Source organism: Papaver somniferum, chromosome 3 (genome assembly GCF_003573695.1).
Source record: "Papaver somniferum cultivar HN1 chromosome 3, ASM357369v1, whole genome shotgun sequence".
In the NCBI taxonomy this organism is placed as follows: domain Eukaryota; kingdom Viridiplantae; phylum Streptophyta; class Magnoliopsida; order Ranunculales; family Papaveraceae; genus Papaver; species Papaver somniferum.
In genome coordinates this window covers 126,024,105-126,096,193 of record NC_039360.1, presented here as the reverse complement: position 1 = coordinate 126,096,193, position 72,089 = coordinate 126,024,105, and the positions used below count along the sequence as shown (strand labels likewise).

Below are 72,089 nucleotides of genomic sequence, written 5' to 3'. Positions count from 1 at the left end.
GATAATCCATTATTAAAAAACTCCGTTCTGTGTATGATTGATCACAAGATGATTTAAGTTATGTTGTGCAGGTTATTATTGAAGACAAACGAAGATTTGAAGACGGTGAAGTTTTTCTTATTATTTTTCGTATCTTGTGAATTGTGTGCATAAACCTTGATCAGATGTGATCCAACTAGAATCATGTTTATATTTATAAACTTAATTGGCTAGTTGCGTGAGATTGGCATCACCTTATAGTTATTCTTTGAGTTCTATATTGATTGGTTGCAAATCTATAAATTGCTTATTTCGGTAATCAAAGTTTAGATTGATCTACCAGACAAAGAATTTTATTAGTTTAAACGGAAGGGACTTTGTCAACGACTCATAATATCTTATTACCAAGATTGACTAGAGTGGTTACCAAACAGATTTATCCTTTACTGTTTGGAATATGATCAAAAGGATTGGCGATTCACGTGCGTGACTCTATAAGTCCAAGGTGCATGGATACTGGGGAAACTAATTAGATGGGGGTGGTCTGATTGGTCTCAACTATTAGAGCACTGCTCGGTAAAACTCGTAAGAGTTGCTATCTCAAGATTGTTTGTCAAGTTTAGTTGTCAAAACTATTAGTCTTGATTTCTAGTCTACTTATAGATATATCTCAGACTATGATAGAATATGTAGTTGAGCTTTAGACTTGACGGAAAACTACTTAGGGGAGCTTTTGGAACTTCATCAACAAAAGGTATGTGGAGACTTGAACTCATCTATCACACAAAAATATATTTCTTTTTATCTCCTATTGAGACTAATTCGTATAGCTATATAGATTTTAATTTATACACTTATGAACCATATTTGCAAAGTTCACATCCTTGAGGACAAGGATGTTCTCAAGGGGAAGGGAATGTCATGTACCTGCATAAGAGATGAGGGTGACACATATCATAATCTGGGTGGTAGTTAGCCTTTACTATTAATTGTTACTTAGTAGTTTAATTAGAGTTCATTAGAAGTGTAATTGATGGTTGAGATGTAACCATCTGGGGGGCTTGTGATCGTTAGATCGAGTTAAGTAAACCTAGCTATACAAGACTAATGTCTCTGTAATGTAAAGACTAATGAATTCATAATCAAATATCGTTTTAACGATTTAGGATGTGTTCTTAGGAACCAGTAGGCTTGATCCTTCTGGATTGAGAGAGGTTTATCCTCAAATTATCTACCCTACCTTGTCATTGTACTCAGGTACATGACAATTGGTATCACATTCACGATCCCGAAGACCTGATTCATGATGAGAGGAGGTGATCCAACACTACAGCAGGTTCTTATTATTATCAATTTTGCTCGCCGTATATACGATCGTGGCAAAGTGTTCAATAGTACAGCGTATTCTTATTTTGCCGTTACTTATAAATGTTGTATTGTTGCAATTACTTCTGGGGTCACTGTGTTTCTTGTGCCAAACTGGATTTCTTATGAGCAGTTGAATTTTCGATTACTTCTTAATCTTGGGTATGCATCAAATTTTTGGGTTATACATTCGATGGTTCTTGTGTGTGTTGTTGATCATATTGAAATTCAAGTTAGTAAGTTGTTTATTGAATTGACTGATAAAGATAGTTTGCCTAAGGGTACATGACATATATGGAGTGACATGTGTTACTGTTGGTATGCAATTTTCATACTCAAGACTATAAATGTCCAGCCACATCCATTCAATACTTCAATTATTCTGTACCATAGTTTCTATCCATTGGAATTTCGTATTTCTTTCACAAAACAATTTGCAAGTTCTATGGTGTATTTCAACAACAAGTTGCTCGATGTTTGTTCAATTGTAAAGGATACAAACAAGGGGAATTTCGTTTATGAGCTAATTTTTAGACACGGGTTCTTATATCTACAACCGTGTATTCTTTTTCGTCTTGTGATGTGGCTTCAAAAGGATCAAGGTAACTGGATTGTCCAGATTCCTAGTACTTGGTTTACCCACATTGATAGAACTTGTGCAATTGTTGGACAGGTATCTAAGCAAATGATTCACGCTGTTGGTTCAGCTGGTGATTTTTATTATAAGCATGTGAATTTTCTATTGATTCCTGGCTTGGGGTACTGTTCAGAATTTTTGGCTATACAATTCACTGTTCTCATGTGTGTTACTGATGCTGACATTGTTGTTGAGAGGACACTGACTGTTCCAATGGCTGCAAGAACTGGAAATTCGAGTCACTTGGCTGCTAGTTTAGTGTGGAGATTTCATAGTGGTGATGCTACAACATTCATACTTGCTGAATTGTGGGAGATTCATGCAAGGGAACAAGAGCACAAGCAGTGGTTTCCAAAACCTATAGAAGTTAATCTGCTTGTTTGTACTGATGCTCATCTCCAACTAAATGTTCTTACATCCGAGGCCTATGGGAGATTTTCGATTAGTGAAGGAGTTGCACATTATGTGGAGAAGCATTCCAATACAAGAAATAAGAATTTCAATGTTAATTATTTTTATATGCTTCTTACATAGTTTTCTTCCTACATAATCGACTTCACCAAGGTATACTTCTTCCTATACATACTTCTGATTACTTCTATATGTGCCATCTTGCCTACTTTTGAGTTTCTTCGCATCATATTTGATCGTGATAAAGAAATTGAACCTACTGAATGGTGGTGTGTTTATGATAGACATATTTCCAACTTCCACCTTAATTTTTGTTTGATTGTTCGTAATGGGTTGATTTTCACGGATGCTTGTGCTGACAACTCTGCTCATGAGTTGTTTATAGCGTTCGGGTACCATTTAATTCTGTTCCTTGGAGTCTGGAATGTGCTTGAGTTTGTTATAACTAGAGACAGGTGTGCTACTAGTCAGCTGGATAATGTGATGCCGCAACAAGATTATATACTCTGGTCTTTTTTTATGGTACAAATGGCAAGGAAAAAGGAGTTTGGTAGTGCACCAGCAATATATAGTCAGTTGCTTATCAAAGTTACGAGTATGTCTCACATGATGAAACATTACACGAGCAATCGTTTTGGGTGGAATGGTCAAGTTCTCATTACGGAAGCTGAACCACTTCAAGGCCGGTTTATCATCTATGTTGTTTTTCAGGGTGTATCTACTTCTCTTAAGGAACTAATCGAGTTATTTACCCCTGCAACTGTTGATTTCCTTTTAAGTCTGGGGTGGCAGCATTTATTTTTGTTTCGAGAAGCAGGAGTTGTAACAAGTACTTCGTGGTAGCAACTGGATACCCGCCACCATCTACTCAGCAACTCTGGACAACATTGGAAGCTCCCACCAGTCTTGGCACACTTCTAGAGCAAGCAACGGCTGTGAATTCCACTTTCTCAACAAAGGGACTATGTCTACAACTGTACTTGCGAGTTCCATTCCCGAGGAAGAGCCATCTGCTGGCAGCCGTGCGAGACTGTTTTCGATATTGGGTCATCACCTTTGACAGCCAGTTAGCCGGGCTGCAGCTCTGAAACTTCTGGACGTGTTGCATCCACGGATGCCTCGTTACTTATGAACCATATTTGCAAAGTTCACATCCTTGAGGACAAGGATGTTCTCAAGGGGAAGGGAATGTCATGTACCTGCATAATGAGGGTGACACATATCATAATCTGGGTGGTAGTTAGCCTTTACTATTAATTGTTACTTAGTAGTTTAATTAGAGTTCATTAGAAGTGTAATTGATGGTTGAGATGTAACCATTTTGGTGGCTTGTGATCGTTAGATCGAGTTGAGTAAACCTAGATATATAAGGCTAGTGTCTCTGTAATGTAAAGACTAATGAATTCATAATCAAAATATCGTTTCAACGATTTAGGTTGTGTTCTTAGGAACCAGTAGGCTTGATCATTCTGGATTGAGAGAGGTTTATCCTCAAATTATATAACCTACCTTGTCATTGTACTCAGGTACATGACATATGCATACCCGTTTGCATACTGATTTAAACTGAGTTCAGTCGTGAACGACAGTATGATTACACGTTTGTATACTGGCGGACATACCAATTCCTAAACTCTAAAGTATGCGTACCCATTTGCATACTTGAGTGGTTAAGTTCTAAAATTGGTTTTGTATCTTTACATACGCATGAACAAATACATTTATATAATAAGGAATGCAATCTTTACCATGGCTATAATGTTCATGAATCGAGTCGAGTGAGTCAAAACCGATTTTGCTTCAATTATGTCTTGTATACTTCTATGAGAATATAAAAAATTGAACAACTCTATGAGTAACATAACTAGTTTCATTTGAGTCATCTGAACTAGATATGTTAATATGAACAAGGTTGATATGAAAGTGTTCATACGTCTAACTTTGGTTAACTATTGTTGATCCAACTAGGTGTACACGTTTAAGTACGGTTACCCATATCTAAATGAAGGTATTTCATTTGTGTGTAACAAGCTAAGACCATCTAACGGTGGAGAGATATTGCTTTGGTTTTAAGCAAGCTTAGCTTGAATCTTAAATCATGTTTTTATCTAATGGCGAATATTGATTGCTTTGTTTCTAAGCTATCAAACCCTAATTTAAAGACTATATAAGAGAGAACTCTAACAACTGGAAAACATAATCCCCACACCTCATGTGTGATAATAGTTGCGACTAGAGTCGATTCTCCTTTAACCTAGGTTTATACTAAAACCATTATAGGTTAACGACTTAAAGACTTAATTGGGATTTTGAATCTAGACCCAACTATTTTCTCTATAGTTGCGTGTTCTGATCTTGCTTGTTCTAACGTATTGAGTACTATCTTCTCTAAGATTTGCTCGAGATTTATCTCCGATAGGTAAGATTCAAAATTAGTCACAAACACCTTCGTCTCATCGTTTGTGATTCCACAATAACTTGTTCTACTTCCATATAGTTAAGTTATTGCGAGGTGATTGATATTTCTAGGCTGTTCTTAGGGAATATAAGTCCGGTGTATCAATTTGTTCATGTGCACCTTGATTTATCAAAAGACAATAAACAAAACCTTGTAGGTATTTCTGTGGGAGACATATTTATCTATCTAAATAGACTTTTCTATGAGAGATAGATTTGTTTATTAAGTCTTCGACTTTGGGTCGTAGCAACTCTTAGTTGTGGGTGAGATCAGCTAAGGGAATCAAGTGTGTAGAGTCTTGTTGGGATTCATAGGCGTAAGGAACACAATTGTACCTTGATCAATATGAGATTGGTTAGGGCTCAACTATATTCCAGTACGAAGTTAACTTGTAGTAGGATAGTGTCTGTAGCGGCTTAATACAATGTGGTGTTCAAATCTGGACTAGGTCCCGAGGTTTTTATGCATTTGCGGTTTCCTCGTTAACAAAATCTCCGGTGTCTGTGTTATTTCTTTTCGCATTATATTTGTTTATATAATTGAAATATCACAGGTTGTGCCTAAGTTCAATCAGTTTGTGAATCCGACCTTTGAGTTGTTGATTGAATTCATTGACACTTGGATATTGCTTTTTGATACCATCCAAGTTGTTTCTTATATTCATCAGGCTCACGGATTTCTATCTGCTTGATTTGTTGATTACATGAAGAAACAGAGATATAACTCTTGGATATACTTTTCCTTGATTGAGTCTGACTGTCTAGTTGTCTCTCTTGAAATAATATTGGAGCTAGTCCATATAGATTTCCTAAACGAAATGTTGGGTGTGTTTGTTAGACCCCCGCTTTTCCAATTGGTATCAGAGCAGGCAAACAAGTTTTAGACCTCATAAGTCCGTGTTTTAGATCTCATAAGAACACACATAGAAAAAACTTCCAAAGTTTTTGATTATGCCAAAATTCTTGGTTTACCTCAAAGGATAACTCCTTTGATGATTCTTCTGAATCCCGGGGTAAAAACATGACAATTGACATTATGTCAGAATCTGAAATGGAACTTACAAGAACATTAAAAAAATCTGTTGAAATAATTGATTTTCAAGTTTCAAAGATCAACACACTTGAAGAAAAGTAGGATCAACTCATTGATAAATTTGAGAAGTCTCTTGAAAGAGAACGTGAACTCTATGGAATCATTGAGTCTTTTTCTAATAATATCGAAAAACTGGTTCAAGAAACTACTCTACAATGTCGCTTGAAAATAATGTTAAAGACGACTCAATTAGAGAAGAATGTTTAATCAACGCTCATTCATCAGAAGTAAACATCTATCGTGTTGAAAAAGAGAAACTTGTTGCATCTCTTCGATGTACCCAAGAACAGTATAACACCTTAAAGAAGGAAAACTCTGTTTTGATGAGAAAGTCATCTTGATATGGAAGAAGATGTCATAGGATGCAAATCGGTTCAAGAATTTATTTTGAAGAAGATGCTTGCAAGGAAAGAGAACAACTCTTGGATTTCTGAATCTGTCAAGGATTTAATCCGTTTTCAGAATGATTCAAGGGTCGAGTTTGCAAACGTTCAACTGCAAATAAACCATCTCAATGATGGACATGCCAAAATTCTTGCTAATCAAAAGGTATTGATACGTGAAAATGCGGGGGTCTAACAACCACACCCAACAATTTGTTTGGCAATCTGAGCGGACTTTCTCTAATATACTTTGTAGAGAATCAACTAGACAGTCAGACTCAATCTAGATAAAAGTATATAGAAGAACTTAATATCTCTAACTCTTAATTCAATCCGCAATCAACAAATATAAATCTGCGAGCCCAATAATAAAAGATGAGTAAACTTGAACGGTACCAAAGACCAATGTTCAAGGATCAATCAATCTCAATCAACAACCAAAGGTTGGATTTCCTAATTGATCGATACAACGCACAACCTGTGATATTTCAGTTATATAACAAAGTATAATGCGGAAAATAAATAACACAGACACCAGAATTTTGTTAACGAGGAAATCGCAAATGCAGAAAAACCCCGGGACCTAGTCCAGATTGAACACCACACTGTATTAACCGCTACAGACATTAGCATACTACCAATGAACTTCGGACTGGACTGTAGTTGACCCCTAATCAATCTCACACCGATTCAAGGTACAGTTGCGCTCCTTACGTCTCTGATCCCAGCGAGATACAACACACTTGATTACCTTAGATGATCTCACCCACAACTAAGATTTGCTACGACTCAAAGTCGAAGACTTGATAAACAAATCTGTCTCATACATAAAAATCTATAGGATTGAATAAATTTGTCCCCCACAGAAATACCCAAGAGTTTTGTTTCGTCTTTTGATAAATCAAGGTGAACAAGAAACAATTGATAAGCCGGACTTATATTGCCGAGGAGCAGCCTAGTATTATCAATCACCTCACAATAATCTAAACAGTATGATGGCGAAACTAGATATTGTGGAATCAAAAACGATGAGACGAGGATGTTTGTGATCACGTTTTATCTTGCCTGTCGGAGAAATTAATCTCGAGTCAATTATTTCAATTGTACTCAATACGATAGAATCGGGAAAGATCAAAACACGCAACTACAAGAGAAGTAGTTGGGTATGGATTCACAATCCCAATGAAGTCTTTCAACTCGTTAACCTACAAGGTTTAGGAAAACCTAAGGTTAAAGGAGAATCGACTCTAGATTATGCAACTAGCAACACACATGAGGTGTGGGGATTAGGTTTCCCAGTTGCTAGTGTTATCCTTTATATAGTTTTCACATCAGGGTTTGCAATCCAAGTTACATTAGTAACAAAGCATTCAATATTCACCGTTGTAGATGGGGAAAAACGATTTGCTGGTTTTTACGGAATTGAAAAGAAGACATGCAGAGGAGACTCCTTGAACCGAGCGAAATGTTTAACCTCACACAGATGTACTTCAAGAAGGGAGTGCTTTAAGTTCGAGAGATCAATCTGTAAGACTCCGGCTTAAACCAAGACAATGGTCGTTCCAGAGTCAATTCGGTCACAAGAGAGGATGGGTCGATTTGGAGGAGGGAAGTTGAGAAATGTGTGAGATCAATGGTGATCGAAGATTGTTGGTGTGTTGTGTATTCTGTGTGAAGAAGTTCCGAATGATTGAATTTACTCAGTTGAGAGTTATTACTCAGACGATGAGTTCTTGTAGACGAAAGATTATCTGTACGGATGTTGTCTGTTCAATCATGATTCATAGACTTATTTATATTGCTAGAATTATAAACACCTTGATCCCATGAAGAGTGACAGTTGTTGGAGTCAAAGAGTGGGGAAGTGGAAATCATGTTAAAACCAGTTGCTCATCGTGCGGAGACATGGTTGATTTTCCATCCACTACTTTGCTAACTCCTCCAACTGATTGCGTGACTTGCTCACATTCTCATCATGTGTATGAACACACATGTCGTAGACCGCCAGACCAAAACCCTAGTTAATATCCCCCATGTGACACGATTGATGTCTCGTGATTTTAGTTAGTCAGTTGCTGACTTGATGAGACGATGAGTGTTTGTATTGCTGAGTCGAACGATGATTTGCAAACTTTCTGAGATTCATGAATTGAACATGTCTGTTGAGACGAAGGTATCATTGTCGAATAAATATTAATAACTTAAGGTGAGCAAATGTTGCTGAATTGTTGAATATTGACAGTTGAATCAATATTCCTTAGTTTGAGAAAATATTGCTCGTTTTATGAATTGTTGGTATCAGGATCAAATGAAAATGTTAATTTAAGATGCTGACATTTGAGCCGAGCATAATAATTAAAGTGTTGATCACGGGATCAACGTAAAATTATCAGTGTTTGAACCTGCTCAGAATTATGTTTTTGTAGAGCTTTGGATTCAAAACCCTAATTTTTGATCAATTGGTGATTTATTGAAAATCAATCACGGAGTGAAGGAAAGATCGCCTACATGGATGGTGGACCGTCCATGTAGTGCTTGTATGCTCGAGTGAGCAAATACCAAAGTCTCTTGAAGACCATGATTAAATGTTGGTTTAATCATTTATTAAAATAGTGCTCGTCTCAGCTTTAGGTGATGAAACCTAATTATGAAGAGATGAGGGTCCGTCCAAGAGGGCATGGGACCTACACTTGGTGGTAGTGGGACCAGCTGATGTTCGTTTGAGCAAACTCCAAGTTATTTGAGAAAGTTTGGACCCAATATGAGCAATTGAGCAAATTAGGTCAAAATTGTTAAAACATGTGGGACCGGATCTTTGCAAGCCCTAGGGTCGGCCTTGGTCGGTCAAGGAGACATGTTCGTGTCACCGTAATGTCCGTGTCTCAGTCCTGAGAGTTTTGATATTTTCTGATGCTAGTTTGAGCAACATTTTGAGAAAATATGAAGGATTCAAGGTTCTGCTGAAACTGAGGAATCTTCATGAGACGATGAAAATAATTAATAAAATAGGGGACTGCAAGGTGTGGGACCTGCCGTGGCTAAAGCATGGTCGGCCAGCTAGCAAGCTCGATCCCGCAACACTTTTCCCAATTTTATGTATTTTCCCTGATGTGAAGGAAATACCATGAAACTGAGGAATTTCATGAGGTTAAGGAATTTCCATGAGATTATGGAAATAATAAAATAGGGATTCATGAGGTGTGGGACCGGCTATGGCTAAGGCATGGCCGGTCGGCCAATGAGCACGGTCCCATGACACTTTCCCTAGTTTTATATTATTTTCATGGTTTTAGGGAAATATTATGAAATCAATGAGTTTGTTGAAACTAAGGAGTTTCCTTGAAGTGAAGGAGCTTCCATGAGATGAGGGAAACAAATAATATTAAAATAATAAGACAAGGGCTTGTGGGACCAGCCAGGGCATGGTCGCTCGGTCAATGTGCCCGATCCCGTGAGCTTTTCCCTAATTTTATGTAATTTTCATGGGTTTAGGGAAATATCATGAAATCAGGGAATTTTCGTGGGATGAGGGAAACAATAATAAAATAATGAGGAGTCATGAGGTGTGGGACCGGCCATGGCTAGGGCATGGCCGGCCGGCTAGTAGGCCCTGTCTCGCGACACCTTTCCTAATTTTTATTATTTCCTTGATGCGAGGAAACACCATGAGACTGGGGAGTTTCCTTGATACGAAGGAGATTTGTTCAAATGAAGGAATTTTCATGAGATGAGGAAAAAATGATAAAATATGATAAAATATAGAATTGGGCGTGGGATTGGCCACGACGTGACTGGCCGGTCGGTGAGCCCAGTCCTCTAGCGCCTTTGCTAATATTTTATTATTATTATTTTTGTTCCTATTTTGCATAGGTTCATCGTTCCTTCGTGTACATGAGCCCAGTCCTCTAGCGCCTTTCCTATTTTGCATAGGTTCATCAATTGATGTATGTTTTCTCATGTACCCTTTAAGGTGGTAAGTTCTTTAAGTTACAGCAGGCATTGTCTATGGTAGGTGTAGTTATAGAAATATTTCAGTTTCAATTTTTTTTTTCCGATTTGCTTTCAAGTTCATTTTGATGCAAATATTCATGGAATTTCAATTGAATGTTCAATGTGGGTGGGTATTCCCCTGGCGTTTTCGTGAATCTTAATGTGCATAATCACTCCTTTAGCTGTTTGGTACTCTACTTCATGCCTCCTTGCATTCCTTGCTTTGCTTGAGGTCCAGATTTGTTGTTCCTACGTCATCTGTTCGTCAATCTTGATTTCGTTTATGTCTTGCTGGTCATGAATTCATTCTTTGGGTGCTGATGTGGCTCATGATTTGTGGTTGCTGGGGCTCTGCTCCTTGTCCTTCGATTAGCATTGGTGGTGTGGAGTTTTACGCTTCTTTGACTCTTTTTCTTTGCTGGCAATTCTGATCTGCTGCTCCGACCTAATTTGCGTATCTGCGGCGCATTAGTCAAGCTAGTAACGGGTTATTTCTCCCATACACTGCTTTCTCATTGCTGAGATATCGTCGCCCCTTTTCATCCAACTTTTATCATCGCCTTTCTGCCTTCGTTCGTTAACATGAGAACGTGTTTCTGATTTGCAAGTACTTCAGTGTTGATATAATGATGTTTCACTTTTGAAATTGTGATAGAATAATCCACTAATTTGAATTACCAATTTGTCATTTTGTCTTGCTGCTTTCAACTTCTGCTGGAGTTAATGATTCTAGACTGTCGTGTATGGGACTGTTAAATCTGTTAGATGAATGTTAGCTTACAAGTGGCGTGAATGTGGCCGGAAATATACCAGGAATCAGAGGAAATTCTGCCAAAATCGGTTTCTGACGAATTGACTCACCAGAAACCAGCTAACCCATAAACCCGTAAGCTTTATCCGTTACGGGCGCGGGTTGGAGAAATAACCACCCGTGAAGAATATCAACCAGCAAGCTTTGGCCCGTATTAACACGTAACAAGCCAGCCCCGTTTGCCATCTCTAGGTAGCCTTCCTGATAAAGAGGATAGAGAATTTTATTTTATTATTAGATGTTATGAACTTGGGATTAATAAAAAGTCTATTGTTGAATCCAAGGCTAATCTTATCTTCTGTTAATTTTATCTTCTCTTTGATCTCTAATGCCTAATTTTGAAATCTATGTCTTAATTAGTTCTGGGTCACTCTCGTGCCAAATGTGCTGATGGGTTTTTTAGAAAAAGGGAAAAAATTGTTCCGGTAAATTTGATTTTTTAGTTTATTTGATTTTTTTTTTGTTCCATTGATCTATAATTTGAGTTGTGGGTTATGTTTAGATTTTTCAATTGAAGCCATATACAAGTGTATGGATGATGTTGTGTTTCTTCCTTTTATTTATAATTCATGAATGATAAGAAATTAGTCCGTCACTTCAAATGGTGAATATGAATATAACCAGATTCATATGTAAATGTAATCCTCCATTTTAATGATAGTTAAAAGAAGAAAATAAATAAATAGTTGTACTAGAGTCGGTGATACCCAGTTGTCTGCACTATGACTTGCTAATGATAGTCTCTTTTGGTTTATATTGACAAACATTGTACTTTTGCCAGTTCTACATTTTTGCTATAAAGCTCGAAGTGATTTATTTGCCTGAGAAGCAATTAGTAGATGGCTGATCAAGTCTTAGAAGGAAGCCAACCGGTAGATCTTGCCAAGCATCCTTCTGGAATCGTGCCTACACTACAGTAAGCATAGTTGTTACTCTAGGATGAGATACATTTATTTTGTTGCACATTTAAATTATAAAGAATAGTTATTAGAGTTGACGCCATTTGTTGATATTTCCAGGAACATTGTATAACATTGTATCTACTGTCAACTTGGATTGGAAGTTGGACCTCAAAGCAATCGCTTTACAAGCTCGTAATGCTGAGTATAATCCAAAGGTATGTACAATATTTGATGTGTTTGTCTTTATAAACATCTTTGGTGACAGTTAGCCGTCTATGATTAATTTTGGGTATGAGTATAATTATTTAATTTTGGATATGAGTGTGTAATTATTTAGCTTCACAATGCTTGTTACAGAGTTTTGCTGCCGTGATTATGAGAATAAGGGAGCCCAAAACAACTGCGTTGATATTTGCTTCTGGAAAGATGGTATGTAGTGTTGTATGTTTTACTCGAAAGGGTATTATTTGTTATGTGCATATGTTAACCTACATACTGGATAGTTGACCTTTAAGCTGATGTGCACACATCTTTTTTCAAGTATGCACCGGGGCTAAGAGCGAGCAGCAGTCAAAGCTTGCAGCAAGGAAGGTATTAATCCCCAGAAACATTATGGATTATAACATATATTAGTTACTGAGAAGCTTATTCAATAGTATTGGATAGTTGGATGGTATCATTTGCTGATAAATATTTGAAAATGACAATTTGCAGTATGTTCGAATTATACAAAAGCTTGGGTTTCCAGCCAAGTTTAAGGTATTTGTCTTATAGGGCTCGATTGGCTGATTTATCCTTCGTCCTCATTGGACAATATCTCTTACAAGAATAAATTATCAAAATTGTAACAGTCTAACCTATATTATCAAAACTAAACAAGAATAAGTTATCAAAATTAAATTAAACAAGAATAAGGAGATAACATATATACCATACCTCAAACTTAATAGAGAAAGAAGCATAATCAAAACAAGAAGAAGAATAAAGTTGTCGTTGGTAACATGAAGAAGAAGCAGTAGCAGTACAAGAACATAGTTATAGATTTATAATTATAACCTGAATGGTGATGCACCAGCGTTCATAACTAGTGTGGGGGTGCAACTCTATTCATTTCTGACTGGACTCGAGTATCATGACACTCGATGACATTAAACATAATTTTGTTAAAACAATTTGACCTTTAAGCACAAAAACTAGATTTGGTAAATATGAATGGTGTTGCAGTGAAATCGATTTTTCCTATAGACTATTGTTATCTGACTATCTCACCTCACACGATTTTACGATTTTCTGTGAGGATATTATCCTTGTCTGTGTAGGATCAAACTATGGCTGGTTTGTTAAAGGTTAGGTAAACTATTTGGCTGGTTTGTTAAAGGTTAGGTAAACTATTTGTCTTGTCACAGAACATGTCTCAACAGCTGCCGTCGCAAGATCTGGTGGCTATGGATTTGCATGGGTTAGAGTGACACTTTCGCCATGTGTACCGTGGTAAGTTGAAGTCTCCCTCGATAATGAATTTTCTACGAATCCAGCCATCATGGAGTCAGTATTTTTTCAGTACTAAATATATCTGGCACAACGTAATCAAACTATGTTTTGTTAATCAATCCTTTCTCTCTTTTTGTTTCTGTGTTTCGTTACAAAAGGTCACCCGAACCGGCATTTGTTTACCACTGGTTGGAGTAATTATGTGAGCTCGAAAAAGCTTGTTACTGGAGATACTTTTGTCTTCCTTAGGTTTTCTTCTCTTTTCTTTTCATTACTTCTCACAGACATTTACGATGAGGGGCTGCCCAGTAGTAATGGAGAACTTGCTTTAGAACTTAAGTTTTAGTCATTAAGTTTTAAGGGATCTTTTGTGCACAGGGGAGAAAATGGAGAACTTCGTGTTGGTGTTCGCTGTGCAATGAAGACGCAACAGAATCCTTCTTCACCTGTTATATCTTTTCGCAGCATGCAACTTGGTGTACTTGCCACTGCATATCACGCCATATCTGCTGGGACCATGTTTAGTGTATATTACCTTCCTACGTAAGAAGTATTATATTCCGCAGTCCACATTTTTATCATACTTGCACATTTTAGCTGATATTTGTTGATTTTTCACAGGATGAGTCCGTCCGAGTTCCTAATTCCATACGATGAATACATGAGCTTAGTTAGGAACAAATACTTCATTGGACTGAGGTTCATAATGAAGTTTGAGGGAGAAGAAGGCCCAAAACAAAGGTGAATACAAATGAGTGTTTTAAATTCATCTCTTTTGTCTCTCAGTAGATGTAAATATTAACTTCAGTGTTGGTGTATGTTAGAATTGTGGGTACAATAGTTGTAATTGACGATGTTGATCCGGTTAGGTGGCCTAGATCGAAATGGAGATGTCTCACGGTAAGTTATTGTAGTTATATGAATTGAATTTTCTGAATCCAACTTTCTGGTTATTTTCCATGTATATTATCCTCTGTCTAGGTTACATGGGATGAACCTTGTTTAACAGTTGTTCGTCCTAAAAGAGTTTCTCCTTGGACAATTGAACTATCTGACAATGCAAGGACCAATTCGATTCCAGTACAACTGAAAACGGTAAGAAGGGTCTGAATCTCCTCATCTGCTGATTCATCTATACTTTAGATGGTTAGTTTTCAAATCTGTCTTATTTACTTGTAGGAATTTCTTTTTAATGTTACCTGAAGTACTTGTCTCTAAGGTTATTACAGATATAATGATTCGAACAATGTTTGCTTCTTTCGAATGTAGAATGAATGAATGTTTGAATGACTTCTTTTGAATGAAGAATGAATGTTTGAATTGGATTGGATTGAATGACAACAATTAGGGGATAGGGTACTTGCAGGGTAAAATAAAAGGGGTGACAATTAATTTTGACCAGGTCAATGAAGACTGGCCTTCTTTTTTTGTTACAAAAAGATTAGACGGGAAAAAAGTGTTCTAAATTTTTAACAGGATAATTGGGGTCGGTCAACGTTGACTTAGTCAATATATTTGTAACCCTAGTAAAGAATTTAGAAACGGTCCTACCTTGGTTACTAATTTTCATTTGGTAACGGCCCTATTACAATTACGAAAACAGTTACAACTTCAGATTAGTGACGGCATCCTGTTGTTACGAAAGTTTGTTACACCCTCTTTTGTTTTTCAGTTTATTTGTGTTACAACCCCATTTAGTAACTGAATAAAGGCGTTACTAAACGCTAAATATGGTGTAGTGTAAAAACACCTAAAATTACTTTAAAATCAATTAGATTAATCTTGCAAAATCTGTTAGCATTAGAATTTAATTTTTCTCTTTGATATAAATTGTTGAGTTCCCAATTTACATAGATTTGTGTTTATTCATTTTCCTAAAATTTATAATAATATTTAATTCTTGATCCATTTCTTTTTTTTGTCTCTTTACCTATTATCATGAACTATTTCTCAAACATGCATAATTGCACGAAGTTGGGGAGAAATGACAAAAACAAAATTCATGACAAAAAAGGGGAATAAAGAAAGATGTGAGAAACTGAATCGATTACAATTAATTCACGCATAGCATCGCATAATCCCATGAAGTAGGGGAGAAATAATGACAGAAACAAAAACCATGACAAAAAAGGGGAATAAAGAGAGATGTGAGAAACTGAACCGATTAAAATTAATTCACGTGTAGCCTTTGTTTGGTCAATTTTTTTATAGGTTTCATTTTTCTTCCTGCCCCCTACCCAGAAAATCTTAAAATCACAACATCTTCTTTTTTGGAAAAATCTGGCATTTAAAAATTGTTTTTATTTTAAAAAATAATAAAAAAAAGTAAATTGAAAACTAAAATCAAATTAAAACAAAAAAAAATAATTAACCAAGGGTGACTAAACAATTTACCTATCTTAAGACCCTTTTCTCAACCTACTACAACTACTTCTTCCACCACCACATTATCGTCATCACTCCACCAATCTCACCAATACCCACCACCATTATCCCCACCCTCGATCTACCACCATCACAACCACCATTAGTGCTTAATTTACCTATTTTATGATCCCTTTTCTCACCCTAATACCATTACTTCCTCCACCACCACATTATCGTCACCACTCCACCAGTCTCACCAATACCCACCACCATTATCCCCACCACTGTCTACCATCACAACCACCATTAATGCTTACTAATATCAAATACATTTATTATGTATCAACAAAAATATATTCATTTGATTAGTTAAAGAAGCATTTATTATGAAATATCAATTGAACATTTATTATTAAATTTTAATTAAACATGATCATTTATAGTGGTAGATTTATGTTCTACAAGTATAAATTTGATCGCTCTTTATCTCGCCTAACTTGTCCAAACTTTGTTTTGTATTCTGGAAATGTATTCAATTTTATTTTAATACTAAAAACGTGATTTATTCGATCGGGTACTATAAATAGCTGGGATCCCATTTGGGTGATCCAGCAGTCATGATTATATTATCTTATATGGTTTAGTATCCTCCTCAAATATTTTTGTTTTGTCCTTACCAGTTGTGCTAAAAATAGCCAACTACATCTATCATAATAAAATGTTGCCCATTTTGGTAAAGACACAAAACTATTATTTCCACTACTATCCACTAACATCCACCACCATACGTAAAAACCAGCCACACCCACTATTTTTTTCCACCACCAATAATGTTACCACCTCCACCACTCACAAATATCCGCCACTGTTTCCACCACCCACTGCTTATTTCACTAGTACCATTAAAAATTATTAATATAATTTTTAATCGGGGTCACTGTAGTACAGTGCTAAAATTATTGGGTGATGATAACAGTTACTTGAGTTTGAAACTCACCATCACCAAATTCTTTACCGATTTTTAATAAAATTATATATTAATAAAAATATGTATTTATTAGATTCATTAAATGAGCATTTATCATGAAAAATTAATTAATCATTCATCATGAGCAAATAATAGGACATTAATTAATAAAGTATTTATAATGGCTAGTTGGCAAAACCCCGGCTATAGATTTATCCCTCCTAAAAAAATCTCGGCCACTCTTTATCAAATCTAACTTATCTCTCACACGTGCGAGATGAGGGTGTGATCAGGAGAACTACAACCCTAAATTTATTTTTGTGAGGATAAATCTGGACCGGCACTAACACAGGCTAACTTAGCCAAACCTTATTTTGTACTTACGATATATAGTTTGCTATATACCGATTTCTCTGTATTTTATACATCGCAGACTTCGCAGTGTATATGTAAATCCACCTAAGGTAATGTTTGTTTTAATGGCATAGTCAGCACTTGAAATTCAATCATTATTGTGCATATTTTTACACTATTTGTTGTAAAACAACTGCCAGTTAGACTTCTATTTTGGCGTTAGTTGATGGAGATTTTACACTTATGAGCTGAATGTTTGCTGAAGTAAGATTTACCTGAAACCAGCGGATATGATTTAGATTAATGTTTTGACTTTATGGATAATGTTTTGTGTACTTATGAAACCATTTTACTCCAACAGTTTGGAAGTGAGTTGGTGTAAAATCCTTCCTCTTTTCCATAGGGATGGTTATATGAGTTTCTCGGTGATTGCATGGGTATTTGATGCGTTTTCAAAGGAAATGGTACAACAGATTGATAGACCCTAAGATAAGTGTGGTCGGTGCATATGATTGGTATATGAAGAAGTTATACAACAATTCTATGTTTCGTTAATTTGCATTCTAATCGTTTTTTTTTTTTTTGTTTTATGCAGTGCCAACATGGCGTAAAAAGGATGTACTGGCTATGTTGTTTTCTATCTGGATGGTACAAGTAGGTATTATTATAGGGATCCTTCTTTGCTGATTTCATTTTCCCTACTGCTGCTAATCCTACATCAGGAGATACTTAGCTGCGGGTTCATGGGTAGTAGGATATTATTATTTATGCTTTCCTACTTAATTCATCTTTCCATTATCTATTGTACTCATTGTATTCTCAATTTTACAGGCTCTTCATTGGGAGACTTGGGTCATCCGTGGTGTCAGTCAATTTTACAGCCTCTACGAAAAGAAGCTGCTCGGTCAAGTTTTTTTCTTCTCTAGATTAGGGAAAAAGTCGAAAGAGAAATGCATTAAAAAGGTCAAAAGAGAAATGCATTAAATACGATATTGGGTGGGTAATGAAATATGTGTTCTTTGCATTGAATTCGATTGGAGACTATTTTCCATGGGGTGATGAAATATGCGTTTTTTTTGCGTTGAACATATCAAATACTCCCCCAATTTTTTGAAAAGAGATATTTTCACTATTCCATTTTAATCTAAAAATAGGTCAAACTATATCTTAAAATATTTTGTTTTGTCTTTGGTTAGAATCAGAAAGTAATGAATATCTTACGTAAATATGGAAAAAGAACACACCAGGTAGAAGGACAACACCAGTGTTTTACCTATATTGGTTAATTTTAGTTATATACTAATTATAGTTTATGCTGTGGAGAATGGCTCTCCTATGTGGGGCTTTGGTGAAAAAACTTGCAGAGGATTTATGGAAGCACTTGACTGCTCATTTCATAAAAAAAAAAGGTATACCTTAGTTTAATTTTTTGGGAAATGAATACATTGGAAGGAATACATGTAGAGGATCATGACCAATACAAACTCTAAGACGTCTAGAATCATATATCATGTTTGTTTTGTCCATTGGTCATGCAGCAAAACTAAATCAACAACTATAACTTTTGCAACACATTATACATTAAAATATTTTGTTTTCTTTAAACTAAATCAACAACTATGACTTTTGCAACACATTATACATTAAAATATTTAGTTTTTTATACATTTGATTTTTCAATTTTAGATGGCCTGGATTATGTCATAACACGGGTTGGTTCTTTAGCATTTGATCATATGGTCTATAAGATCCTGCTCAAGTGATTGTGAATGTAATAGAATGGAATCATGGTATTTTCTTAGAGTAAATGAAAAAATTTTGTAGAAAATGATATTAGATGCTTAAACACCAAACTTATTTGATCGATAGTTTAAATTTAATGGACTATTACAGACCATCGGATATGCAACAACTAAATAACTGAAATTAATTTTTAAGACCAAAAATATAACGGAAATATGTTTTACATGATATAAATTTGTTTATTAAGATATCTTTGAAAAATATTTAAGGAAGTAAAAGATTTGCATACTAAAGAAAAGATAACGACGTAGCTTTGGTCTTGGTTTTCCCTATTTCCCATCCTCATTTTTCCTATTTCCCATCCATATAAAATCTCATCCCACTTTTCCTATTTCCCATCCACGTAAATTCATGTTTATCCTAAATACTAACTCATGACTTTTTATTTAAGCCCAACACAAATCACCCTACATCTAAGCACAAAAACCTTGCACTCCATCTCCACCATCGACCACCGAGTCTTCTTCCCAGTTACGGCCTACACAATCCACCAACACCTTCAAGATTTTTCATAAACATTCTCTTTGCAAGTGCATTGTTCCTTTAGTGAAGTTATCACCTTTGCAGAAATTTTTCTTGGTTTTATTCACGGGGAAACATGAGATGGATTTAAATGAGGTCAACTAACTCCAAAGGATTGTTGATTGGATGATGATTAATAAATAAAAAGTGATTGGTTTTGTCCCATATGTTGTCTCTGTGCATTTTTTGTTTACAATTAAGCACGTAAATGATGTTTGTGAGTAACCAAGAGGCTGTTAATTCTTAATCGTCATCCTTATTGTGCTTCTTTGACGCAAAATTATCTTAAGATATGATCCTCTGTAGGTAGATTAAATGAATCAATAGAAATCTAACCTAGAGTTTGTAATTGTGATCGATGATTTTAATGATTTTGCTTATTGGAAATGGAAGATTAAAGAAGAAGACAAATAAAAATGGTAATAATTGTGGCCACAAATTCATAGCTAATAATTTGACTTTTATGGATGGTAAATAGGAAAAACCATATTTAAAAAGTAAAATAGTTTTAAAATTGTGAAGAGACGGGAAATAGGAAAAATGAGGGTGGGAAATAGGGAAAATCTTGTTTTTTAACTAAAGTAGATTACGCCGAATAAGAAAAATGTAATTTTGGAAGTATTATAAGAAAAATTAGAATATGGATGGATCCAACATTAAATTGGGTAATTACGAATTTCTATTAAATCTATTTTGAGAATCAGATCTAATGATTTCTAAGCTAATGTAAATACTTACCCTTCAAATTATTTTAAGTATCAACCTATCTATATAAACTCGGATAATTCGGGTCCAAGAGCATAGCTCAGTGGTATCCCATCAACTCCAGTAAGGAGGAAGTCAGGGGCTCAATCCCCGCCGCCGTAAAGGTTTGTAGTAGATTAGTTGTATAATGGGTTTAGCGGTGTTGGGTCTGGCAGTGGGGTCAGTCCAACTAGCTGGGTTCGGGTAGGGGCCTGGGTCCGGCTTTCGCGTATCCAAAAAAGGAAAAAAAAAAACTCGGATAATTCTTATCTGTGGTGCAGATTTGTGTATTTTTTAGTTCTTTTTTTTTATGTTGCAAGTATACCTTAATTTTGGAAGTACTGCAAAAAAAATTTTAAAAAACGAAGAAAAGCGAAATTGTGGTTTTCGCTACTGGAGAAACTGTACACCTATCTTCTTGCATCTTTTTATCCTGGCCGAATTGGGGTATACCCAGAATAATTGGGGTATACCCAATTTTAAAGGGACTCTTTTTAAGGGCTAGGGGAAGTCCTAATTGGTAAAGCTACAAAATTACCCTTACCCTTTATTATTCTAATTAACCTAAATCAGTTTTTATTTTTTTATTTCATTTCATCTTCTTCTCTTCTTCTTCTCCTCCACCTCTACCTTACCGGCTTCACCCAACCACCTCCCTCGAAAACTCGTCGATTAATCTGTGTAATCGTCGATTCAAAAATTCGATTTTCGATTAATCTTCAAAATGGATCCGTCGAGGGCTACTCGTATGAAACAAACCCATAGAAAACCTAATGAATACAACCTTGGGCTTACAAATTTTAGTTCAACAAAAACGGAGTAAAAAAACCGTCGGAGAAGAAGTGATCATTGCCGTTGAAACCGAAGAAATGACGCGATTGAGAAAGTAAGGGCTTACTTAAACTCGCTCCACTACTTCAATTTTATGTTTGCATGTCAAATTAGGGCAGAAAAATCGATTTTGTGAATCTGCAGTTATTCAGCAGGCATGTCTCTGATTCACGACACTGCCGACTTTTCATATTTAGGGTTAGTCGGCAGGTCCGTAGGTTGAAGATTCTGCCGGCTGTTAATATCTGCAACTGCTATTTTACAGGGTTGGCACGGTATTCAACCTTAATACCTTGCCGGCGATATATGATTTTATATAGTCGGTGGGTTATAATTTTTACCCCGCCGGCGGTGTGTTTTGAAAAATCTTGGTGTCTCCTGATGCCTGAAGGTATAAGTTCGACAGGGTATTTGAATATGACCATACCAGCTATTGTTTTGTCGGCAGTCTTTGTTGTGGTGGTCCCTGCCGACTAATATTTAGTCGGCGATGTTTGTTGTGGTCTTCCCTGCCGACTAATTGAATATCTTTTCATTGTTCTTTTATAGGATGGTCAAGCAGCAAGGAAAGAAGAATAAACTTGTTACTCCTCCTTCAAAACCTCCTCGCGTTGGCGACAAACTCTTGACTGCATACATCGAGGGGCATTGGTTGAGCTGGGAGCGCTCAAGATCCGTGAGCGGAATGATTCTAAACCAGCTGATTCCCACTTGCTCGCCCCTCACTTGAAGAAGAAACTGAAAGATGATGAGGCTCCATTGGGGACCCCAGAATATGGTGGACATGTTCTTTTTGGATACAAAGACTCATGGGGACGTGAAATCTATGGTGATATCGTAAGTAATCTCAATAAAACTTTGTTTTTATTTAAGTGTATCTATATATGTTAAATTTGCTTCAAGTGTTTGTATTTCGTTAAATTTTGTGTTTTTGGTACTTAGGATCACAAAAATGCCACCCTCTTATGAGGCACCAAGCTTGAAGCACTATGATGAAGAGTTGGCGACTTGACAAGGAATGTGTTGAGGTGCAGAAGATTGTCAAGAACTCCGGGCTGTGGCCTGCGGTGGAGAGTTCAGTTGTTGAGTATGACAAAGTTACCGTATCTGCATTCTATGAGAGGTTCTACGGAGAGACTGATACAATGTTATTCCCATTCGTTGAGATGGCGGTAAGTCCTGATGATGCTCATCAGATTCTAGGTCTCGAGGTTGAGGGAAAAGCAGTTAAAGATGGATCCGAGGATGACATTTCTTGGGAGAAGATCTTCAAATTGACCAAGATTTTGTTTGGTTTGGATGAGAACCATTCGAAGAATATGTTTGTGCAGAAGGATCGTTATTTAATCAAGAAGTCCAATCTGAAAAAGTTGAGGGACACATACTCTGGGACCCAGAAAATCTTTGATGAGGAAGGAAGTGTGAGCGAGGTGCGAATCAATGCTACTGTGTCAGCTTATTTAGTATACATATTGGGCAACTGTATCTTCCCCGACAGTTACGGAAGCTTGGTCGACGCCAAGTATCTGCAACTATTGCATTCCTTTGATCAGATGCACAAGTATTATTGGGGTACTGCGGTGGTTGCATTCTTGAATGTAGAGTTGAAAAAGGCTTCAAGGACACTCACTAAGCAAGTTAACGGAAATCTATGTCTCTTCCAGGTAACTCTATTGTCTAAATCATTTATTTTTTCAAAATTCTTGTGAGATAATTAATATTCTTACTAAACTTCGTGTTTGCGTAGGTTTGGGTATATAAGAACTTCCCCCCTTTGGTGAAAGCCAACTCCCACATCAAAGTGAATAATAAGCTTGCAATTAGTAAGCCAAGAAGACAGAGATACAGTTTTAGTGGTGCTCAGGAGAAGGCTATGTCGTAACAGCTTATCAACATGCGAATCGCCTTGGACGAATTGACTGTGGATGATATAATATTTGTTCCGTATCGAGATGCTAGAAATGAAGGTATAATCGCATAGAGAGACGATGTTGCATTCTACTACGGTCCCTTGTTTTACCCCCAAGGATTTACAATGTACGATACACATTGGGTTATGCGACAAGTGGGTTACGTCCAAGAAGAACCCCATCCCGGTGATGATCCGTTCTTTAAAGTGGTAACGGAGAGGTGCAGCACATCCCAAAAAAGTATTGACGTCGAATACGCTCCACCACCGGAGATTTCTCGTTGGAACGAATGAGGTGACCGCAGAATCGATACGAGTCTTTTAGACGAGGTTACCGAAGGTCATGAAGATAATGAGAATTATATGCCATGGTACTTGGGTTTTGATCGTCCTATTGTGATTAGGGAAGAGACTGTTGAAAAATCGGCTCGTAAGAGGAAGATGGCACTGAAAGACCCAATAACAAGTCTTAAGAACTTTGTAAGTATTTTAGAGTTGTTGCTCTTATTGTTTTAAGATTACATTATATAATCAGTCTATTAATTATTGTTGTTTAATTCAAAATAAAAGGACCACTTAAAGACCCTTGTGAAGATGATATGTTGCGTGAGAGGAAAAGGAGAACCTTTGTCGATTGAAGAGCAAAGCAAGCACATTGACTATGCTAGCAATGTTGATAATAAAGATGGCGACGAAATGTTCGAGAAAGCTAAAGATGAACTAAAGATAGAAGTACAAGCCAAGAGGATTGCTGAACAAAAGAGGCCTCGAGTAAGTGGTAGTGGTCATCGCGAAAGTGCTAAACGGGGCCGTGGTCGTGAATGAATGCATTTCTAGTTTATTTATTTATGTTGTGGTAGACAAATGTTAAGATTAATGGTTGGACAAACATTTTTTTTTAAGGTTTATGGGACATATGTTTTCTTATTTTGGACAAATGTTGGATTTCTGGTTGTTGAATGAATGGTTTGTTTAGCTATGTTAAGCTTCAATAATTCATCCGGCAGGGTCTTGAGTGAATGTTTTGTTAATTTACAGTGTTGATTAAACTAGGGTCGGCAAGGTTGTGCATTGTAAGACTGCCGGCTCTGACAGCAGAAAAGGTGCAGTTACCAGGGTCGACATGGTAATAAAATTACGTCCCTACCGACTGTGTAATAGTCGGCAGACTATTGAACAAATTCCTTCCGACTAAATGGAGCAAAAATTGACCTTCTCCTATCTTGCAAAATTCCTAAAGTCGGCAGTGTAACAAAATTTCTGCCATGCCAACTATGTACCCGTCGGTAGTCTAATAAACAAATGCGTTGTCGACTATAAGGAGCAGAAAATGACCTTCTCCTGTATTACAAAAATTCATAAAGTCGGCAGTGTAAGAAAATTAAGTCCTTGCCGACTAGTGTTGGTCGGAAGGTTGTAGAAACACTATCTTAGCCGGCGAGTTCAAATTTCAAATATTTGAAAGTACAATTGCATTGATTGACTACCCTAACGGCCAGATCTGACCACAACCTTATAAATTCACTAATTCTCTCTACAAAACAACACACAACTATTTTCATATACTCTCCAAATCTCATATACTATTTCTAACCCTCCCAATACCTCTACATACAACAATGGTATCATTTGATTGAAATGAAGATTTATTCATCACCAAAGCATTGTACGCCGAGACTCGTGTTAAACATCAGTCCTCCGTAAGGGTAGGTGCCGAAACCTTTTGGAAAATGTATATAACAAATATAGGCAAGAGTTTGGGAATCCGAGTGGAAGAAGTGTCCAACAAATCCATGATAGGCACCTAGTCATCGAAACTGCGATACTTGCTTTATTAGTTATCTAAAAACCGATTTTGAATGCTATCGGATTAATGATTTTTCGTGGGTTGTAGTAATGAGGTTCAAACTCTCGGACTTGTGAAGATTAAATTTAAAGGTTTAATAAAATTATATACAAAATTATTAACAATGGGTGCGAGAGGTAACCAAGACACTAGATTCCACTATTATGCAAAATTGAATGATAAATATTTCAAAACTCTATTCAATTCTTAAGTCCTCTTTTATCTTTAATTCACTATCAATCATACAGATTCTCAAACATTATTTGTAAACCTTAAGCATAGATTATCAAGAGATTAAACCAAGCATAACCTATCAAACTGAATAACAAATAATTAAGACAATCATTCAAACAATTTAAAACTCTGCAAAAGCAGCGATTAGGTGAATTATATAATTAAATGAAATAGTTACCCATTTATGTTGCGTGAATAACTTCCTCCATTGCCTTGGTTACGAGGGAATTAGCTCATCATAGTATAAATTCTCTCAAAATAATTTATTATGGCTCAAAAATGGTTTACAAATGATGAGAAGAAGAGAAAATGGTGTAAACAGCTAATGTGCGACCCACAGGAAGCGTCACACAAGAACGATACATATGAAATGTTGTAGTCTTTGGGAAACTACGACCCACACTCCACTGTCGCTGTCACTGTTGAAGAACGACAGTCTCTTATAGTCTATTGTTCTTCGTGTTCATCTTCATGCGGCAGCAGAAACAGAGTTTTGTTAAACTCTGATTTCGTCTTCACTAGCTCTCCCTAGCTCCCAAAACTCTCGACACCTTTTCCCAAACTGTTTTGCCTTGTATTTATAGTGAATTGGAGCCAAAAATCCGACCATTGATTGCATATATTCTCCATTTAATCAAAACATTCTCGGCTGCCAATAATAACGAAAATTTCCATTTTTAATCCCATGCACGCGTTAACTTTGATCATGCACGCTCCCAAATGTCTTCTCCACGCCTCAACACTCTTCCAACGCTAGTAGGACTCTTCCATGCACACAAGAACTCCATTTTTGCTCGTGTTACAGTGCACGTGCTCTGTTTTGGGCTCAAGGATCATCACGCGTTTTCCAGCCACTTCTGATCGAACCCACTGCCCATAATGTGTTCCTCATGCCATATCACATCTTCCTACCAAGTTTGAGCGATTGAATCTCCCTAAAACACCTTCATTTTGTTGATTGAAACTCTAACAGTTGAGAACTTCATTTCCCGCCAAAAAAAAGTTTTTGAATTTAAAGAGATGAAGTGCCCCTAATCGTCTGTGGAGTGTAAATATCAAATGCCCAACTGAAGTGCCCCTTAGTAATTGGGTTGCCCCTTAACCAAAATGAGAGTCTGAATAACAAATGTCCTCCGGGGATGCCCCGCATAATTTTTCGAGCAGATCTTTCCAAAAATGTTTATTTCCTAAAAATACATAAAAACACAATATTAGTACAAAAATAGAGTTCCAACAATACGGACATTGAGGACAAATTAGACACAAAAATGTGTCTATCAAATACCCCCAAACTTATTATTTGCTAGTCCTCGAGCAAATCTAATCTAGAAAGTAAAATGACTACACTTAGCACGTGCATCAAGCCGTTAAACCACTAGGTGGCCCTAGTGGCGGAGTGTTGTCTCCGGAGGGTTTACCAGAGGTGTACCCACAAAACCTTTACTCCAGACCCTAGCTATCTACAACGAACCTTGGAAGGCACTAAAGAATCTCCTTGGTTGGCTTACAATCACTGACTACAGGAGGAAGTACCCTGATGCGAAATTCCAATTGTTGTACACGAGTTTACACTCAAGCATACTAAAATTCATATAAAGTGACAGAGCTCTACTCAGATAGTTGCACTATGGACATCATATTCGGAGTCAAACTAATCATATGGATAGAAAAAGGAGATGAAAATAGAAAAATGTAGATGGTTTTGATGTTAATCAAATGATCGACGTTTCACATATCTGTCTGAAGGCCACTGCCAGGATGAACCTATCCTAATGGACTGAGATACCGGTCTGACTAATATCAACACAACTGGCATATACAAGGGAACCAGTGGTCAATAACTTAAATCTAGATCAACAAACTGGCAAATACAAGGGATCCAGCAGTTGACTAAACAGAACAATAACCTTTTTTTTTTTAACTTAACGACATGAATAGATCTTTTTGATCCAAGCGCATGCTTCTTGTCAGCAGATTACACGATAGTTCCCACGGGTCCTTCATTCCACGCTTGCTTAGGCGACGAAAACAGGGAGAACACACGCATATTGTTATCCAAGTGTTAATACTTATTCTGATTAATCTAACTGGTCCGTTTTTTTTTTTTAAGTAACTCAGTCACTCTAATTCACCCTAGCAGTGGTAACAACTTGAATCGTGTGCCCCACCTAATCACTTAGAGAAACATAGTTTAAAATGAAAAAATAAAAAAGAAATGAAAAGGACTCAACGAGATATGGTGCAACTATCATGTTATTTCTAACACCTGAGCTATGTGCTTTTATGAATAGACTCTTTCGATGTTTCCATCTAATCAGATTTGTTCCTCAACTCCTATAACCAAGATGTTCCCATCCACTTAGATTGGTTAGTGCAAACCTTAATAGGCATAAATTTCTAGGCTCTGGAGTTTAATAATTGCAACTAAAAAGTTTCTCCCATACCCCCAAACTTAAATCTAACATTGTCCTCAATGTTCTAAAGATGAAACTAAAAGCATGAACAAGGAGAAACTGTTACCATTTGAAGCAAAGAGTTAAGGAAGATATTACCGTGTTGCATGAGATTGGGTTACCTCCCAAGAAGTGCTAAGTTTAAAGTCTTCAGCCAGACTTAGAAAGGATTGTCAACTCGAACCATAAAGTAACAGTCGAAATAACTGTGGGTCTTCAAAACCAAATAGAGCTGACCAAGGAAACTGCAGTGAACCAAGAAATGACAAGAAGCATGCCCTTACTAGTTTCCTGATTAAGAAATATATCTAATTGCGGTTCAGGTTCAGGTTCTATGAAAGGGTCTAAATAGAAATTTTCATTGGTGTTTCTTCATAGATGGGATCCGAATCACTAGGTCTAGAGTCTGTAAAAACTCAAATATGAACTTAGAAGCACAATAATAACCTAAATAATTGCGGATCCTCTAAGTCAATAGATTGACTTACATAGTTGACCATGAAAGAGTAGTGGTCTTCTTAAGAAATGTGTCGACTAATTCCTAAAGTGATTAGGTTTAGTCTCAAACTTAATATCGACACATTTAATCAAAGTTCCCACAGTTGGAAGAAAATTTTGGTGGGAAAACAAAGTCAATCTGGTATCATAGCCTGGGCAAACCACATCAACCAGAGGATGGGTTTCTAACAACTGAGCTTCTTTCTGGACATCATTAGGTTCGGGAAAACGTGTATGAAGATAATCTTGTAAGATGGTTGAGGCACAAATGTCAAGTCCTACAGGAGGGTACTTTCTAAGAGTTAAAGCACACGGAGAATGATAATCACCCCCAAACTTAGAGTTTTCTGTGTCTCTAGAAAGACTAGTCACAACTTCCCTAATTTCTAGGTCATCAGATTCCTGGAAATGGTCAATAGATTCTTCTAAGTTGGGTTCATCCTCACTCATTTCTACGAGTTTATCATCTTCTAAGACTAGTGTTTCTAAATCGCTAGATTCTAAAACAGTATTCTCAGGGTAAACTCTTTCCTCTAAACCATCATCACAATCATATAAAGGATTATCAGAGAAAGGCTCATAAACTAAGGTTTTAATCATAGTTACCTCCTCCGATTCACTGATAGGCACATCAAATAATGGATTATCCAACATACTGCAGGCTAAAGGATCATGAACTACATCGTCTAAAACGGTGGTATCTCTAGTCAAATCCACATCCTTTTGAATAGGTGAATAATTATTAAAATTATTTGGATTTGTATTAGAAACAACACTATCATTATAAAGCTCAATCGGAGTAACAAATTCCTGATCACTATGCCTACATATTTCATGTTCTTCATCAATACTATCCTCATCATAATCATCACTATAATAACATGAAAATGATCGAACCTTATCAAAACAAGTAGTGTTACCAATTCTAACCTCGTCCTCTAAATTAGGCAAATATTCACTATTGATATCAAGGGTAGAATTAGAAACCCTATTTTGGAAATTTAGATTATTTCGAGCAGCATTAGCCAACTGTTCATTTTCTGCCTCTAGACGTGCCTGAATTTCACTGAGCATAACACTTATACGTTCACCACTCTCGTTTATCATCTCAGAATATCGTGTACACTCTTCTTTTGAACTATTCATTGCAACTAAACGTTTATACGTCCTTTCAATCCGTTGTTTGGTCTCTTCTAGAGATGGAACAGGTTCAGAAATATCATAATCAGGACTAGTTTCCAAAAACGAGTAACCAGTACTACAGTGTTCCTGATTTTCTTGCTCGTAAGACCAATTCGCGTGTGGATAGTAATTGGGCTCACCATGGTATGAACCATAACCTTGAAAAGGTTGGCGTTCCCAACTACTATTCCCACCATGGTCATAAAAAGGATGATGTCCATATTCAAATTTAGGTCGATACTCATTGTATTGGCTTCTATCATACCAGTTCGACATTCTTAATTGCAAGGGAATTCTACACAACCACAAACAAGGTCGACTCGACTCTACCAAAACAAACCTAAAGATTTCTAGCAAACAAAAAGCATGATGGCTTCACTTAGATTGTTTTCTAAACCAGCTTCTATTCCTTCGAAAAGGAATTCGTTACAATTTGAGCACACCCCTCTGGAATAAATCCGAGCTAATGTAAGTTGAATCGAGGCGAGGGAAGCTTAGTAGAGCTTTGATACCCAATGCCTCACCGCATTAGAAGGAGGCGCAGTCACGCATTCAACTCACAGAAACCATCATGAACTTTGAAGTGTGCTTAAAGAGCAACCAATATTTTTCGAACGAGTTTCCTATTAAGCTCGTTACCCTATCGGTCTCGTTCTATTCCAAATTTTAAAGCTTGGGTTCGCGTTAGGTTTCGTTTTCCTAAGGCGGGTAAGAAGGGATCGGTGATGAAATCCGAACCCTTATCTTGTATTGGCCAGGCCTTGCCCTTTACTAGGAATTTAAAAACAGTCCAAATTCATCCTCAATCAATGAATCACCTTAAGGAATACAGTAACTCGCTTACAGGAGATTCGCGAGTGTTTCGATGGACTTACCTCCCGTACCAGACGGGGGATGAACCGTTGAAGTCGACTCGGGCCACGACTCCTATGTCATGTACGAACCCGAGGGGCCGAGACGATATAGTAATCGTCGTCCTTCCCTGCACATAGTTTATATATAATTTTTTTTTATATATAACCCTTCTGTAGGATTTAAAATTAAAATAAATTGTTCAAAGTCTAGTCCAATGAAAAGAAATACAAAAAATAATAATAATAATTACAAAAAAATAAAATGGAAAGTCTCTTAAAAAAAATAATTCTCTCTCCTTTTTTGTTCTTTTCTCTCTTTTTTTCTTTATTTTTTTGCTTTGTCTTTTTTCCTTCTCTTTTAGCTTTAAGCTTTGATTCCAAGGTCTTTAGTATCCAACTTCAAACCTGTAATACAAAGACACGACCAAAGAGACGTAAAAAGAACAAATGGAATAATAATAAAAACCTAAAAATTCTACCTAAGCACAAATCCGCGTCGGCGACGCCAAAATGATTAATGATTTTTCGTGGGTTGTAGTAATGAGGTTCAAACTCTCGGACTTGTGAAGATTGAATTTAAAGGTTTAATAAAATTATATACAAAGTTATTAACAATGGGTGCGAGAGGTAACCAAGACACTAGATTCCACTATTATGCAAAATTGAATGATAAATATTTCAAAACTCTATTCAATTCTTAAGTCCTCTTTTATCTTCAATTCACTATCAATCATACAGATTCTCAAACATTATTTGTGAACCTTAAGCATAGATTATCAAGAGATTAAACCAAGCATAACCTATCAAACTGAATAACAAATAATTAAGACAATCATTCAAACAATTTAAAACTCTGCAAAAGCAGCGATTAGGTGAATTATATAATTAAATGAAATAGTTACCCATTTATGTTGCGTGAATAGCTTCCTCCATTGCCTTGGTTACGAGGGAATTAGCTCATCATAGTATAAATGCTCTCAAAATAATTTATTATGGCTCAAAAATGGTTTACAAATGATGAGAAGAAGAGAAAATGGTGTAAACAGCTAATGTGTGACCCACATGAAGCGTCACACAAGAACGATACATATGAAATGCTGTAGTCTTTGGAAAACTACGACCCACACTCCACTGTCGTTGTCACTGTTGAAGAACGATAGTCTCTTACAGTCTATTGTTCTTCGTGTTCATCTTCATGCAGCAGCAAAAACAGAGTTTTGTTAAACTCTGATTTCGTCTTCACTAGCTCTCCCTAGCTCCCAAAACTATCGACACCTTTTCCCAAACTGTTTTGCCTTGTATTTATAGTGAATTGGAGCCAAAAATCCGATCATTGATTGCATATATTCTCCATTTAATCCAAATATTCTCGGCTGCCAATAATAACGAAAATTTCCATTTTTAATCCCATGCACGCGTTAAATTTGATCCTGCACGCTCCCAAATGTCTTCTCCACGCCTCAACACTCTTCCAACGCTAGTAAGACTCTTCCATGCACACAAGAACTCCATTTTTGCTCGTGTTACAGTGCACGTGCTCTGTTTTGGGCTCAAGGATCATCACGCGTTTTCCAGCCACTTCTGATCGAACTCACTGCCCATAATGTGTTCCTCATGCCATATCACATCTTCCTACCAAGTTTGAGCGATTGGATCTCCCTAAAACACCTTCATTTTGTTGATTGAAACTCTAACAGTTGAGAACTTCATTTCCCGCCAAAAAAAAGTTTTTGAATTTAAAGAGATGAAGTGCCCCTAATCGTCTGTGGAGTGTAAATAGCAAATGCCCAACTGAGGTGCCCCTTAGTAATTGGGTTGCCCCTTAACCAAAATGAGAGTCCGAATAACAAATGTCCTCCGGGGATGCCCCGCATAATTTTTCGAGCAGATCTTTCCAAAAATGTTTATTTCCTAAAAATACATAAAAACACAATATTAGTACAAAAATAGAGTTCCAACAATACGGACATTGAGGACAAATTAGACACAAAAATGTGTCTATCACTATCCACTTCACTTTGTCCATTGAACAATTTGTAAGTATTTTTGCAGTTTATTTTACGTAGTCCATGTTGTTTGATCTTCTTATTAATCAACACTAGCTAACAAAGTAAGTTGATATTGTGTTTTTGTAGCATGAAGTCGTGAAAGCGCGCTACTTGGAGGAAAATGGGGAATCATTCGCATTTGATGCAAGCTATCAATTCATGGCACCCAAAATTCCGGAGTTTTCCCCTGACTTCATGGTGGGTGTATCGAACTCCTCAGACGAAGATTGATGGTTTTAAAAGTTTTTGTGTAGGTTTTGTGGGTGTATCTCTATGTAAACCCTCACGATACTATAACTCGTCCACTAGGGTCGCCTAGGGATTCAAAGGCTTGATGCATGTGTTAAGTGCATCCATTATTCCTACGACAAGTTGTTAGATTTTATGTTTCAATCAATGTAGTAACAAAAATTGCATGAATAAACTGAATTTGGTCTTTCTACATTCTGTTGGTATAACCTGAAGTCGGCAATGTTGTAAAACTAGTCATAGTCGGCAGTGTTAGAAATTCATTAATTGCCGACTATATGTTACCCGGCATGGTAAGAAATCACTATGATTCCGACTATATATTTTCCTGCAAGGTAGGAAATCGATAAGATGTCGACTATTGAAGCATTTACAATAGTTTGATGTGTGTCAAATATTGAAAAGTCGGATCTTATTTAAGAAATAACCTGGCCGACTAGTGTTAGTTGGTAGCTTCGTCACTCGTCGACCCTGCCGAATTTTCATAGTTTCAGAACAGAAAGTGTAGATTTCTTCTTTAATTTTGAATATGATTTCATACATTATCTTTGCAATCCCCTTTTTAGAAGGGTTTGGGTAGTTGCTTTCATTTCGGTTGCAAGAGATAATCTCAAAAAAAAAAAATCATCAAGATTCTTCCTACATAAGTTGAATCAAAACAAAATTTCATAACTTGAATTCAAATTTTCAAAAATTTTAATCTACTCAATTAATTAATCTAAACTCAATTAATTAACCTAATCATTTTTAGTGTTAATTAAACAAGGGATATTTTAGCCATTTAGAAAAGTCATGGTTAAGGGATGTCCTGTTTTACTTCAAATATCCATGGGTTTTGTCTTATTAGGTATACCCCAATTAATATGGGTATACCCCAATTTGGCTAGGCTTTTTATGGTTCAAAATTTGCTTCACCATTTTTATTTGATTTTTTCGAATGTTTTTGTGTACAATTTCGTTTTTGTTAATTTTATTTGTTGTATTGTTGTTTCATTGATCTTTCTGTGTATGTTTGCAGAATATCACAAGCAATAATGAATCTAAGTATCTCAACTCAACGACGAGGTAATTATTTATTGTTATCATTTTTTTCTTTGTTTTTTTTTTCCTTATATGTTTTTCTGATTCTTAGGTTTTCTAATATAATTTCTTACAGTAAGATGTCTTTAACCTTTTTCTTTACTTATATACAATGAATACAATGGTTCTGTAGCTCCGTTATTTTTATTTTTAGTTCATTATCTCTTTGTTGTGATTTAGAAAACAACTAAAGCTCTTACAAGTTGTATTAGACTTTGAATTTTTCTTTGTTAAATGATGCATATTCAGTAAAGTCAATAATATTGACTTTGAATTTTTCTCCGTTCCAAATATGCCAAGCTATTGGTTTGGGATAATAGTCCTGATATTTTAGGTAATCCTATTCTTTCAATATCAATCTAACAAAAAGTTGTATCCATCAAAAAGAAAAACGAGAAGCTGTAAATATTCTAACAAGAAATTCTGTTAACCCTAAAATTATTGATCAATTTTTTTTATCAATTGAATAAGAACAATGTACTTTCTACTAATTGTTGTGCATATGATTCTCTCATGGATCTTTGGTGTTACTTACAATATGCTACAGTTATCACATATTTGATTCAAAATGTGGCCCATCTTTTGTTTGTCATATATGGTGGGTTCCCTGATACATGGAGTGGTTCCTCGATGCTATTGCTTTTTAACATCTTTGTCCAGCTATAAAGCTTTCTATATCATCTGGTGTCATCTTCTTTGGATATTTTAAACAGCGTCACTATTATTAAAAAAAAAATAGTTATTTTTCTGTACAAGTATTAATCCAATAGTATGAAAAACTAATTTGAATGTTTTTGATTTGGTTGCTTGACAAGTGCAGCTTGGAATTGTGGTACGTACAGTTCTGTATTGGTTCTCTTAACTGGAAACATGAAAAATCACAAAGTTTCCATTCGTGCGAATTGCAAATTTTCATTTTTTACTTTCTTCTCAATCCCGAAAAACTCCAAGTTTAAACGAACTAAGGATTTTTTATCTCATGTGCGCAGCTTAAGCATTATCGGGTGGCAGATGATGATATCTCTTTGTTTCTTGGCAGCAACAAGGTATCAATCATATTTCTAGGCCTTCATATCCTTCGTTCAGAATCAATAGGTTTTGGCAATGTGAAATGTTAACATATTATTCTCATTTTCTTATTCTTCACAAGATACTTTATCTCATTACGAACTTTTTTTTTGTAGTGTGTGGGTGTCCAATGAACTCGGTAGATGCATATCGAAAGGAGTGAAATTTGCAATGGCGGTGCGACACTTACATCATTGGTTGTGTTGTTTGTGTTTTCCTGTTTTACAAAAGATAATTTTCCTACATATGTAGGATGGATAAAGCCGTAGCAACAAAAGCTGATAGATACCTTGTCACCTTTTCTTGCTTTCTCTGTACTTCTTAACAACAATGTTTAAGTAACATTGGTGAAATCAATGTAACCACAACATCATTGGAAAAAATATTGTATTTTGTCGCTCCTTTTTCCTGCTTGATTTAGTCACTCCCATACTAAGGGGAGTTGAGTTCCCTGCGAATAAATACTTTGCTTTCTCACGTGGAACGGGTGGGACATCTTTTCAATTATTCAGGTATATTCGGTGTGCACGTTTTGGTAACTTTCTCAGGCATCATCTAATTCAAAGCATACTTTTATTGTTCGAGATCATTGGTACGAAAATTCTGTTTATTTTTTATTTTGATGATACATCATAAAATCCTCAAGTACATTGACTGAACATTTTAAACCATTAGAGCCAGTAACTCAGGAAGAAGCATGAAAGCATTGTATGTGGCGTATGGGTGTGATAATGGAAAATAGAAACAAGAAAAGATAAGGAATATATATCATCTCCGGAACATGCGTGTGTATATATATGTGTGTGTTATCTTTTAATGTGCATGGAGTTGCAAATTTTAGTTTTGATTTTAACTCAAATGCATTTTTGTAGATACAAAATCCATGTATCAGGAAAATCCTCGAGTACATTGATTGAACATGTTAATCCATAAGCTATTAGAGCCAGTAACTCTGGAAGAAGCAAGAATAAATCGTTTGCGGCTTATGGGTGTGATGTCGGAAGAGTGAAATAAGAGAAGACGGGAATACATCTCAGCTCGGATACAAGTGTATAGTTGAGTATTCCAATTAGATTAATTATGGGTTCTCTTGCAATTAGTCTAGTTGAGTATTTTTATGTCTCCATAAGTTCTCTTATGTTGAGCATAATCAATTGAATTGATCATTTTTTGTGTTAATTTAATTGCGTATTCCGATTAAATTAATCATGGGTTTACTTATGATTAATTTGATTGAGTTTTTTGGATATAAGAAATCATTCTTATGGTTTTTGGTGTCCAATAAAATCCTTCTTTTCTTTCGAAATTAAGGTCGCTCTTGTTGTTCCCTTGGGAATGACATCAAATGGGGGAGAGTTCTTTTGAACTTGTGCTTAATGGTCATATCTTGAGGGGTGTGCGACTGTGGAATTTTAGAGGGATTATCTTGTATCTTTAAACTCCTTGATCAATGCTATTAGCTTCGGCTACATGATTGCATCTCTTAGGGAAATTTCATTATGATCCCGTTCTCGTACCTTTGCCAATTTTATTGACAAAAAGGGGGAGAATTAATATGTAGTTCACACTACAAATACATATGGTTTTCAGTTCATTGTGTAAGGGGGAGTGGTTTTCATGTGAGATGGAGTATTGACTAAGGGGGAGTGATACATATCACCATAGTATTATTGTTAAAGTTGTGATACAATTGAACTTTGACACTGTGTAATAATATTATGACATTGTATAACAATGATCGAGAATTATGTTTTCTCATTGTTATAGCTACGGATCTTCAACAACGGTGATGCTAAACTTACAACCTTTGGGATCATTGGAGTACTTGGAAGTGACGAAGATTTCGATGAATGTTGAAGGTTAGACATGTGGAATAGGAGCTACTAAAGTTTTATTATCTTTTTTGTATTCCATTTGTATTGATAGTTTTGTCACTAAAATTGACAAAGGGGGAGACTGTTAGAGCATTGCTCGGTCGAACTCTTATGCGTTGCTATATCAATCATGTTTGTCAATGTTAGTGATCAAAACTATAAGTCTTGATTTCTAGTCTACTATAGCTAAGTCTCGGACTAGGATAGTAAGTGTAGTTGAGCTCAAGGACTTCATGGCGATTCATCATACAAGTAGAAGAACTACTCAAGGAACCGGTGGAACTTTTCGACAAAAAGACATGTGAAGACTTGAACTTATCTATCACTCAAAAGTCTATCTATTCTATCTCCTACTTCTTGAGACAAAAAGTCGTATGCTATATATAGACTTAGATTATACACATTTGGTATTTCGATCCAAGTATACCTCGCCTATCTATATCCCGAAATATGTGTTGGTAAGCTTTTTGCTTCGACCAAGTTTATCTTTACCTAGTGACGAAAGTCATGATATGTTTCAATCACTTTGAAAATTGCTTTGACGAGAAATGGTGTAACAACTGTATAACGTCCTCTAAGAATGTTTCAATGATTGGAATGAGAGTTTAGATTACATAACCAATGATGGACATAAGTATTGTTGTGGAAACACATATATGCATATGTCCTATTCCTTGAACCAAAGTTTGCGAACTTTGTTGATCAAGAGAAACCGGAAGAATGGCTTGTTGCCAAGTCCGCGAACTGCCGAAATTCTCATCCCGAGAAATTCTGCTGGAGTTGACAAACTAGGTGCGTGAGTGCCAGTCCGCGAACCGGCGGAAGGTCATTTGCCGAGATTTTCTGCTGGAGTTTGTAAACTCTGCCCGATTTCTTAAGTCCGTGAACCTAGTGTGCGAACTTAAGAAGGTTACAATTCTGAATATGATTTCTGAACTTAAACTTATAAAGACTAAGGAATGCAGTATGCAAACCGTGGCTATAAAAGTTCATGAACCGATTCAAGTGAATCAAATCATCTTTGCTTCAATTGTGTCTTGTGTAGTAACATAAGATTTTCTTGAAATTGAGAAACTCTCTAACTAGTTCATTTGAGTCATTTGAACTAGTTATGGTGAAGAAGAACATGGTTGATATGAAATGCTCATATGGCTAAACTTTTGGTTAACTATTGTTGAACCAACAATGTACACGTTTGGGTACGGTTAACAAACCTAGAAGCGTGTATTTCATTTGTGTATAACAAGCTAAGTTTTCGATCTAACGGTTGAGAAATATTAGCTTGAAGATAAATCAGGTTTTCATCTAACGGTGGATATTGATTGCTTTGTTACCAAGGCAAAGCCCTGATTTGAAAGACTATATAAGGGGACATCTAGCAACTCTGCAAAACTAATCCCCACACCTTATGTGTGATACTAGTTTGCGTGCTAGAGTCGGTTTTCCTTTAACCTTTGGTTTTCTTCTTCTAAAACCAGGTTAAACGACTTAAAGACTTCATTGGGATTGTGAAGCCAGACCGATACTACTTTTATCGTAGTTGTTTGATCTGATCTTGCATCTTCTATCGTACGAGTACAATCATATTGATTGGCTTGAGATTGATATCTTCGATAGGCAAGATATAAAAAGTAATCACAAACATCTTCGGCTCATTGTTTGTGATTCCGCAACATCTTGTTTCGCTACCATAAGATTAAGATTGTTTTGAGGTGATTGATTAATCTAGACTGTTCTTCGGGAATATAAGACCGGATTATTAAGTGGTTCATGTTCACCTTGATTATTATAAAAAAACGGAACAAAAACTTTAGGGTTTTTCTGTGGGAGACAGATTGATCCTTTGATAGACTTGTCTATATGAAACAGATTTGTTTATTGTCAAAGCCTGCGATTTTGGGTCGTAGCAAATCTTAGTTGTGGGTGAGATCATCTAAGGGAATCAAGTGCGCAATATCCTTCTAGGATCATAGGCGTAGGAGTACAATTGTACCTTGGATCAGTGGGAGACTGATTGGGGTTCAACTATAGTCTAGTCCGAAGTTAGCTTGGAGTAGGCTAGTGTCTGTAGCGGCTTAATACAGTGTGTATTCAATCTGGACCAGGTCCCGGGGTTTTTATGCATTTGTGGTTTCCTCGTTAACAAAATTCTGGTGTCTGTGTTATTTCTATTTCCGCATTATATTTGTTTATATAATTGAAATAATACAGGTTGTGCATTTGAATCAAGCAATTGGAAATCCGACCTTTGGTTGTTGATTGATATTGATTGATCCTTGGATATTGATCTTTGGTACCATCCAAGTTATTCCTTGTATTTGATTAGTACTCACAGTTTCTATTTGAGGAAATCAAATCAAGTGAGAGATATAAACTCGTTGATATACTTTTAATTGATTGAGTCTTGTTGATTCTCTTAAAAGTCTATTCGATTTTTTCCATTCAGATTGCTAAGCGAAATATTGGGTGGTGTTGTTAGACACCCGCTTTTTTAGTTACTATTAACTGGATCCCCTTGAGACGGGTGCACAGAAGTCCGTTGCAGTGAACATAAGCTAACGAGATAAATATGCCTAATTTGATTCAACGTCGAACACCAAATATTCCAACAATATGTTAAAATCAAATTCATAAAATTTTCCCAAGTTAGCTTTTAATTTTTTTTCTCAGACGAAAAACTACTTTTTATATTGTATAACGACGTTTGGATACCAAAAGCAGAAGTCAGTCCCAAAAATCATAAGAAAATTGATTTTTTTACTTTTAAAAGAAGTTATATTGATTCTTTCTGCTTCTACAAGTCGAAAAGTAGATTCTTAAGTGGTATCCAAACATGATATAGACACCCTCCGATATTCTTACGCAATAAGAAATGAGAGATTGATTCGAAAGGAATTATTTCCTTAGTATCTTATGAGAAAAATAGTTGGAGAACGAGAACCATTTGTAGACGAAGATTGGTTTTACCATCAAGGACATTTTCCCAATGGGAAAACTGCGTTAAAAGAAAAACGTCATTTCTTTTATTAGATTTATATTTTGTTCTCTCAATAAAAAGTTTTTCATTCGGTTTTCGATTCAGATGTTTCCCTGATTAATATTTAATTTTTTTAAAAAAATTGTGAATTACGGTAAAATAAGGTTTCCCAAATCTCGTCTCTAGTCTCTACCATTGTAGTTATTATTATTTGGATAATTGGCTCTAATACCGATTGAAGGATCCAACTGGCTAATTTTGGATCCAATCTACATAATACCGATAATGTCCAACCTTTAACCACTTTTAGCCACACGTATACGATTTTTATGTAACACCCCGAATTCCGGACAAGGGTCAAACTCATATGGAGATCCGAACTCCAGAAGTTATGGGTCGGAACGAGACTGATACATATATTTCTCTTACTTCAATTCTTATACCAAACATGATTAAAGCTTTATAAAACATAAATTGACGCATAATAATTTACTAAATATCTTTAACAACATTTTAGTTCAAATTTACATTTTAAGCAATACAATAAAACAATACAATGATTAAACTAACTTCTTAGTTTCCACTTCCAACTTCCATGAAATCTGCTAGAATGTCAATTGGGGTGAGATGACAGCTCAATAGCATTCACATTCTCAAAAGATGCGAAGAAATATCAGTCAATTAAAGAGAACACACAACAAGAGATTTTGCACAACTTCGAGAATTCAATTATATTTTAAATTAAACAAGCTCACAAAGTCAATAATATTTCCAAAAAATAATCCATTTTAGGGTTCAATACATTAATACACAATACCATTTATGTTTTCAACAATTTATCCATTTGAATTTCAACACGTGAGTTCATAACACCAATAATAATTTCAACAATTCATGCAATTAAATTTTACACATGAGTTCACAGTACAAATTTCCTTGGTTCGTACACCCACCTATCATTTTTCGGCACGGACAGCCGCCATCGATGGTCAGGAACATAAGTTCCTAGGGGGATCATTACCCATTCAACTCTCGAGAATGTTTACCCGTTTTACTCTCGGGGATCATTACTCGCCGTTAGCAAGGAACCATGTTCCATATAACGGTAAAACATGAACTTATTATCAATTTATAATTCATTTTTACAATCAATACAAGCAACCATGGCTTGACAATATGGCAAAGAACGTGAGTTTCTTTCGTGTATTTATGCAAACAAGCTAACTGCAGACATTTTGCATCATGCTTCTCAGGGTGATTAATTTATCCGATCTTGCTAAAATTTCAAGATAACATACATAGATCAATAAACAATCACATATCTGAATTTCGCAGAAAACCAACGGTTCAAACAAAAGCTATTGATTTTATAATGGCATCTCAAAAACTGGGCAGATTACATACTATTACTAAAAAATTCATGATAAATTCATAATAACCTGAAATTGAGAAAATCAAAAGCAAAATGAAAGATATCATATGTAGCTACAACTTTTGTCAAGAATACAAATTATTCTTGTTGATACATGAAAATGATTACCCCTTAACAGGGGTAGGTAGCCCCTAAAGGGAGGATAAGCCCACCATGAAACATAAGGGACTAAATCCCAATCCCAAAAGATTAAATCCGTAGAAAGGAAATGATAGGGGAGGAATTAGTAGGGAATAAAAAGGTCACATTACGAGGAATGACAATAGTTGTAAATAAGGAAGCTTCTATGACATGTGGCATGATGTCATGAGAAGAAGGGTTTTGGGAAAAGCCTATATGAGGAAGGACATAGTACGATGGAAAGCAAGCTCTCTCTCATACTATTTTAAGAAAGGATGTTGTCATTGTTGTGACTAATATGTCTAGGACCAATCTCATATTCACCCATCAACATTTGCGACCATAGTGGGAGGCTCGTCTCTGGTCCACCATGAAACACACAAAAATACCAGCAAGAGCGCGTCAGGAAACCAGTTAATTGCGCGACCAATTAACCTTGATGAAGTAACGATAGAAGACGAGCAGGACTACAGTGAAGAATAAATACCAACTGAGGGCGCAGTCATAAAATCAACCACACAGGGACACCAACCAGAAAAGATGAAAGCGACACCGAGAAAAGATAAGCAACAGGCGACTAACATCACTCGCTCGGCACCGCTGACTCTACAATACATGCAGAAAGAGTCGAAAAGTCACATCCAAAAGAAACAAGAACTGAGGAAATCGATGGAAGAAACAACAACATCGAAGCATGACACTATCGGAGAAGCGGAAAAGGGCGACGCACGGTGTAAGAGCGCGCTCACACCAATAACACAAGAGGCAATAGCAAACCACTTGGAGACAAACTACCGCGTGACAGAACAGGACAATTACAACTTCATGAACAACCCGTACACTTCCGAGATCACCGAATATCAATATCCGGAAGAATACATATCCCCAAAGTTCAAAGCATAGAATAGGCAAGGAAATGCGCGTGAACATCTCAGCCGGTTCCTAGTGACTATGAATGACCACACCCTTGATGGTAATATATTCTTGAGAGAATTCCCCAAATCACTTACAAATACAACATTCACATGGTATGACAATCTGAAACCAGAAAGTATTGACTCATGGTAAACCATGTCCGTCCTCTTCCTAAAAAAAATTTATTCGGGAAAAAGGAAAATCACATCGATAGACTTAAGCAGATGCACCTAGCGGGTGGGAGAAGAAATATGAGAATATATCACTCAGTTCCGCCGTTTTGCATTGTATTTCCACGATGACATTAAGGAGAGAGCACTAATGGAGATATGCATAAGCGTAATGACACTTGATTCAAGAGAAACCTAGTTAACTTCATATTCCAAACCTTCGTTGAATTGGAAGAAGCCGCGGGAAGGATCTCTAACTGCGTTGAAGAGGCGAGCATAAACCACACAGGGCGCTACTCTGTTAACACCGCATCAATGACTCCCCGTAACATGTGCACGAATACCAACCCGGATGGATGAAACGCGCCCGCATATCAACCTACCATTGGAAACCAAGGCGGCATCAGGGGACCGAAACGAGATTTCGTTTAGCCACCTCCTTTTCCATGCAGTCAAGAGCCAATCGCCGGGATACTGGAACAGTAGGTAATAAACAAGGAAATTCAGTTACCACCAATAGTAGTAGATGTCAACAAAATGGATAAGAACGTCGTTAGATATTGCCACTATCATCGGCGGTTGGGCCATCCAACAGTGGAATGTTTCGCTATCAGAATCATATTCAACCGAAAGCGTACGGTCGGAGTAATCGAAATAACTAAACAAGCAATTGAGCGCGATCATATCCCTCGACACTAAATTGTAAATTAACAAAAGAAATAAGGCAGGAGCCCTCGTCTCGTAGTAGCGCGACAGATTGTCGTGTAACTAGTTTGCAAAAAAAAAGGCACGCCGGTACATAAAAAAATAAAAAATTGTTTCTTCATTTAAATATGAGTCTATTTCAAAGCTAGAAGTTTCCCCATGTACCTAATTAGCAATAAAAAAGATATACAAGGCTACGGGTCGCTACACGCATCCGGTCGGCTGACATTACAGATTATTAAAAGCTATGGGGTGCTAAGGGCATCCGGTCGGCTGAGATTACAGTTATTAAAGGCTATGGGTTGCTAAAGGTATCCAGTCGGCTGAAATTACAATTACTAAAGGCTACGAGTGTCTACAACGCATCTGGTCGGCTGACATTACAAATTATTAAAGGCTAAGGGTTCTAAGGGCATTCGGTCGTCTGACATTATAATTATTAAAGGATATGGGTTGTTAAGGGAATCAAGTCGGCTGACATTACAGTTAATAAAGGATACGGGTCGCTACAACACATTCGGTCGGCTGACATTAAAAATTATTAAAGGCTACAACTATTAAAGGTTTGCTACGCGCAGCCGATCGGATGATATTAGAATTATTAAAGGCTACAGGTTGCTACATGCATCCGATCGGCTGACATACAAATTTAAAAAAGGCTACGGATTGCTACGCGCATCCGGTCGACTAGTATTACAATTACTAAAGACTACGGGTTGTTACGCACATCCCATCAGCTGATGTACAAATTTAGAAAAACTACAGATCGCCTTATATACCTAGTTGACCACCCAACGGCCAACACAAACAAAAGGGAATGACGTGGCTTCAACCTCCCAAAGTGGAGAGGCGCCTCTGAATCTTCCAAAAGTCCAGTTTATAAGGAAAGGGGAAGGGCGCGTGTTCAACTTCCAAAAGTCCAAAAAGAAGGGGGTGGGGTGGGGGTGAGGCGTCACTGAACTTCATATTCATAAAATAACTACATCAATAATAATCTGAACCTCATATTCATAAAATAACTACATCAATAATAATTTACTAAAATCAAAACTCGCCGCTATAACAACGCTTTTTTACATAAAAGGGAAGGGCGCGGGTTGAACCACCCAAAGTAGAGAGGCGCGTTTGCACCTTCCAAAAGCCAATTCTTAAGGAAATGGGAAGGGCGCGTATTGAACTTCCCAAAGTCCAAAATAAAAGAGAAACAAGATAGAGAAGACGGGAAGGGGCATCACTGAACCTCGTATTCATAAAATAACTACATCAATAAGAATTTACTAAAATCAAAACTCACCGCTACGACAACGCCTTTTTACATAAGCCTAAAAAGTCATATGTACCAAAACTAAATACTAAAATCAAAATTCTCTATCGCCTGCAATATAAGCACCAACAAACTAAGCTTTACGATGAACCAACACCTAAGCAACAACCAGAATCTTTAACAACAAACACCTGGAAGAAGATAAGAAAAAAAAATATATCCTACATTATAACATAAACAATTGATCTAATAACATTTAAAACAAATAAACACAAACCAAGTATCCACAAATATCCTCAAAGAACGCGACCAAACACAATGTTCAAAAATAAAGGGGGGCAAGGAGAATGATAATATAACACATCAAACATACTGGAATGCGGACCACTTTTGTTTCTTCTTCTCAAGCTCTAGGAAAACCGCATTTTCAGCCACCTCCGTTTGCTGCACTTCACTAGTCGTCGCTGCCACACTAGCAACAAGCTGGTTCAGAGCCATTTTCTTCTCGGCTGTCACCTTGTAAAGATTAGTCAATTATTTCTCCAACTGGGCGATCTGGCCTGAGAGTTGCATACGCGGATCATTCCGATTTTTCACTTTAACCAACAGGTCATCTAACCACTGCACAGGAAAGCCGAGACCGAGCGTTGAGAGAATAATAGCCTCCCAACCCTGCAACATACTCGCGCCAATGGGACCATCCTTCACCCGTGAAAGTTGATCAGCTACCCCGAGAGGATTTTTGGTCATATAACACAAAGTCCTTATGTCAAGGATGCCTTACTTCATCATATGGCCACCACACTGTTCCACAATATCTCTATAAGTGACGGCTAAGGCAGAAGATACCCAGAAGCCATGTACCCTCCTATAAGTTGTTGGATCAGCACCAACCTCGGCAACATCCACCACTGTCGAAAAGCGAAATTTAACGTCCTCAGGGACTGATAGTGGATCAAAAATATCATGACGCTTCTCCAACCGACCAGCCGGTGCAGACCCATCACAATCAAGTTTGACGCGCTTCACACTGCCTAAACTACTAGATCCATCTTGCTTGACATAATCTTTGCGCTTACTACCCATACTCTAAAAACAAGAAAAACAAAAAAAATAAGAAGGGAAGAAAAGGGCGCGAAGCGTAAAAAGATAAGATGAAGAACCAGAAACAACACAACAACAAAAAATAACTCACGGACAATAAGAAAAGGGGAAGCTATCTCGGAATTAAAAGGACCAGGACAAGGATCGCGAGGCTTTAAAAGAGAAGCCGAAGAACCAGAAGAGGACGCGAAGTCACTTGAAGAATCTACAACACAAAGAAAAATGTAACACTCTGAAAGACTTAGACGTATAAATAGAGTAGAAACAAAGAACTCCACAAATCAAATAAAAGAACACGTGTAAGATAGAGAATGGGTGGTTACCTTCAGGAAAATCTGGTTGAGGTGCCAACTGAGAAGAGGACCCACCAAAAACCGAACGAGTCAACCCGGTAGGACTTATAGAATCCAACACATCGCTGAGAGACTCCAACGCTTGGTCGTTAACACGAATGGTCTTCGCCCGTAAAGGTTTAATCGATAATACATGAAAATGCGGAGACACCCATCCAACACCCTTTGATAATTTGATACCAAGGCCTTGCATGCGATCCATGAACGAAGGAGTCAGACTACTACCAGCGTCCCTCTGAGTCTAAGAAGTAGTACCACCAGCACCTTGCTGGGTCTGCACATGAAACACAGGAGAGACATCAGCAGAAGAACAAACCCGAGTGATTGACAACATAGAAGCATTTTGTTTATCGTTTTTAACAAGAATCTTCTGAGACTACTTGTGCTCACGCATGTAAAGGTACTCACTACACCAAATTCAGGTTTTAACAACTCAGATTCGCAACAGAAATATAGTTGTTGCGAATTTTCAGTTGCGAATTTCTGTTGCTAAATATTTGCAACAGCTCATCATTGTTGCGAATTTCGCAACCGCTGTTGCTCAGTTGCTCTTCGCAACAGTTTTTCTTTCACGCATGTGGTAGAAAACACCTGCAAACAGTTTCTCAGTTTTTCAGGCATGTCAATTTCTCGGTCATAATAACCACTCTTCCGTCATTGAAACTCTTCCGTCGTTGAAGCAAGTTAGGTAATTACTAGGATTTGAGAAGGAACAGCTGCGCAGAGAAATGAGAACTAGGACAAGAAATTGTCGATGAAAAGAAAATGGATTCGGTTTGGTGCTACTGTGAAGAGGAATTAACAAGTTGTGTTGCGACACCAACCCAATATCACATATTTCCTTAATTAGATTTACCTTATTTAGTTTACATGAGTTTCCTAGTTTGAGTAAACTTCTTATTATCAGCATTGCTTGTCTAACAAGCATTCCTGTTAAATATAAATATATTGCTTGAGCTTGTATCGAAACAGAACTATAATCAATACAACTCAGTTTATCTATTTCTTCTCTTAATCTTCTAAGCAGAGGTGGCTAACCCCCAACTCAAAGAGTTTTTATCTAGGGTTCTTTACCATTGTTCCTGTGTTCTAACTAGTGTTTTGGTCAAGGACCCTAACAAGTTGCAGATGATTGGGGATTTTTGTTGATGATAGATTTGCAAAATAAGGTCGAGAAGAGATTAAGATTGCAGTCGTTGGAACTGGTGAATGGGTTTGTTACTGGTAGAATTTAGAGTGGTGGTAATTCTCAGGTATACATGGTGTGGGTTTGAATCTATGAAGGAATTGAAGATTAGAGCTCAACAGATCGAGAAGAAGTTATGGTTGCTGTTTCAGTAAAATCAATTGAAGAAGAAGGAAGAATTGAAGCTTCAGAAGTTAGGTTTGAGTAGAATTTGGGGATTAATATCATAAACCGAGATGGGTTCCGATTAAGAATCACAAAGGAGAAAATGGTTTGAGTTGAAGTCAGGAAAGGGACTGAAGTTGATACTTGAATCTGAGTTTGTGTCACGATTGGAAGTATGGGGTTACAGTGATTGAATGGGAGCTGCAGGAATGGCTGAATTATGTTGTTGAAGACAAGGAAGTGATGGAGGAAATGGTTTCGTGAGTTGAGCTGGTGATGGGGGATACATAAGTGAAATGTTGTTGTTGTTGTTGTGATTGTGGTTTGTTTTCATTGACAGTAAGGGTTTGAGAAGAGGAAATGATTATTGCTTCAATTGTGTTGTGGTGGTATGCATAGAATGGAGCTGTTGCCTGAAAGAAGTCGGTGGTGATTACAAGGTTTGCTGGTTGGTTTCAGATTCAGCAACAGATGGAAGCAGGGAATTGTAGTGATATTGTCATGCTGCTGCAGTGAATTGGTGAAATTGAACACTGAAGAATTTAGGTAATTTCTTTGCTATATTTAATGTATGTTGGCTGTATTCTAGGTTTCGGGTCTTGTTTTTTCTTCATTGGAGGAAAAAACACTGTAATTTTAGTTTCAGGTATTAATCTCAATGTTATAGTTACAATTCTAATTTATGATTTTATTGTGTTTTTGACAGTCAAAAATAGCTCTAATATTAGCTTCTTTTATTATCCTCAAGCCAAGACAGAAGTCTCCCTTTACTAAAGTTGCGTTGAAAACGATATGCAAAGTACGATTATATATTCAGAAATTCTTGTCATCTTTTCTTGTTGCTTATAGTGTTTCTGCGTAGTTATTGTTGCTCTTACCGTTTCTTAGCTTGAATGTATTGAAGACTTGGATTAATCTGCTTGCCTAATTCATATTTTCTCTTTGAGGGTTTATCTATGTCGTCAATCTCTAGAGCCATATTGTGTATTAAAATACCCATGGCCATGGGCCTTTTGTTGGAATTTGAATGTGTCACGTTCAAATAAGCATATTTTGTGTTAGTTTCCTTAATTGATTTGGTCTCTTGATTTAGTCGGTATTAGTCCTAGTATTTAGGCATTTAAACGTGTTTTGAATAAATATTGTAGTCATGGTTATGGTAGGATATTATGTTAGTCGTGGGTTGTTTAAATGTGTACTTGTAATGCCTATTTAAGGTTGTTCTCAATGAATGAATATCTTGCCGAGTTTAGTAACAAAATATCTTCTCATATCTTCTATTCAATTTCCATATATATTATCAGAGCCAGTAGATCCTCGGGCAATTAATGGAAACTAAAGGAGCTTCGCTGCAAACAAATGTTCCTATATTCAAAGGTGACAGTTATAATTTCTGGTCAATTAAACTAAAAACAATTTTTATTGCTTTTGATTTATGGGATTTGGTAGAAACTGGATATGATGAAATCGATTTAGAAAGGGCAACTCCAGAGCAGAAAAAAGAATACAAAGAGAAGGTGAGGAAGGATGCTAAAGCATTACCTGTTATACAAGAAGGTGTAGATGACGCAATTTTCCAAAGATTTCTCTATGCAAAACAGCGAAACAGGCATGGGATTTTCTGAAAGATCAATTCGAAGGAACAAATAAGACTATCATGGTAAAGCTGCAAACTCTTCGTCGTCAATTCGAAACTTTTGCTATGGGAAATTCTGATTCAGTTCAAGTTTTTCTTGATAATGTTATCAAGACTGTTAATGCGATGAGGGCCTATGGTGAAGTAATTTCTGTTCAAAAGATCATGGAAAAGGTATTACGTTCTCTCCCTCACAAATATGATCATGTTGTTGCTGCCGTTGAAGAGTCAAAAGATTTGTCAAAATATACGTTTAATGATCTTATGGGTTCTCTTCAAGTACATGAACAAAGATTAAACAGGTCGGAGGATGAAGGATATGAAGAAAAGGTACTTTGGGCTAAGAAAGGTGAGTTCTGTTCAATTTGTAAAAGAACTAACCATACTACTGAAAAGTGTTACTTTAAAGATAGCAAGAAAAAAGCAGTGCAATGTTATCAATGTAAGAAATTCGGCCACATCGAAAAATATTGTCGTGATAAACCAAAGAAGGAGAATGCAAATTTCTACATGGGAGCCATTGATGATGAAGAGGTAATTTTGTTGTAATGATTAAGCTGTTAATGATGTTGATGATGACGATGATTATATTGATGAATGATGATGCTGATGGTATGATGATGATGATAATGATGAAGAATGATATGATGATGTTATGAAGATGATGGTATTATGATGATGGAAGAAGATTAATGGTTGACACATTCAGGGAGGGTGTTGGAATTTGAATGTGTCACGTTCAAATAAGCATATTTTGGGGTAGTTTCCTTAATTGATTTGGTCTCTTGATTTAGTCCGTATTAGTCCTAGTATTTAGGCATTTAAACGTGTTTTGAATAAATATTGTAGTCATGGTTATGGTAGGATATTATGTTAGTCGTGGGTTGTTTAAATGTGTACTTGTAATGCCTATTTAAGGTTGTTCTCAATGAATGAATATCTTGCCGAGTTTAGTAACAAAATATCTTCTCATATCTTCTATTCAATTTCCATATATATGTTCTGAAATCTACACCTTTAAATCCCAGATGAATGATTATTCACTCACTCTTCTAGAGGATGGTGGAATGCAAGCTAAGGCAGGCTTATATAAACATAATGATGAATTAGCTAAACAGGTACAATTTTTTTTTATCTTGAGCAGTTCGTTGTGAAGATTATTATTCCATTGAATATGTCTCTTCATGGTTATGGTCGTTATGGATCCTTGCGATACTTTAGAATAAGATCTGTAGCCTATCTGAAGTTAAGTGTTTCTGTTTTTTCAGCTAGACCACATGGAGCAGAAGCTCGAAGAACTTCTTGATAGTGTAGTGTCCAAGTGCAGGTGTGCTCATGAAACTCAGAATAAAAATAGAAATTTTCCGGGGATTTGTTGTAATTCTCGTCAATTAGTAAGTTTCTAGGTGAGTGATTTTGGCAATGCTAATTAAAGTGATTGGAACTTTCATTTTTCTAATAAATCCATTTGCCTCAGTTAACCTGAACTTAGAATTAGTAAACATCATATTGTGTGACAAGAACAACATAATGAGCTTTCCAATTTGATACTAGTTTGTTGCACGTCAGAACTTCATTTGTGAAATTTGCCTCTTTGTTATTGTGTTGTTTTGTGTTGTTTTGATTACCGACAAATGAATTGATATTCAGTTAAATTTGAAGATGAATAAACATTGCCAAGAAGCAACAACTTCGGAATCTGATTCAGACTCTGTCCCCAAAAAATCTAGATCGAGTAGTACAAATTATCAAACGTAGAAGGCTAACAAAAGGTGGACAATCGTTCTATGAGTGAACATTGATCTGGATAAGGAGGTAACATATGAAAAGGACAGAATGAGTACTCTCTAGGTCATTCTCTTTCCGCTATATGTTAATTGGTTTTGTGGTTTGTTTGTGAAGGATACTGGAACACTTCGGAGATTGTACTATTACGTGCGAGCAGCTGAAAATGTTAAACGGCTTTCATTAGCGGAGCTGGTTGTGGTGATAAACTAAGACAACTAAACAAGAAAGGGACAACATCGAGCATGAAGTAAGTTGTTAGTCAGTTAGTGCCTTCAGGACAAGTTGAGAAAGATGTCACTGTTTTTGCTTTTATCTGGTTTCGGGATATTGGATTTTCATTGGTCACAATGTCACATAACCACGGATCGACGTGTCCTATGCTTGATTTTGCCTTTATCACCTGAATATCAGATTTCAGAGATAAACAAGTTCAGATTTCTTTATTCTTTTTGATTGTCATTATTATTCAAATGGGTTGTTAGTTGTATTTCTACCTATTGCATTGATCGAAGATGAAAGCAGGTTTGCTACTTGGTTTCACTTCTGGCATGTTAAGCTGCAAACTTGAACTCCGTTGGCTAGAAACATCTTTGTTAAAATATTTTCAACTTGTCTTGCCTTTTTTTTTCTTCTAACTACCCATGTTTGTGCAGGTTGGGATTTCCATAAAAGTGTGCAAGGGGCGGATAGATATTCTGCAAAGAAAGGTAAAATATGAAGATAAAGACGGGACTTCAAGTCCATGGCTTTGCATTATGGTTGATAATTCCCAAGATAACATTGTGGCTCAGATACGGTGTGGTAGGAAGACATTTCATGCCTCTTGTTTTTACCCGTCCTTTTGATCATTTTGATTCTTTACATTCTCGTGTCAGCTGTTTTGAGAAATTACAGGTTTTGATTCTCAGTGAGAGGCTTCATGTGGTAACTGCTCAGTTTGACAAGTTAAAAACCATATACTTTTAAGAAGATGTTAATAGAACCACGTCGAGAAGAAAACCGCAAAAGGTGTCCATTTCACACTCAACGGATGCATCTAGATATGTACGTGCAGAAGAGCAAGAAAGCACCTTCTTGTGTGAATGTCCTTAACTGATTCCTGTATATTTGTATACATGACTTGCTAATGCATCGGCCTTGGGATGCATCATGTCCGCAGGGGTTTATGGGTTCTTTTGGGCTCATTGAAATTCTCAAGCGGTAAAACTGAAATAGCAGAAGTATCAAAATCTTTTGGGATCTTGTTTCCTTTTCCCTCTTTAATCAATTTTTTGTCTTCCTGTTTTGCTTGTATGTTGTCTTGGCATTCACTTTGTATATTACTTTCTTTGATATTTTTGTATTTTGCTTACTTGAGTACTAACACTTGCATTTCCTTTGTTATATGAATTGGTTCAACTCTCTTTTTATGCAGGTTCTACAAGATTCTTGCAATTATGGAGGTACTGCTGCTTACAAACAAGGTTGATACGTTAGCTCCAACTCTCTTTGTATAATTATTTATATAAATCTTACTTTTGGCAACTAACTTAGAAGTCGAGTTGCAGGCAACCACTTTGAAAATGAAGTACTAGCACAAGGATTTTGCTAGTCAAGGTATGTTTCTATCTCCTTGTCCTCTCCGCATCATTCCTTGTCTCGCACTTGATATATATTCATAATCTGTGGCCTCTTTTTCCGGTATATCTTAAAGCATGATCACTTACTTTACTTTTGTTCACTTTGGCAGGGTTCAGGATGGCTGCTGAATGTGCACTAAATTCTTAAATTCTGGTTGCAACAAAGGAATAAGCAGATAATTCATTGAATTCTTGTGGCAGGGTACATGTTTAGCATAATTCAAATTTTGCGCTCTCTTTGTTTTTCACTGTCAGTGTCAAGTTTGTTTCGATGTTTTATGCTTTCTCTTGTTCTGCGTTTATTTCGATAAAAACTGTTTATTGAATTCTTATCATGGAAAAAATTTGCAGAGTTCTTACTCTTGCAGTGTTAAGGTTTCTTGTGATGCTAGCGCATTTAAGGTTAGCATAGTTTAACCATTACTCTTACAGTCTTAGTTATTAGTAAGTGTATTACAGTCAATATTTACATGACATTTTGTTCTTGGATCGTCTCAATGTAACAGGAGGTTGATGAAGTTTTATAACTTGATATGGAAAGGACTGAGAGCTAGAACAAAGAAACAGAAGTATTCATTTTCAATCTCTTCTCTCTAAGTAGTCTAGTCCATTCACAAAGTGTTGCTGGTACACCACTCATTTGGGTTGCTGGTCATGAACAACCTCCTGCTTATTGATGATTTCCACCAGTAACAACATCTGGGGTTCAGTAGGATCATGCTTGCAGATGTGTGTCCCTTGATGGATGAGCAGTTACTTCATGTATTTGTCTTTTAGATTTCATTTTTCTATTGAACACAAAATGTTAGTGTTAGAGCTTGCTCAGTCGAACTCGCAAGCGTTGCTATCTCAAGCTTGTTTGTCAAATTTAGTTGATCAAAACTATAATATAGATTTCTAATCTACTTATAATATGTCTCGGACTAGGATAGAATATGTAGTTGAGCTTTAGACTTCACGATGTTCATCGATTGGAGACGAAGATCTACTGAGGAGAGCTTGGAGGAACTTCATCAACAAAAGGTATATGGAGACTAAAACTTATATATCCCTCGGAAGTCTATTCTATTGTATTCTATCTCCTACGATACAAAGTCGTAAATATATAGACTTCATATTTACACATGTGATATTTCGAGCCGAGTTTATCTTGCGTATCTATTTCTCGAAATATGTGTTGGTAAGCTTTCGCTTTAACCAAGTTCATCTTATATTCTTGACCAAAGTCAAAAGATGATCATGTGAAAATCACCTGGTAACATCTTACATGATTTGTGTGAGACGGTCATTTAACATAGACTCAGAACGTATTGATCATTTGATCACTTGAAAATTGCTTTGAAGCTTATAGTTTGTGTGAGACAGTTATTATCGTCTTCTAAAAATGTTTCAATGATTGAAATGGGAGTTTGGAACAAATAACCATGATTGAATATAAGCACAGTATGCGTACTTGCATATGTGTAGTCCATAAACTGAAAACCTAATATGCGTACCCGTATGGTCAGTTGAAGTCCGGGAGCTATAGTATGCGTACCCTACGCGTACTGGCGAAGTTAGTTGAAGTCCGGGAGCTATAGTATGCGCACTTGTACGTGTACTGGTTTCAACTGAAGTTCGGATGTGTTAGACAGTATGCGTACCCGTTTGCATACTGGCGAACACAGTCCAAGTCCGACTACTTAAGTATGTGTACCTGTTTACGTACTTGAGTGGGTTATGTTCTAGAATCGGTTTTGTCATGAACTAATACATTTATATAACAAGGAATGCAATCTTTTGCAAACCGTGGATATAATGTTCATGAATTGATTTGAGTGAATCAAAACCGATTTTGCTTCAATTGTGTCTTGTATACTTCTAAGAGAATATAAACAATTGAACAACTCCATAACTAGTTTCATTTGAGTCATTTAAACTAATTGTGTTAAGATGAATAAAATTTATATGAAAGTGTTCATATGGCTAACTTTGGTTAACTGTTATTGAGCCAACTCAATATACATATGTTTAGGTTCGCTTACCCGTATCTAAATGAAAGTATATTTCATTTTTGTAACAAGTTAAGACCATATAATAGTAGAGAGATATTGCTTTGGTTTTAAGCAGACTTAGCTTGAACGATCAGGTTTGATTGCTTTTTCCCAAAGTAAACAAACTCTGATTTGAAGACTAATCCCCCTCTATCATCACCACCACCACCACTAACTCCTAAACCAGGTTTTTCCTCCAAATCATTATCATCTTGTTCTTTGAGTTATTGATTAGGCATAACTATACCAGTAGAAACAAAATTAACAAGTTTTGTGTAATCTTTAGAAGAAGAAGATAAAATACCTTTTTTGCTGCGCTTACTTGAAGAACCACCACCATCATCGGAATTACTACTAGCATAATCATCAGCCCAAATACCATAAGTAACATCATATTTTGATGAAAATTTCTTGTTTCTTTCTTTTCGTTTCTTGTAATAAAATTCTCCCCCTATCCATTCCCCACCTTCGTAGTCGTTCTCCATATCTATTCTCCCCATCTTTTGATAATCATCCATTCTTCACCTGAAATATCAAAAACCCTAACCATGTTTTACTCTCTCTCTCGAAAAGAAGAACAAGTATCAGGAACTAGGTCGAGGTAAGATCCCGTGTAGGTTGTGAGAGAGAGAAGTTGTATCGATATTTTAAAAACGGAAGAGTTATGAGGGGATATGGAAGAGGGGGACAGGCGATCCAGAGCCAGAAAGGAAACCTTGATCGAAGCTGCTACAGACCCCCCATAGGTGTCATTAATATGGACCATAGATTTAAGGAGGGTGGGTCGGGGAAAACATGGGGTGGGAATTTGTGCAAAAATGATATATATTCCCACCCCCTTTCCCCACTCCTTTTCCCGGCTATGTGTCATGCATATATTGGTTAAATCTAATAATAATCCTGCTAATCTCAATTTAGGGATCAAAGACTAAGATCAATGCCACCTAATGGTGGAAGAGAGTGGGGAAAGGGGTGGAGGAAGTGCAGTAGCTTTGGGTATTTGTGTGGGTGTGTGAGAGTGGGGGAAGGTTGGGGAAGAACAGGCGAGGGCACAAAGCATTTTCGAACCCCGATTAGGGAAGTCTATGACAACACATGGCTTGTATTAATGTGTATGCTTTTGGTTGAATATTTGTTGTTGTTTTCGTTTCTTGTTTTAACGTTCTTTGTTTCTTCTGACGTCCAACGGCCAAAGGAATCCTTTTCACTGCTTTCCAGTTTTCTTGATCGAAAACGCTTTACACCCCCACTCATACCCCAAAAATTTGACCCCGCCATGTGTTATTATATTAGTGGCTCAATTCATGGTTAATGGACCCCCTGTTTGATGCCACATCATGGGGTATGTAGTACTGTCGTTGTTTCTTGATAGTTTAGAAGGGAAAGATGTCTGAGAACAGAAGAAATTAGGTGTTCAATCAAGAAAAGTTTAAAACATGTTTTTGGGATAGACTGGACTTTGAAACAACGTTTAATTGGGACCATGGAAACTAATTGGGGGCCCTAGATTTCTATCCCCACCCACGGGAGGTGGATAAGGGGTGTCTATATATAATGAAAAGACTAGATTATCCCAACCTTTAAGATTGTGACACGTATCAACCCTATTAATATTTTTTTAATAAATTTGTTTGTTTTTAAATTAAATTTTTTTTATGAAAAATCATCATTGAAAAATCGATTTTTTTTCCCCATATTTTTATCAAAGAGTCGTCAATAAAAGAATAACGACACTTTAGGGTCGTCATTGTTTTAATGACGATTCTAAAAAGTCGTTAATGAAGAGCTTCAATACCATGACGATTTTTCATAAAAATATGGATAAAAGAGTTTAAAGAGTCGTTAATGACGACACTTTAGAGTCGTCATTGTTTAAAGAGTCGTTAATGATGACTATAAAGATTCGCTATTGTTTCAATGACGACTCTAAAGTGTCGTTATTGTAGAGTCGTCGTTGAAACAATAACGACTTTTTGGAATGGTCATTAAAACAATGACGACACTAAAGTGTTGTTAATGAAAAACTTCAAAAACATGACGATTTTTTATAAAAATTTGGGCAAAAAAAATGAAAATGAAAATTGAAAACACAAAATTTGAAAAAAAAATAGTTAAACTCTAATTAAGTAAGATTAATATTAATTAAATAAAATTATCACTAATTAAATAAGAATAGATTAGCCATTACCTTAAATATTTGGATGGGGATTATTGGAATTAGGTTTGGGTGACCTTTTTTGTCCTCTAGTGTGAGGCCCCCAATTAGTTCCCAGGGCCCCCAATTAAACGTTGCTTTGAAAGTTTAGTTTCTTTTCTCGTCACGATGACAGAGCAAACAACCTCATTAACAAATTTTTTTTTTTGAAGCAATTGGTATTATTCTTATTATTCGGACTAGAGTAATCTTTCTAAAATCAAAAGAAAATCGTATACTAATCAGATCCATCAAGTGCCAAGTTTGTTCTTAACCAATTGCAGACCTCATTCATTTCTTTTGTATTTGTTGTGTGTCCAAGTCTGCAAGAAATAAAGGAATGGCAATCTTAAGATAATATCATATAATACACATCTACTGTAAACTTAGGTGAGAAACCATATTTCATACCTATCATAGGTTTTTGAAGTGAGTTTTTGGATTGGAGCCAATATGTCTTCCTTTCAAGAGAGACGAGGAAAACCTTCAGCAAATCGGCGATTACAGGTTAACTCGGTATTTTCAAATTTCTTTTCCCTCTCTTTGATTTCTTTCGTTTGATCTTTGTTTGTCCATTATGTTCATTTCAGTCGATTAATCTTCTCAATTTTATATCTTAGATTGGATTGTTGAAGAAATCTAAGTTTCTCTTATTGGTTTGTTTTAAACTTTTTGTTATCTGTTTATTTCTTAAGATAAATCTTGGTTGGTGTTATTTGCTAATGGAAATCTAATTCCCCTTGGCAGGAATCCTTGTTGATGCTTGTGTAATCTCCGGTCGTGGAAACCATTTTTGGTGAAGTCTCAAGTATTCTGAATCGAGTTATCACAGTAGTGTTTGCTTTCGAATAAGTCGTATTACTGTCCCCAAATCACTGTGTTCCAGAAGGTCGTTTTGGGATCCATTACCATTTTCTTCTTCAGTTCCAATTTTAATTCCCGAGTCTATTATCATAGCTTGATCATGATGATTAAGCTTCATCATGTCAATCACTTTCAATGGGTCGTTAAAGTCAAAAACCTGGTCCTCTGCCAAATTTTCAGCAACAATAACAAGGAAAGTTTCCCTCTCTATAAAATTCAAAAAAAAAACTCAAACTTAATATCCCGAAAATTATGTAATCCGGTCACCCTCTCAATTATTTTAGGAAACAAGAAAATCCTGCTTATATTTTCCCCTTTTATAAACCTATAATATATCCTACATTATCTCCTAACCCTAAGCATACTCTTTCTTATTTAATTCGAATTTTTGGTCCAGAAAATCTTGCGAGTTACGGAAGAAAAAACAGTATCAAAGTAATGGAGAGTTTATCTCAGAGTATGCAATCTGCAAATATGGGTGCTACCAACTCTAGAGTTATTAGAAGAACCATAACTTTAGCTCAGGTCGTGAAAGATGCTGCTGATGAATGGAGTTTTAGTTTACTGGGAAAGCTTATTTCTAAAGACCCTCAGATCCATGAGAAAGTCAAAGAGGAAGTGAATTTTAGATGGAGATGCTACCGGAGGTTCCATATTATCTCTAAAGGAGTTAATCTATTTGTTTTCAGATTTGAAAGAAAACAAGCATATGAAAGTATCCTAACAAATGCTCCATGGTCAATGTTAGGATATCTCACGTGTCCGCAAGAATACAATTCCAAAATTCCTCTTGAAGATCATAAATTCATAAGTCAAGTCTGGTGTGTAAAAATTCTAAATCTCAAACAAATCATTTTAAATGAAAAACTTGTGAATGATATCTGCTTGGATATTGGAAATAAAGTTTCTCCGATAGGGAAGAAGAAGACTCCAAGAGAACATGTCACCAATACTGTTTTTGTTGAGGTTAATCTAAAAGAACCGTTAAAGAGAGGTGGTTGGTCGTATGCTCCATCCATCTGGAGAAAGGGTTTGGGTGATTTATCATTTTGATATGCAACCCTATGAAATACGTAAAGCATGCTGGGTAGTAGATCACATTGAAGAGAATTGTAAAAGGTTAGCTCAAGAACACAGAGTTGAAGCAATGATTGAATCAGAATTTGCTGATTATATTCTGACTGAGGAAGGTAAAAAAATTCTGGCTGCTTATATCATTGATGAGGATGTGAATAGTAATATGGATACTACAGAAGGCTCTTTGTCAGCTGTGACTAATTCTAATCCAGAGATTGATTTTCACAGTGAAGGATAGGCAAGGAAAAATAAGTGAACCAGAGAAAATGATAATTCTACATCTGAATCTAATCCTATCCGACTCATATCACCCATAACAACCTAATTTTTCAGAGTGATATTCTGATAATGGAAGGAATATGAACTGATAATAACAGATCTGCAATGGATCTTCATATAGATTATCAACACAATGATGGGGTGATGAAAGCAATTCATAACTTGTCTGCTCAAATTGGATATTTGGTTACACGGAATCAACAAAGGAATTCCGTCAATTATCCGGTTAATTTCCCAACCCTAAATTTTACCCATTTTTCCGATTTTTTCAAACTTACAATTTTTCACAATTTTAAATTTTCTCTTGATCTTTGTTCCCCCCTTTTAGTTCACTTTTATCTTCCTTCATTTCATATTGGTATTCTAATTATTATCTATGATACACTAGCTGTTAAACTTCAACCGATCATGAGACTCATGTCTTGGAAAGTTCAAGGATATGGCAATAAAGATACCAGGAACCATCTGAGAAATCTAATTCACAATAATGATCCTGATGTTATCTTCTTAGCTGAAACTAAAACTGGCCATAAAAAATGTCTTCCTTCATCAAGCCCCTTAAGTATCCAAATTTTTTCATAGTAGACCCAATTGGTTTGTCTGGTGGCCTTTGTCTTCTTTGGAAAGATGGCCTTAGTTTAGAGATTTTGAGTTCTCAATTCAATATAGTTGACTATACTTTTCGATTTGATGGTAGAACTAAGGTTGTTTTTTCCTGTATGTATGATGCTATCCCTAATGGTAATAGAAATGTTCAATTGGATTTTATTATGAACTATAGGAAAGCTACTTCTTGTCCCTGGATTTTATTAGGTGACATGAATTTCATCCTAAGTAATGAGAGAAATCAGGTGGTCATCCCCATACTCAATCTATGCTAAACACTGCTAATGATTTTATTAATGCTCTAGGCGTTCATGGCATGAGTTTTTCAGGAAACATATATACTTGGACTAATAGAAGGAATGGCTCTGAGTTGATCCAAGAAAGGTTAGATATATTTCTTGGTGATGAATCTTGGTTTAACGATTTCCCTGACTCTCATGTTTACCATCTATCTCCTATAGCTAGTGACCATAGTCCAATTGTTCTTACCAGTTCTAGAAACTCTAATACTATAAAGAGGCCTAATAAATTCAACAAATGTTGGCTTAGGGATTCCTCTTGTAAGGATATTGTTTTCAACAATCGGAAATCAATAAATAATGGATTTGTTGTCTTTAAATATAAATCCTCTCTGAAGCAAGTTAGGTTTTCCTTAAGGGATTGGAACTACAAGATCTTTTGGAATATTCATTTTAATCTTACAGCGCGTTCGTTTCGGGTTAATCGGAGATGTTGTAATCCGATTCCCGGGGAATCATGTCAATTCCGCGAACCGAACAATACCAATTATCTCGGAATTGGATTTCTTGGGAATCTGATTCCCCCTAAACTACTGATTTCAATTGCAGTGGTCAGACAATGGAATAGAATCGAATTTCAGCGGGAATGAAAGGTAAAAGTCATGGAATGACTTAACTACCCTTTGAATAGTCTAAAGAACACTGAACACGTTTTTTCTCAATTTCAAGTTTTGTGAGAGAGGAAAAAAGATTCAACTCCATATGGAGATATGCCATGGCGATTTATTTTTATAGGTCTTCCATCTGTGTAAAACCCCCATCTCTTTCGAAATCGTATAATATTTTGAAACCCTAAACTCGATCTCTCTTCTCTAAACCAAACACTCGATCAATTTTAAAACCCTAAACCAAAAGATCGTTCAATTTCAAAAACCTAAACCGGATTTCCCCTTCTCTAAACCCGAAAATCAATCTCGCCTTAGATTAAGTTCTTATATTGGTTAGATTTGAATTTAATTTCTATTTGATCATGTGTTTATCCTCTGGCTTTCACATTTCCTGTTACAGAAAATTGAAAGTCCTTGATTCTTCATCTTCTCAAGGTATTATCCTATAGAGGAAATTAGTTTAAGTCTACGGAATTTTCAAGTGTAAGGGTATTTAAGTAGTATTATAAATTTCTATTACCCATTAATTCAATTGATTCAACCGAACACAATTATATTGATCAAGGAAACCATTCCTCGGAATTCAATTATAGGAATTGGATTGAACCGAACGGGTTGTTAAGGACACCAAAGGCAAAATATAAAATTTACATTCCCAAGGTATAGTTGATACTAGTAACCCTGTTCTAGCTAGTCTTCTTAAACAACATAATTATTGGCAGGATATTGAAGATGATTATTGGAAACAAAGATCTAAAAATGATATGATCAAATTTGATCATAGAAATACTAGTTATTTTCACTCTAGATCTAATTTTAGAAGGAAAAAAACTAATATTGAATCTATTAAGGATAATACAGGAATCTGGTTAACTGATAAACATGAGATTGCTACTAATCTTAAAAATCACTTCTCTTCTATTAGTAAAACTAGTAATCTTATTCATAATTCTAGCCTTTTTTATTGTATTAAAACATGTGTTACTGATGTTGATAATTTGTGTTTGATGAGACTTTATTCTAGTGAGGAAATCAAAGAAGTGGTTTGTAGTATGATGCCCTGGACTTCCCCAGGCCCTGATGGATTTCCACCAGGGTTATACCAGCACATGTGGGACATTGTAGGAGAGGATACTGTTAAAATGGTTCACTGTTTTATTCAAGGTAAGTATCTCTTAAAAGAAAATAATCATACTTTTATCTCTCTTATCCGTAAAGTAGAATATCCTAACATGACTGGTGACTTTAGACCTATTAGCTTGTGCAACACTTCTTACAAAATTATTTCTAAGATCTTAGCTAATAGATTAAAGCCTCTCCTAGCAAAAATCACTACTCCTTATCAAGCTGCATTTGTACAAGGTAGACTCATGACTGATAACATAGTCATTGCATATGAGATAGCTGATACTATGAAAAAACACAAATATAAAAAAGGTATTATGGCCTTGAAATTAGACATGTCTAAGGTTTTTGATAGGATGTAGTGGCCTTTCCTTCATGACTATCTTAAAGCTCTAGGATTTTGTGATGATTGTTGATTAATCAATGTGTTTCTACTGTGTCATCTTCTGCATTGCTTAATGGAGTCCCTGGTGATCAATTTTGGCCTTCAAGAGGTCTGAGACAGCGAGATCCCTTGTCTCCTTACCTCTTTAGTTTGTGTATGGATATTTTATCCAAAAACTTTCTTGATGCTGAATCTAAGAACAAAATCAAAGGTATTAAAGTGACTCAATCTGCTCCTGTTATTTCTCACTTATTTTTTGCAGTTGACTGCCTAATTTTTATGAAAGCTAACACTAAAGAGGTTAGGCATCTGAATAATATCCTTGATAACTTTAGCAAGGCCTCAGCCCAAGCTATCAACTTTGGTAAATCCTCTCTGGCTTTTAGTAAAAAAACCGATAACCAGGTGACGCAGAAAATCATTCAAATTCTGAATATATTAGGAATATGGCTTTGCAAGATAAGTACTTAGGGGTTCCACTTCTGCTGCAGCATGATAAAAGTGAGTCTTTCTCAGATATGTTATCTAAATTTGGTGGTAGATGATCTTTTTGGAAATCTAAACACTTTAATCAACCTGGTAGAACTTTTCTTTCCCAAACTGTCCTTGGAGCCATAGCTACCCATCAAATGGCTGTGTTTCCCATGCCTAAAAAATTTACAGATTGGATAGATAGTATACAAAGAAAGTTTTTTTGGAACAAAGATAACAATGGTAGAAAATGGTTTCTTAAATCTTGGAATGTAGTGGCTAGCCCTAAACATAGAGGTGGTTTAAACATTAGAAAATATGCTGAATTCAATAAGGCTTTACTTACAAAACTTGTCTGGAGACTAGTAAATGAACATGATGCTTTGTGGGTTCAAATTGTGGCCCACAAATACTTCCCTGAATTTAATCCTCTATATGATTCTCTTAGCAATAATGGTTCTTGGATTTGGAAAGGGATTTGCCATGGCCTTGAGATTGTAAAACAGCATTCTTGTTGGGAAATTGCAAATGGTAATGATATTAATATTTGAAAAGATGTTTGGATTCCTAGTTTAGGAAAGCATGTGCCTAGTGATAGATATTCTAGTAATATGACTAAGGTCTCCCAGCTTATAGATTCTGATACTAGAAATTGGAATTCATGCTTTATTTTTTAATGACATTGTTGAATAGATTCTGAGGATAAGAGTTCCTATGATAGGTAGAGATCAACTAAGATGGTTGGGTACTCGAAACGGTTGTTTTACAGTAAAATCTGCTTATAAAATTTTATTGCAGGAATCTCAAGGAATTCAAAATAATCTTGTCATAAATTTCCCTTGGATAAAACTTTGGAAAGTACAGTTGCCTCCAAAAGTTCTGCATTTTGTATGGAGGATCATTCATAATTGTGTTGCTATTAGAGATAAACTTCATAGGGTGGTCAGTAATATTGATCCTATCTGCCCACTGTGTAAGACTGCTGATGAATCATGCCAACATTTTTTAATGGATTGTCATGTCTCTCAAAGGATATGGTTTGCACTTGATCATACTTTAGTTGTTCTGCCTCTATCCAATAATATTATTGCTTGGTTAACTGCTTTGTTCAATGCTAATAATTTCTGGGAGGTATCTATGCAGGCTAGAGTCAGATTTATCTTTTGTGTTCTCTGGTGTATTTGGAAACAAAGATGTGCAGTTGTCTTTGATAATAAGCAACTAAATTTTTCTAGCTTTATTCATTCTGTGAAAGAATTTCTTAATGGATGTGAAAATGCAATTTCTCCTGTGATAAGGCCCATTACAGAAAATGGGATAAGTAATTGGCAGGCTCCAGCTGTTCAACATCTAAAACTTAATTTTGATGCCTCCTTTATATCAATTGATCAGCCAATTGGATTTGGTCTAATTCTGCGTAATGCTGCAGGTGTTTTCTGCGGAGCAATATGAGGGAATGCCAGAGTAGTAGATGAAGAGCAAGTTGAGGTTGTAGCTGCTCTAGAAGCTATGAAGTGGGAAAAGGATAAAGACATCCAGTTTCTGGAAATAGAAGACGACTGTATTAACGTGGTCAATGCAATCAATGGTAGTCTAGGAACAATAAAATGGACACAAATAGTGTTGTTCAAGAATGTATTTCTATTTTTAATAACTTCCCAAATTGGTCATGTTCTCAAGTCAAACGAGATGCTAACAGTATAGCTGACTGTTATATCTATCCTCCAGATTTTTTAACAGAAAAACTGGAGAAGGATAAAAACTACGTATCAGTTTAATTTTAATTTAATTTGATTTTCTTATTAAAAAAAGAAAAAAAAATTATTATTATTCGTTTTTCCTGATGGAAACATGTGTCCTTAATCTTAAACGCGGTTGTACAACCAAAAACAGGGACATTTTGGCTCTTGGGCAAGTCCATTACAGAGGGACTCTAATTCAAGAAAAACATATGGCCAAGGAACTTCACAACTGAAATAGTCAGGAAAAACATCATGAACCATTATTTATTTATTTTTAAAATAAGGCATATATTTCTGGGTCAACCTTTAATCTTCAAATTCAGGCTCTTCAGAGACAGACTCATGTTGAGTTGCTCTTCCAATGGCTGAATTTGTAGGATTAATGTCGACGGAAGAAGTTACAGAGGCATTGTTATTGAAAGTACATATATCATAAGCTTTGATCATGTCAAAAGCTATTGCAGGAAATAAAAAACTAGGGGCATGTTCATTCCAAGAAACTATGTTGTTTGAGCTTCTTCCCTTTTTGGCCAACAAATCTGCCACCTTGTTTGCTCTTCTATCTATATGTTTAAATCCTAGAAAAGAAACTAGTTTATTTAATAAAATTTTAACTTCATCTAATAGAGCTACAGCTTCTGCCTCTTCAGCTGAGAAGGTCCTGCAACATCCAATTTCGGCTGCTTGAAAGGTACTTGTCCAGTTACGGAGAACAATACCAAAACCTGTATTAGTACTTTTAGACAGCCAAGAAGCATCACAGTTTAGTTTAAAAGAATTGACAACAGGTAGTTTCCAAAAAATGCTCATTTTTGGAGTAGTGCTGCTAGTTTCAGTTCTGATTGCTTTTCTTTCTGTGTGCCAGTATGCAAAATTTCTTGAGATTGTAGTGGCTAGTTGTTTAGGTGATCTACTTTTATCTTCAAAGACTCTAAGGCATCTTTTTTTCCATCTAAACCAGCATGTTGTTGTTGCTAATGCCATTGAGATGGACTGTATGTTTCCTGTCCTCCATTCATTATAGTTGTGTAGAAATGATCTGTTAGCATTAAGTAAGTTTAGATGTACACCCTGTGTATCCATGGGTGGTAAGATCCAAATAACCTTTGCAAAGTCGCATTCAAAAAACAAATGGTAAGTTGATTCTACACTGTTTTTGCAAAAGATACAATTTCTATCTTCATCCCTGGTAGACCCCAACTTTTGTTTAGTTGGTAATGCATCCTGTAAACATTTACAAACAAAAAGTTTTACCCTTTGAGACGTGTCCATACTCCACAAACCCTTCCAGAACTTATTAGAAGAATGAGAGGCAGAACTGGATGGGTCTAAGAGTTGCATATAAAGATTTAACTGAGAATTCACCATTCTTAGTTAAATTCCATCTTAGTATGTCTTTCTTAAGATTGCCACTTCTAGTAGTGTACAGATTGATGTATAGGATGTCTTGAACTACAGCATTATCGAAAACCGAATGTAACAGTTGCGTATTCCACTTCTTTATGTCTGAATTAATCAATTCAGATACAAGTGTTATGTTAGTGTTTGTCCTATGGATAGATTTAGCTAGGATTTCAGGTCTAGCTGGTACCCATCTATCTTCCCAAATATTTATAGATTTTCCATCCCCAACTTCCCAGATACTGTACTTCTTTATATGTTCAATGCCTTGCAATATGCAATCCATATCCAAGAGGCGTTGGATTTATTTTTTGCTAATAAAGCACCTGTTTTCTTAAAGTACTTGTCCTTCAAAATTTGAGCCCATAGGTCATCTGGATGGCTTACAAGCCTCCAAGAAATTCTGTTAATCATTGGTTGGTTAACCTTATTGGCTTCCTTAAATCCTAAACCTCCCTAATCTATAGGTCTACAAAGAAAGTCGAAATCTTTGATGTAAATTCCTTTAGAGCTAGTGTGTTTACCCCACCAAAAATCGCGTTGAATTTTATTTATACGTTTGGTTTTTTTTTTGGTAAGACAAAACAACCCATACTAAAGATGGGCATACTAGATATAACTGATTTGTTCAAAACAATCTTACTAGGTTGAGAAAGAATTTTTCCAAGCCAGGTTTTAATCCTTTGTTCCATTTTTTCAATAATGTTGTCAAAGGCTTTTAATTTGGACCTATCTATGAAAAGAGGAACCCCTAAATGAGTGTCTTTTATATCTATCTTCCTGATTTTCATGAGTCTGCAAATAATTCTTTGATGTTTATTGTGAACTTTCTTGCTAAAAAACAACCCAGACTTTGTGAAGTTAATTACTTGCCTTAATGCTTTGCTAAACATCTGAATAACAAGTAGGAGATTATTGCAGTTGATTAAGTCATCCTTAGTGAACAGAAGCAGGTCATCGGCAAAGAAGAGGTGTGAAATAGGTGTTGCCTTAGGGGTTAATTTGATACCCTGAACCTTTTTTTGAGTTTCTAGATGATTGAGGAGCCTTGAAAAGACTTCCATGCATAAGATGAAAAGATACGGGGACAAAGGGTCCCCTTGTCAAATGCCCCTAGTGGGTTTAAACTCATTGCAAGGATTGCCATTGAGTAAAACCGCAATAGAGGAAGTTGATATGCATTACTCTTCCAAAATCTGAAAGCTTTTAAAGCTTTGAGTAAGAAAGCCCAATTTACACTGTCGAAAGCCTTCGACATATCTATCTTTAACCCTATGTTGCCTATTTTTTTCTTGTTTTTTTTTTTCATATAGTGAACTATCTCGTGTGCTACTATGATGTTGTCGGAGATCTGGCGAGAAGAAAGAAATGCAGATTGTAGTGGTGATATGATATGTTCTAGTGATTTCTTGAATCTATTAGCCATTAACTTTGCTATAACTTTGTAAGGTGTGTTGCAAAGGACAATTTTCCTGAAGTCAGCAGGGGACTTGGGATTTTTTATTTTCGGTATTAATAAAAGAAAGGTTTTGTTTAGGTTGTTATTCAGCTGTTTAGTTCTAAAAAAATCTTGGACTACTGCTACTAATTGAGAGCCAACTATCTCCCAGTTGTGTTTGAAGAAACTCACCGGAAACCCATCTAGCCCCGGTGCTTTGTTAGATTTAATCTTCACAACCAACCAAATTTCTTCTGAAGAAAGTATAGCATTCAAGTTTAAATTTTCTTCATTGGTGATTGTACTTTTAATATTAGCAAAGATTTCTTCATCAGGTTCTATGGAAGATTCGGTGAAGAGATCAGAGAAATAAGAAGTCAGAACCTCATCTATTTCCTCCCTAGATGAAACAACTAAATTGTTTTTATCATGTATACAATCAATATGGTTTCTTTTCCTCCTTTTGAGTGTGTGGATGTGGAAGAACTTAGTGTTCCTTTATCTTAAGGCAGTAGTGTTGTTTCTAGATTGTTGTTTCGCTATTTCCTCATGAGTGTCGTACAGTGCTTCTAATTCTATGTGTTTTTTGTTTATTAAAGTCTGAGTAGAAGGTGTATAGTGTTTAGCTTCTAATTTTTCTATAATTCTTAATAGTCCTTTGATCTTCTTATTTGGTTTTCCAAAAATGTCTCATTTCCAAATGCTCAGATTATTTCCTAAGTTAGAAATATTTTCTAGCATGTCTAAAGCTGGTTTGTTGGTGTTGATGTTCCAAGATTATTTGATAACCTCTATGCAGGTTGGATCCTTTAACCAGGTATCATAGAACTTAAAAGTTGGTATTAGGTGCTTATGCAGAGAATCTAAAGAGAGACAGATTGGCCCATGATCTGAGCCAATAGCTACAAGATTTTGTACAGATGCTTCTTGAAATTCCTCATTCCATTCTGCATTTGCCATAGCTCTATCTAACCTTTGTTTAATGTTAAGCATTCCCTTCTCTCTTGTTTCTCCATGTAAAGATATTCCTTCTAAAACCTAAATCCTCTAAACCAGTTCTCTGTATTAAGTTCAAAATAGGTTCTATTTTTTTCCTGTTAAAGGGAAGACCTCCTTATTTTTCTTCACTATTGAAAATTATATTAAGGTATCCAATTACTAGCCAAGGCATTCCTTTTAAATTGTCTCTCTGTGCTATATCTTCTAGGTATCCTATTATCTCTAACTTGTGTTCATGCTTAGGTGCTCCATAAAAACAAGTTAAAAGCCATTCCTTTGAATAAAAATTATTTTTAACAATGACATTAATCATGTTAAGGTTCCATTGAACCACTTCAAAGTGAATTCCATCAACCCAAGCAATTGCTAGACCTCCAGCTATTCCATCTGGGTCTACAATGTGGTTGTTTGGAAAATAATCTTATAATCTTCTCACCAAGCTCCTTTGAGATTTGGTTTCAGATAAGAAAAGAATGTCAGTTTTTCATTGTGTAATAAGGTTTTTAAGTGTCTGAGTGTTTTTACCACACCCTTGTGTGTTCCATGCTAGGATTTTCATGGTTTAGAACTAAAATTTGAAAAGCAGGTAATCCAGAAATAACACCTCTAGTGAAGGTGTTCTTAAGTTTGCTGCCTTAAGCAGACTTAGACAAATAATGATTTTTTACTCAATGAGCAAAAAAGAAACAGTTTCAGATGTCCAGAGCCAACAAGTAAATGACAGCAGAGCATATGATGCTACACCCTAGTGATGGTGTTCTTAAAATTGCTGCAGTAAGCGGTTTTTGACAAAGATTGGGTCTTTACTCAGAGTGAAGGAAAGTATAAACAATTCAAGTCATCTAAGGTAATCAGTCAAGCAAGAATGTAACCCAATATCATCAGCATATAGCAACTGAAGCCACACCCTAAAGTTGATGTTCTTATGCTACTAATAAACTCAATTGGCTCAAAATACAGGACAGATAAGAAATTAACCGAGAGATTTGAAGGTAAAGTATAAGCAGGGATGAGAGACATACCTGAATTTTCTGTTTTCCTTTTTCAGCAGCCTGGATTTGTAGTTGCTCAACTCTTTCATTGATGGGAGTAGAAGTTTCTTGGTTTGGAATCATCGAGAAGTTCCCATATTGATTAAAAAAGTTTTCTTGTTGAAATTCATTTTCGAAAACATTTAAGAAATCATTTGAACCAATAGAGATATTAGGTGAAATGTCATATTCATATATTGAAAAAGCTGGATTGCAGATCGGTGGTTCCATGGTCTGATTAGTTGATGCAGACGAATCGGAAAAAGTTATGCAGAAAGCAGGCTTTGGGTAAATGTTGTGGTCTTGAATCGCCTCATCTGGAGTGAAGATCTTCGATTTATTCCTCGTCGATACCCAGCGGAATAAAGTTTTCATCTTGAATTGGTGAGGACAAGATCTGATTAACCACATCTTGGAGTAATCCCGAATTCCTAATCTTATAATCCGAGTCTGAGATGTCTTGGTATTGATTTGAAGAGAAGATGAGAGGGTGTGGAGGGGATTCCCATATCCTGAGCCTCTTACCCAGAATCGAATCATGAATAGAAGGATAGTGAAAAGCCTCTCCGAGATTGGAGGCTGCTAAACACTAATCAGAAGAAGAGATCTCGATTGGGAAAGATTTAGAAGGGATAACAGAACATGGTGATAGAATAGATGCAGGCGATGCATTTCCTGCATCAGAAACAGTTTTTCTATCTATCTGTTCATTAATGAGTACCTTAAAACCTGTTGCCCAGTTGCTTTGTGATTCCACCTCCGATTCCGATTCAGGAGTGTCATCATAAATATCATCTAATCCAAAATTTTATTTGGTTGCACAAGTCTCTTCTACATGTCCTAAGCGCTTACAGTGGTCACACACTCGATAAGGCAGATCCATATAAATAAATGCAATGGTTGTTTCAGGGTGTAGGCCGACTTTAACTCTGGCAGATGTTGCTAATTGTCTTTCAATATTAATGTCTATTCGTGCAAAAACATCTTGCCCAGGTTCAGTCTGTGCATTAGTTGGATGGATTTTTGTAACAAATCCTAAGTGAGTGCCTATCTGAGAAATGACATACTCGTCATAGTGAATAGAGTGAAGATTTGGAAACTTGACCCAAACCGCAATTGTTTTCAAAATATTTTTTTCAATCAGCATTCCAGGAAACCATCTTGCCAAAGGAAAGGCATCGCCATACAAGTGCCAAGGGGCATTAACAAGTATGTTGGACATGGCCTCTCTGTCCGAGAATGAGATCATAAAAACATTGCAACCGATTTGTTTAGTTTTAAAGATAGTTTTCTTTCCCCATCTATACTTTAGAGCTCTTGCAATATTAGTTTTAGAAAACGTAGTCCTAGCAACTATCGAGTTTTCATGATTAAAACCCTTTAAGACAGGTACAGGAAATGGCAGCACCTGAGTTTTAAAAAATTTCCTTTTTGTTGTCGCTTTACCCATCTGAATGGGTCGAGTACTCGTTTGAGCGAAAAGGAGAATTTGTTGTGAAGACACCATTTTGAAAAAGACAGTAGAGAAATAAGACTGTTAAAGATGTATAAGACTCTGTCAATCAGAACCGTCTTCTAAAGAGGAGACAAAAGCTTTAACTAACTTTTAAGAGAACCAGATAAGTTAAGATGTTGGTAAGAAAGAAAATGACCACACAAAGTCATGGAAGCAGTAAAAAAGGAAGGGGAAGGGAATGAGAATAAAGCATTTAGTTCTCATTAATTAAATTCTTTTTTGAAAGATAACCTAGTAGGCTACAATATCAGCAAGCTAGATTGTTGTACACCAACCAAATCCTAACACGTGCGTTTGCAAGGCTGTATATTTAGATGTAGGAATTACCAATTGGTCCTACAAATAATATATTAGAGACATTCTAGTCCAGTAGACCTAGTCAATTGTCTATTTGGTCCTATTTGGTAATATAAATTATAGTTTGGTCTTAAAAATTATGGTTTGGTCTTAGGGTGATGTCGTGGATGATGTAAATGTCATTGTATGGTGGCAGAAATACCCTTTGGGACCACATATATAGACAAAAACCCTAGAAAATATCTTATTTTCATATTTACTTTCTCTCTCCACCTGTTTTCAGATATAGTTTCTCTCTCCATTTTTTTTTCTTTTGATGCTCCCGAAAACCATGAAGAATGATGATATTTTTTTGGTTTTTTCTTCTATGTAGCTACTGTTGATGTTGAATATGATGATAAAGATTACGAAGATGATGAAAACAGCTGAGATTTTTTGTGTTTCTTCGTCATTTGTTGATGCTGCTACTGTTGAAAAAGATGGAGACGGCGATGATTTTGTGTTTCTTTCTTCTCTGATGCTGCAGTTTCTGTTGAAGATGATGTAGACGATAAGTATGATGAAGACTATGAAGATTTTTATGTTATTTGGATGTATTTTTTTTTGATTTTGATGTTGAAGATCTTGATCTTGATTTTGCTGCTCGTGTTAAAGATGAAGTTTCGCTGTTGTTGAAGATGACAAAGATGATGAAGATGATGTTACTGCTGGACTTCATTTCTAGAATGAACTATGTTTTTCTTTGGTTTTTATATGGAGTTCATTTCTGGAATGAACTCTGCTTTTTTAGATTTTTATATGGAGTTCATTTCTGGAATGAGCTCTGTTTTTTAAGGTTTATATATGGAGTTCAATTCTGAAATGAGCTCTGTTTTTTTTAGGTTTTTATATAGAGTTCATTTCTGGAATGAACTCTGTTTTTCTTAGGTTTTTATATGGAATTCATTTCTGCAATGAGCTCTGTTTTTTTAGGTTTTTATATGGAGTTCATTTCTGGAGTGAATTCTTTTTTTAGGTGATTTCTGAAAAAATAAATAGGAATTAACGGGAGTTCATTTTGAAGAATGAACTGGTACAAAAAAATAAGTAGAAATTAACACGAAAAGGTACTTTTGTCAATTTAATATTTTTAAATAATTATGGACCGAATGCGTTTTCCCAAAAGACCACACTGACATGTACCCACCTACTTTTTAGTTAAAAAAAATCTGCAGTTAAATTTTAAGTCATTCTTTTTTCGCCACGTCTTGTACTCCCCATTTAATGGGAGTCTCTTCAACAAGTACGTGAGAAAAGAACTCTTGGAAAACTGCGGACATTAGCCGGCATAACTTTTAACCTTTGAAGGGTACCCTTCTTAAGATAAGGGTTGTTCGATACCGAGCAACAGAGACAAAAATAGACTCAAATTTAAAAAAAAAAAAAAAAAAAAAAAAAAAAAAAGAGTTTGAAATTTGAAAGTTACCGTTGCACATACCTTCTTTCTAAATTCTAGAAAGGACCCTACTTGAGTTTTGAATTAACGGCGCCTCTCCGGTGCCAACATTTCTTAAGACTTGCTGGTTAACTAAAATTGTCCCCTTTTTTTAGAATTTGTTCGCAATCAAGCTTACTTCGCCCGACCGAGAGACTAGACCGTTATACCCGAAAGAAATAGAAATTCAAGAGACTTTTCACTAACTTTGACAGATGGGGAAGGCGAAATAGTTTAGCAAAAATGATGATCAAGAGAGGGGTTTCATCATGTATTTGGAGTTATGATCATCTAGTTCTAATGATTTCCTGTTATGCTTCCTATTATGATGATGTTATGCATATGCAAAAATGAATGAAATCTAAATACTTTTTTAGTTTTATGTTTTTAAAAGATTTTGTAATCAGAAAGATC

At 36.1% G+C, this 72,089-nt stretch overlaps 2 long non-coding RNA genes across 2 annotated transcripts; both read left to right on the top strand.

Moving 5' to 3' along the window:
* Positions 1-34,005: 34,005 nt before the first annotated feature.
* LOC113361607 lies at positions 34,006-34,882 on the top strand. The gene is made up of 3 exons (XR_003365216.1): positions 34,006-34,292; positions 34,450-34,506; positions 34,645-34,882. It is a non-coding gene; the product is annotated as an uncharacterized LOC113361607 (long non-coding RNA).
* Positions 34,883-49,705: 14,823 nt separating this feature from the next.
* LOC113361606 lies at positions 49,706-52,662 on the top strand. Its single transcript, XR_003365215.1, has 8 exons — positions 49,706-49,756; positions 50,080-50,244; positions 50,332-50,464; positions 50,871-51,680; positions 51,765-51,813; positions 51,947-52,038; positions 52,188-52,238; positions 52,343-52,662. It is a non-coding gene; the product is annotated as an uncharacterized LOC113361606 (long non-coding RNA).
* The last annotated feature ends 19,427 nt before the right edge of the window (positions 52,663-72,089 follow it).